The sequence below is a fragment of the Raphanus sativus genome, chromosome 7 (genome assembly GCF_000801105.2).
Source record: "Raphanus sativus cultivar WK10039 chromosome 7, ASM80110v3, whole genome shotgun sequence".
Lineage (NCBI taxonomy): Eukaryota > Viridiplantae > Streptophyta > Magnoliopsida > Brassicales > Brassicaceae > Raphanus > Raphanus sativus.
The window spans coordinates 22973741-23045829 of record NC_079517.1 but is presented as its reverse complement, the minus strand read 5'-3'; the positions used below and the strand labels follow the sequence as shown (position 1 = coordinate 23045829).

General features: G+C 38.4%; 3 protein-coding genes and 1 long non-coding RNA gene across 7 annotated transcripts; 3 read left to right on the top strand and 1 right to left on the bottom strand.

Annotated features, from left to right (window-relative positions):
- Positions 1-3577: 3577 nt before the first annotated feature.
- Positions 3578-5863, bottom strand: LOC108824964 (uncharacterized). Its single transcript, XM_018598321.1, has one exon. The coding sequence runs from the start codon at positions 5861-5863 to the stop codon at positions 3578-3580; it is 2286 nt and encodes a 761-aa protein (XP_018453823.1).
- Positions 5864-27894: 22031 nt separating this feature from the next.
- Positions 27895-29037, top strand: LOC130498101 (uncharacterized). Its single transcript, XM_056991458.1, has one exon. It carries the CDS (start codon positions 27895-27897, stop codon positions 29035-29037), a length of 1143 nt encoding a protein of 380 aa, XP_056847438.1.
- A 16733-nt stretch (positions 29038-45770) lies between these two features.
- LOC108825743 (uncharacterized) lies at positions 45771-47500 on the top strand. 4 transcript variants are annotated; one of them, XR_001945285.2, is made up of 4 exons: positions 45771-45824; positions 46061-46763; positions 46946-47062; positions 47131-47500. It is a non-coding gene; the product is annotated as an uncharacterized LOC108825743 (long non-coding RNA). The 4 variants fall into 4 exon arrangements; XR_001945286.2 differs by having other exon boundaries at positions 45777-46322; positions 46408-46763; XR_001945284.2 differs by having other exon boundaries at positions 45777-46322; positions 46403-46763.
- A 10533-nt stretch (positions 47501-58033) lies between these two features.
- Positions 58034-59853, top strand: LOC130498100 (protein PELPK1-like). The gene is made up of 2 exons (XM_056991457.1): positions 58034-58596; positions 59688-59853. The coding sequence occupies exons 1-2, from the start codon at positions 58034-58036 to the stop codon at positions 59851-59853; spliced, it is 729 nt and encodes a 242-aa protein (XP_056847437.1).
- Positions 59854-72089: the final 12236 nt, after the last annotated feature.

Sequence of the window (72089 nt, the reverse complement as noted above, 5' to 3'; positions counted from 1 at the left end):
TATATTCTCTTATCTGATCATGTAATAACCTGAGGATTCATGGCCGAGGGAAGCTAAGATTTTTCTCAGATCCAAATCAGAAGACCAAAAAGAAATAAAAACAGAGGAAAGATGGACTTACGGAGTGGGGAAGATGGGGGAGACGTATACTCCGACGATCGGAGGACCACAGAATCCACCGCCACCATCACTTGACCTGTTGCACGGGATCAAAAGAATTTATACAATGAATTTCATATACTGATTTTACAGAACCCATACCTGCAACTTATTAAGCTCTTACCTTATCAATTGTAACAAAATAAGATAGGGAGAAGGGGAAGGGAAGTTTACGTGGCTGTACTAAGCATCTGAGAGACTCAGAATAATCTTTATCCAGTTTCTGCAGCTCACATGTTTAGTACCAACCAGCTCCAACGAAAGCAATAACTAATATGTTCAGAAGCCTGTCTGATTGCAGCTGCATAGACCCTTTTTGTATTGTTTTCTTTTCTATGTTATATGTTGTACTGTCTGTGTCTTCTTGATTCTGTCCAACTGAAGTATATCTTTGTTTTCTTTCTGTTTCCTGTTGAACATAATAAAGCAACCACATCTTCTTTACATGTTGAAAGCATTACAGACTCCTTGAGGCTTGAGCATTCCTATGTTTGTATATCTTTATAGGCCTACTTCCTTACTAATTCACCAAAGACGAGAGTTCTCATGGATACCATATCACTTGGCTCTGCCTTCCTCTTTCTTTTCTATCTTCGGTAAGATACTCCTGAGAAGATGTGTGATTTTTCTTTCCATCTATATATCTTTCTTTTCATATATATATCTATATATATATTTGTCTTCTATCCTCTATCCCAGCCACTTACACGCATGTAGGTCTCATATATTTATATACACATAATTACTCATGTATCTCTCTGTTAGTTTTAGTTTCACAGTTTACTTTAGGTTATTAGGATGAATGTGATCAGAAAAATTGTATTCACGTTTTTATTTTTTCTTTTTTCTAATTTGCAGGTTCAAATAAAAATTTTAGCACTGACAAAGAAAAAAAATCAAGCTCGGTATTGCATCCTGCAAGCGTGGTACTGATTATGGGTTAAACTTATAAGTATTGGCGATAGAAGAAGCAGAAATAAGAGCAGGTCCAGTTTCTAAAGCTATTCAAAGATGGCGACGAAATTGAGGACGAACTTGGCCTAAAGATACCCTATGAAGCCAAAGGTCGCTATGCCATAGACGTTGAGTTACTGTAACTCAAGTCACCTCTTATGTACATACACAGTTCCTTGATCTCGCAAACATTTTGTTTTGGTCTGAAAATGTAATTCACAAAGTAGCGCAGTAACATTTTGTTTTCCTTGATAGAGAAAAGGTAATTCACAGAGTTCAACACAAAGATACAAACATCTGCTTCATCCGAAGACAAGTCAATACCGTTTTCTGTTTTGTCCCAAGTGTTTGACAACTAAAGAAGCTAATACAATAGTGTACGCTTTATTCTTACTAGAGTCTATGAATGGGAAGGGAACTGTTATAAATTTCTTGCGAACCAAATTTATGAAAGATAACAGTCTGAAAATGTCTGAAGCCAAATAAAGCAACTCAAGAAATGAACAACGGTTAAGCCCGGTGTCATCATCGATGGGACTACTGTCTTCAACATCAAGTCCGGAAGAACTTTCTTCACATCTCACAATGGACCTCAAAGAGTTCTAGCCTAGCCAGTACCATCTCTTTTGGGGCTGCCTCTATATCACATCTGTCTTGCTTTTCCTATTTTGGGCTTCCCTCTATGACTTTAATTTAGACTCAGGCTTTTGGTCTTTGCCTCTGAAAGACACGTTCCTCCAGACTTCCCTCTCTTCTTACTGGCGTGTGAGCAGCAGATAATTGCATTAGTAAATAAGAAAAGACCTATATGTAGAAAAGACCTTATGTAGAAAAAGTATTGTAATTTGTAAACATCACAAACATCCCAGAACTCCAAATTTACCAAACCTGTAGTTACGACCTCGACTACGGCTTCGTCTTCTTCTACGGGGAGGGAAGTGAGATGTAAGTGGTGACTTGGAGCGCCTTTCACCATGCCTAGAATTTAGGCCCTAGATTATTACAAACCAAAGGGGTATCAGAAGAAGCTCAAGTAAAATGTTAAAAAATAAGTATGTAAAATAAAGTAACTGGCCTTCTTTCGAGTTGGAATGTTTTTGCAATTTCTCTCAAAGTGTACTTTTCCACCATGGCGATAACATTTTTTGTTACGCGGTATCTCGAGCACTATGACATGAACCGTGCCTAAAGTGTATTTAGAAAGGCATTTGTCTCATTCCCCTAATCAAATATAAATTTATCTAGGACTCCAAAATATTAAATAACTCGTAGTTGCCCAAGAAAAAAAAGAAATTGAAGGTTATCGTGGAGATATCTTGCATATGTTTTTTTCACTGCCAATAATAAGAAAACGTTAATCAATGAAAAACAATAAATATATTAAAAAATAAGATATCATTTCCGTTTACATCACAGTTTACAGGGAAATGAATTATGACTAAACTTGATTGGCCATAGAAGATAGTGTTATTTTAGTTAGTTAGAGCTATTAGTTTATGCTAATTAAAATATTTTCATCTTTGATATATTAAAAATATTGGTTAATAGAAAACTTATTTATAGTAAAAAAAATGATAAACCATTCTCTGGAGAGAAAATGTGAAAGTTCTTGTGGCCACGCGTTGTGAAAATATAGTGTGGTGCAGATTTGAATTTGGTTCTCTTGGGGGTTCACGAAACGCCTTGGCCATCCGACCACAGACGCGTGGTTAACTTATTTATAGTACTTTTAACTTTTATTATGTATTATGTTCTTTGAGATTATTTACAAAGTGAATTTTTTTTTAAATATAATATTTTAGTGAATTTTCCTTTTCAGGAAATCAATTATATATATTCGCGTTTTATTTTTTAAAAGCATTTGGTTTTTTAATATATATTATTTGAAAACCAATTTAACAGAAAATAATTTAAAACGCCTGAGCTGCCTCTTGATAAGAAAAAACGCCTGAGCTGTCTCTTGTGTCCACTCGAACTTGCCTTCCCTTATGCAACTCGTAATAGGAGCCATGATCGTACTGAAGTGATACACAAACCGTCGGTAGAAAGAAGCGAGGCCGTGAAAGCTTCTGACCTTGGAGACTGTCGTTGGTGTTGGCCAAGAACGAACTGCCTCGATTTTGGAGTTATCCACGGACAACCCTTGATCCGAAACAATGTACCCGAGAAACAAAACTTGTGAGACCGCAAACTCACATTTGTGTTGTGCTGCAAAGAGTTTCTCGTTTCGTAAGACTTGAAGAACTTGTCGTAGGTGGTCTTCGTGTTCGGCAGGTGATGAACTAAAGATCAAGATGTCGTCGAAGTAAACGACAACAAATCGTCCCATAAATGGTCTTAATGCTTGATTCATAACTCTCATAAATGTACTTGGCGCATTAGACAAACCGAATGGCATCATGAGCCATTCAAACAGTCCTTCTCTCGTCTTGAAAGCCGTTTTCCACTCATCTCCCGGACGAATTCATATCTGATGGTAGCCACTTTTAAGATCAATCTTGGAGAATATTTTGGACGTACCAATTTGATCCAACAAGTCGTCTAAACGCGGGATTGGAAAGCGATAACAAATAGTTATCTTATTGATTGCCCGACTATCTACGCACATACGACATGTCCCATCTTTCTTAGGTATCAGAAGGGCTGGAACTGCACAAGCGCTAAGGCTCTCACGAATGTGACCTTTACGCAGGAGGTCCTCTACTTGGCGTCGCAGTTCTTCGTGTTCCGTTGGACTCATCCGATAGTGTGGTCTGTTAGGTAGCGTTGCGCCGGGAACCAAGTCAATCTGATGTTGTATTTCTCGTAATGGAGGGAGTTTTGTAGGCAACTCTGTAGGGAAAACATCATCAAATTCCTTAAGTAATGCGGCTAAGGAAGGGCTGAGTTGAGATGGTAGCGTTGGTGACGAGGAAGATGGAAGAAGAGCGAAAGCGCGTCCTTCCAGTCGGAGCTCGGAGAGAAAAGTTGAGTAAGAACACATGAGGTTATTGCTTTGGACGTCTGGTGCTGGAGATTTTGGAACAGTGATTTCTTTGGTTGGTAAGAGCAAAATTTTTTGTGTATTCCAGGTAAACTGGTATGTATTGTCTGCTCCATTATGTATGATTTTGCGGTCAAATTCCCATGGACGACCAAGTAATAAGTGACTGATATCCATAGGTGCAATATCACAGTAGATTTGATCTTGGTAATATTGACCAACGGAGAACGCGACCAGAGCTCGTTGCGTGATACGCACAGTAGCAGCGTTGTTGAGCCAATTTAGCGTGTATGGCGACGGATGTGTTTCTCGTATCAGGCCCAACTTAGTAACAGCATCATCGGAGATCACGTTCCTGCAACTTCCAGAATCAATCACAAAACTGCAGACGCGGTTCTTAATTGTGCAAGTAGACTTAAAAATATTCGTCCGCAGCCACTGTTCGTCGTTTCGTTGAAGAGTAAGACAAGAGCGCTGAAGAACAAGAAGATGCCCTGTATCGCCTGTAGTCTGGTGGACTGTGGTGTCATCGTCATCTTCTTCCTGAGAATCATAAACTTCCTGCTCAATAAGAGGCTCGTCTAAGACTAACCCTCGTCGTGTGGTGTGTGGGCAAGCTGTTTGGCGATGACCCGGTTCACCACAAGAGTAGCAACGCAAGGCGTTTGGACGTGTAGACCGTCGTAGTTGTTGTTCTTCTGGTGTTGGTGGTTTAGTAGAAGAGCTGCTTGTCTCGCCTGCATCTTTAGAGTTGTTAGACGGGGTGGTGTTTGCGGTGTGGTCAGACGTACGCGCACGTGATGGGGAAGGATTCCAGTTTGAAGATTTTGACTGCTGCTCGAACGAAGATGCACGACGATGTGCTTCTCCAATAGTAGAAGGATCAAATTGAGCCATAGATGTCTGTAGGTGAGGTAGTAAACCGCCAATGAAGCGAGAAACCAGCTGAATTTGGCTATCATTAATCTCATTGCGCGTTAAGAGCATAGCAAATTCTTCGGCATAATCGTCAACACTACGCGTTCCTTGGCGCAGATTCTGGAGCCGTGTATACATGGTCCGTTCGTAGTTATGAGGTAAGAATGTTTGGCGCAAGTGTTTTGTCAACTTTTCCCATGATTGGATTGGCTGTTTACCAGTACGAGAACGTGTGGTTTTAAGCTGTTTCCACCATGTTGCAGCATGTCCGCGAAAACGCATAACCACGAGCGAGAATCTTCTTGCGGGAGGCACTTGTTTAAATTCGAGAATCTCCTCTACCGAAATCAACCAGTCAATGAGATCATCTCCTTTAAGTCCTCCATGAAATTCGGGAATGTCAACCTTAAAACTGTTTTCCCAACGATTAGTAGTGTTATCTCGCTGCCGTAAATCTTCTCGATAAACTCGTCGATGATCCTCTTCTTCTTCTTCATATAAGTCGCGAGCTCGGGCAACACCAAGCTGGTGGTGATGGGGAAATCGTTGTTGGTCCTGTCGCAGAGGAGCCTGGATAGGTGGAAGTGGTTGTTGTTGTTGACGAAGTTGTTGTAGAGGATGATGTTGCACGGGTTGTGGAGCTGCACCGATTGGATGGGCCTGCAGGTCCAAGCGAGTAGTTAACATGGTCGTGAGGGCAGTAAGACTTGCCGTTACTTCAACCGTTGCTGTAGTTAACGTGTCGCCTTGTTGCTGAATGGAGGTTTGAGTTGCGGTTTGCATCTCGACGAGGAGGTTGCGTAATTCGTTCATGTCCATAGAAGTTTCTTCTGCCGTTTTCTTGGTCATGATAACGAGAGAAGATATCCAGAAACGTACTGAATCTGATACCAACTGATGGAGAGCGGAAGCTATATAACCTAAAGATCAAAGGTTTGATCTATAGATAGGTGACATGTTCTTGAAGTTTTAATTCAAAAACGGGATAAGGACGCGAATACTCTTCGCAGTGTTCGTGAGAACTCTTAGGGTCGCGAATACTCTTCGCAGTGCTTTGAGAAAACTCTTTAAAAATAAACTAGAAATCTTATTCAAATCAATCTATCTTACAAAAGCCATAGGAGAAGTCTTTATATAGAACTCTTAAACCGTCATAAAAATCCTTAACCTAATATAAAAGGCAAAACGTAAACTCTAAGTAAAAAAGAAATAATTAGAAAGGAAACTTGTCGTTTAAGTTATGTTGATGCTGCATCACTTGGTTTAGTATGAGCCATAACCAAACCAGCCATGAAATTCAAGTGAAAGTCAGCCAAAAAATAATTATTGTGTTTAAGACAATTTTAGTTTTAGTTACGTTTTTTTCTCATTTTCTACAATTTTATGACTTTTTGATTTCCTTCTTTAACTCTACTTAAACTCTTTGAGAACTCTCAGAAATTTATTCACCCTTTTTTTACAAAATTTCTCTCTAAAATCTGTGATTCCTTTGTTCATCTTTGAACACTGTTTACTAGAAGTTCATTTTCTGCAAGCAAAACTTGTCTTTAATCACAAACAAAGTTCATTCTCTTGATCTTAGACACATCTACACAAGTTGAATATCTGGAAAAGTTTTAATAGCTTTGTTTGGAGAAGTCGGTTTCCATATAATCCATGAATTTAATATGGCATTATTGGCAAAATAGTTGTGGTGTTTAGTGCAATTTACACTCTCTTCTTGGAAAATTACTGCTGGTAAATACTATAAACTTAGTTCGCCTTTTGATCAGTTTCTATTGATAGTCTTTCTTTTGTATAGCAAGAGTTGTTCAGCAACTGGTCAAAGTCTTAGTCCACATCTCGGTTCTGCAAAAATCTTCAGTCTTAGTCTTCCTTTTCTAGTTTCTAAGTTTCTTATTTTCAGCATAATCAACTTTATTTTATAGATATTGTAAACTATAGACCTAAGTCTCCTGAATAAAATCTTTCACCTTTTTATTAAAAACTTCTACAAATTGTGAATGATTTGTTCATTATGAACATCAACTGCTTATGAGTTAATTCTTTGCAAAGCACCTTTGCCTTTGATCATTATTTGTGAGAGCACCTCTCACTGGCGCATCTACACAAGTGTTGATCAGCCCATAGATCATCACTGAAGATCCATCACCATCTCAACTCAACTTCTATCCACTAAAACCATCCATCATCGATCAGATTGTGTTAGTACCCAATCTATTCAACAAAACTATCATGATTGTGTTAGTAACCATCAATCGACCCAAACCACTCTCATGATCATCAAAAGGAATTCAAACCAGTTAGGGTCTCCTTGAAAATGCTACAAACTGAAATAAGCCAAAGACGTACGAAGACCAATAATCTTACGGCACGGCAAGGTGACACCTTCGAACCAAACTCAAACCCATCAGAACTGTAATTAGCTTCACAATCACCACAGGGACAGAGACACGCCATGACAACGAAGCTAACCTCACCACAACTCTACCACACCCAAATGCTATTACCGTCGCAGAGAAGCTTCATCACTAACCACCACAGACAAAGCTTATTAACCTATAGTAGAACTAATACTAGTAAGGAGGGCTCATGGATGCCTTCTCCAAGCTCAGAGAAGACCACTGGCCGGAAAAGATCTTAGATCTAGAAGATGAGGCTGAGGCGATTGTTCGCATGAGAAAGAAAAACAGATGTAATCTAAAATGCTATAATATTTAAAGAAAAAATCAAGATAAAAATAATATTCACTGGATATTACTTTTACTTATTTGTTTTCATTTAGTTAGTTAACTCATGTTATTATTTTATAAGAAAATATTATTATTAATTTTTAAAATATGAACAAAATCTACTATGTGTATGAAACCTCTCCTTATATAAGTAAGAAATGTTTCTAGCGTTCTTAAGGCAGAGACATTTTTTTGGAAACAAAAAAAATCGAGTTTTCTGGTTAAAAGAAGGTGATAGAAACACAAAGGTTTTCCATGCACTGACGAAGCAAAGCAGAGCGAGGAATAAAATCACACAGCTTTTGGATGCAAATGAGAATACTGTGGAAGATGAGGAAGGACTGGTAGCCATTGCTACTTGTTATTTTAGGTAAATATTTGAGTCATCTAACCCAGAAGGCATATAAGATGCCCCTGAGTGAGATTTTCTATATGATTACTGAGACAATAAACAACGATCTTACAGGTCCAGTCACTGAATGGGAGGTAAAATTAGCACTCTTTACCATGCATCCAGAGAAGTCTCCAGGACTAGATGGGATGACAGATTTTTTATCAAAATTTTTGGGATATTGTAAAGGAAGATTAACTCAAATGGTTAATCAATTATTTTTTGACGTTTCTATGGCGACTGGATTGAATGATACAGATATTTGTCTTATTCCAAAGAGAACAAAGCCAAAAGAGATGTCTCAATTCTGGCCCATCAGCTTGCAATGTTAGTTACAAGATAATCTCTAAAGTTTTATGCGAGAGATTGAAGAAAGTTCCACCAGACAGAATTTCAGAAACTCAGTCTGTCGTTGTGGCTGGAAGACATATTTCAACAATATTATGATTGCCCAAAAAATGTTCCATGTGCTTAGAACTAAACCTAGCAGACTTAATAAAAGGATAGCAATTAAGATGGACATGAGTAAATCATATGACAGGATGGAGTGGTCGTTCATTGAAGCAGTTATGCGAAAGATGGGATTTTCAAAGATTTGGATTACCTAGATAATGCGGCGCATCACTTCGGTTAAATATACAAGGTGCTCATGAGTGGGCAACGAAATAGAAATAATTTTTTCAGAGAGAGGTCTACGACAAGGAGATCCTTTGGCTCCTTTCATCTTTATTTTATGCACATAAGTGCTCGTTAGCCTTCTTAATCATGCAGATAACCAATGGAAGAAACAGGGATGCATTTTACACGCACATGTCCCTCAGTATCCCACCTTCTCTTTGCTGCTGATAGTCTTCTCTTCTGTAAGGCGAAGCCCTGCCGTGAATGTGAAGAAGTGATGAAAGTAGTCAGAAAATACGGACAAGCATCAAACCAATGTATCAACTTTGTTAAATCCTCTTTACATCAGATTAAAGATACACTTGGAATCCAGGATGAAGGAGGAATGTAAACACATATCGGAATTCCAGAAGATATTGGCGGATCGAAATGCAAACTCTTTTCTTTTCTCAAATAAAAATTAATGCATATAGTGAAAGGATGGACATGTAGATGGCTTTCAAAAGGAGGAAATGAGTTTTTGATTAAATCCATCTTGCAATCTCTCCCGACATATGTTAGGTCCAGCTCTTGCTCCCATTGGAGATATGTGAAAAATTTGTAAGTGCCATTGTACAAATCTTGTGGAGTTCAAATCCCCCAAAGAGAGGAATTTCACTGGGCAAAATGGAAAAAATTCTTTTTACCAAGGGAAGAAGATGTGATCGGTTTCTGTATGATACATGAGTTCAATCTGGCTTTACTAGCAAAGCAATTACGATGGCTAGTTCAATACATTGATTCGTTAGCAGCTCGAGTTTTGAGGGGAAGATACTACAGAATGAGTTCGCCTTTGCGAAAAATCTCTATAAGGAGCCCATCCTATGTGTAGACTAGCATTTTGGTGGCACGAAAGCTATTGATACTAGGAATCAGGCAGAAGATTCATTCTAGATATGATTTCAAGGTGTGGGAGGATCTGTGGATCCCCATTACACCAGCTAGTCGGCTCACACATCAGCACCAGCTTTACACCCAAACATGAGACTCAAAGACCTTATTGATCAAGAATCAAAGGAATGGAATGTTCGGCTATTGGAAAATTATGTTTCCCCTGAAAATATACCTTTTATAAAAAGTTTGGCCATAAGCTCAAGTTATCGTCATAACACATTCTGTTGGAACTACACTAAGAATGGCCAGTACACGGTTAAATATGCATATTGGGTAGCTCTAAACCTATTGAGGACGGAGGAAGAGAAGGAGATACTGGAGCCCAGTATAACTAAGCTTCAAGAATTTGCTTGGATGATAAGAGCGACTCAGAAGATATGTCATCTTATATGGCAATTGATTACATGTCATGAGTAGTAACGAAGATTCTGAGTTGGCAAAATATGAGATGTCATAACTATTGTCCACGATGTGGAGAACCTAAGGAGTCCGGTACTTATGCCCTCTTCGAATGCCCCCTAGCTTTACAAGCTTGGTCGCTCTCGGCGACACCAACAAGTTCAGATCTCTTTCTAGTACTGAGTATGTATTATAGAGGAAGAACAACATTGTCGAACCAGAACTTAAATAGGGACCCTTATCCCTGATTAGTCTAGTATATTTGGAAAGCCCTGAATGACAAGCTCTTTAGGGGATAGATAGAGATCCATTGGAACTTGTACGTTATGCAGAAAGTGAATGTTAGGTCTGGTTCAATGCAAAAGAGAAGGTCCCACCTAGTCTACAAAATCATAGTAATGAGGAATCCCAAGTCTGAAGTTTGGGTAATATATGCATGATTGATGGGTCATGGATATCTACAGCTCAGTTAAGCGGATGTGGATGGGTTTGTATGGACAGCTTTTGAAAAGTTCAACTAATAGGGACATGTAATTATCAACAACGAGAGTTTGCCTTGTATTCAGAAGTGGAGGCACTAAGATGGGCGATGGAGAGTACGCTTCAACATTCTACATGTCAAAACTTTGGAATAGACTGTAAGGATTTAATTGACATGATTAAGGAGCTTCATGCTTGGCCAAACCTTACAACATAATTGGAGATGATAGAGACTCTGCAGATATACTTTCCAGATTTCAAGATTGTTCATATTTCACGAGTGCAAAATCAGATTTCAGATTCTCTAGTAACGACTGCGAGGTCTTTCAATAGAAGTGTTTGTTTTGTTGGATTTTCTATTTTGTTCTAATTATCTAGACTATTTCAAGTTTGAATAATAGAGTAGTCGTTCTTTGTCAAAAAATATATATATAGAAAAGCCTTTTTTAGTCTTTTTCTTGTGTATATGTTCTATAATTTTTAGATCACTTGTGAATGATTCACTTTATTTTATAACTAGGTGATAATCCTAATCCGTGCCTTGCACGGGATGAATATTCCATTGAATTTATTGTTTTTTAAGGATATGCAATATCTTTGTAATCAGGATGTACTATTGCGTTTTAGTAATTTACAGAACCATATACAATAACAATTCAATTCTTTTTGAAAATGTTGTATGAAAGTTTAATGGAACTGAAAGCATAACAAAATAACTAGACCTGTGCAACCGTACGGATATTTATTTTTCCTTTAGTTTTTTTTTTATATTATGTGAAATTTATTGATCAAAAGCAAAGAAATGGCCTTTACAAGAAATTAGAGAGCCTAAAAAAGTTTACAAGGATGCAATTTTTTTTGTATACTCCGAAGTGTTATGCTGAGACCTCAAACCAAAGCTGCATCAAACCTGCATACTTATGGTTGTCCCTGTAATGATGGGAAGATATTCTCTTTCGCATTGTCTTGTCTATGATGGGACAAACTTGCTCCACCGTACGTAACCCTGCCTGATGCCTCCTCTCGTTTCTTTCCCTCCAAACATAGTATATGGATGTCTGGAAAGCCATTTTCAGAAGAATCTTATCTAGCATCTGCAAGTTATTAGTGGTCATGTACTGCAGAGTAGTTGTCCAATCCGGGTATGTTCTGTTCCTGCTTAATTTATATATTACATAAATGATTTTTTATGTGACTTTTAATTTTAGTGATAACTAATAAATAATAAAATATAACTATATATCTTTAAAAGAATATTTTCAGGGTTTTTTGCAAAATTGATTCACAACTCAAAGTCAAACACAAAACTAACCTCTCTTTTTTTTGAATTTTTTTTGCCCTATCCACCCCACAAGTTCAGATTATTCACGAAAATGCTATCACTTTTTTTTAAATAGCATTTTTACTCTCTCAACCTCACCATCTTCAAATATTTACAAGATTGTCATTGCCTTTAATACACCAACCACCATGAACAATCAATTTGAAGCAATTTAATGCACCTAAAATCAATTTACACTTCTTCTTTCTCAATTCTTATGAATTAAGAACAACATCTCTTTCAATTTCTCTCTATATTCATTCAAAAAACCCAAGATTTTGATTCTAATTTTTTATGGTTCAAAGAGCAATCGAAGCTTCCGATTCTTGGTGGATCACTTTTGTTTGAGATTCTGAATGTTTGGAGAAGACATATGTGTGCTAAACAAGTTATCTCACTCGTTAAAACTATGAAATCGAGATTTTTTCCAGATATGTTCGTCCAGACGACTTACAGGTAAGTCGTCTGGCTGTAGACGACTTAACTGGAAGTCGTATAGTCAATGCATAGCTTATTTTTGCAATTGACTTTGAAATCTATTTTTTGAGACGACTGAAATATAAGTCGTCCGCTTTTGTTTAGTTACAAAAAAATCTCTAAAGAACCTAGACGACTGAAATATAAGTCGTCATAGGTTAATTTTGCATTTGACTGGATTTTGTTGGAATTTTGACTTTCCAGGACGACTTATTTTTCAGTCGTCTGGTGAAAATTTAAATTATCAATATTTTATTAAAACCCAACGACTTACATGTAAGTCGTTGTAGGTTAGTTTTGCAATTGAAAAATAAAATTTCAAAATTTATTTTTCAATTGCAAAACTAACCTATGACGACTTAATTTTAAGTCGTCGCATTTTAATAAAATATTGATATTTCAATATTTCTCCAGACGACTGAATTGTAAGTCGTCCAGGAAAGTCAAACTTCTGAAATAATCCAGTCAAATGCAAAACTAACCTATGACGACTTATTTTTCAGTCGTTTAGGTTTGTTAGAGATTTTTTTTAACCAAACAAAAGTAGACGACTTATATTTCAGTCATCTCATAAAACACATTTGAAAGTCAATTGCAAAAAGAACCTCTGCGTTGACCAGACGACTTATGTTTTAGTCGTCTGGATTACTTAGTTTGTAGTCGTCTGCTTCAATACTTAATAAATTTTCATTTTCTCTCATACTAAAAATATTTTTTAAAATTTTCTTGTTAATTCATGTTAAGTAACTTCAATAATATTAAGTTTTGTGGTTTAATATCTTATGGGTTAGTTTTTGAATTTGTGTAATGTTCGATCTTCTGTGAATTTACTAAGTTTTCTTTGTTTTTTAAGAGTGTTAAATAACTTCAGGATATGTAAATCTCATATTTTCAAAATATTTTTTCTCCCTTAGTTTTACTACATTTGACTAAGTTTTTCAACACAAACTTGTAAAACATGTAATATGCTTTGATACCAATGATGATTTGTTGGAAAAAGGGTTAAAATACTTCTTAAAATGTTGTATCAATACGAGGCTACCAACATTCTTGTTTATTAAGATGAGTAGAAGGCCATTGGAGTTTATTATTGCATATGGGAGATCCAAAGATGAGAAAAGACTATTGAAGTCTATTATTTCATTGATTTGTAAATGTGTAAACACATTGTTAGCACATATATTACATCTTGGGAAAGAATATTACTGATTTTACCAAAAATTCATAACTAAATGAGTACACATGCAACTCACAAAATAGAACACAAACAAAACTATAATAGATCATTCCTCTACAAAGACAAGCTTGGACTCCGCTTGATATGAAAGAAGACAGCGTCAGAAAACTTCCAGGAAGTCCAAACAACTTCCAGACGACTAACAGGTAAGTCGTCCCAGAGTCTTCCAGATCTGAAAAACCTGCATATCAAAAATCATTCAAATGGCTTAAGAACACAGAAAATGAGTGGAATATTAGATACATATACTTTTATAGAACACACAACGTACATATTCAAATGGAAGATGAGAACCATCTGATTAAAAATCTGCAAATAATAGATTAGTAAGAAAAACATGAGACAAAACTGTAAAACTCATATAAAGTTTGGTGGAAGATTAGATGAATTTACCTTTATAAAACATACAAAAATACATATCTAAAATTAATAGATCTACCTTTAAATGAGTGGAAGATGAGAACCATATGATGAAAAACATGCAAAACAAGATAAATTAGTGGGAAAGACATGAGACAAAAACAATAAATTGATATAAAGTCTGGTGTTTATAAGTTCAAAGACATTATAGAGAGGTTGAAGAGTTCTAGAAAAATTAACATTACATATTTGTTGTAGGCATTTGGGAGGAGGAGAGAGAAAGTGTAAATTTTTCTTTATATAGGAAGACAAAAAATCCAATTAGGTTAAATATTTTCGATTCAGACGACTGAAATATATTTCATGCAGAAGACTTTAATAATTTTAGCGGGAAACTAAAATATTTCTAGCTGGAAACTAAAATAGAAGACTTTCTAGACGACTGAAATATAAGTCGTCTGGATAAAATTATTCACCAGACGACTGAAATATAAGTCGTCCAAAACATAAGCATAATTAACCCCTAAACTTAATTATCAAATTAAACACTTCATAAAATCAAATTAAACTTGAAAAGTGTTTACTATACACAAAAATAAACACATATAGGTAAAATTTAATTTTTGAAAAAAAATATTTCAGCTTTTCAAAGTCTAACTCTAAGAATACATACAATACTACAACATATGTTTGTCAAACCATTAAACCAAAGAATATCATGATTCACTACTTCCACTCATCTATGTTGAAAACAAATCAATTTTATCATATCTTAATTTTTATCACTTAAAACTGTTTATAATTACATGATTTTAATTTTTCACCAATCAAAATATTTTTTACAAAATTTATAAATTATTTTAAGATAAACTTGTTCTAGACGACTTACAATTCAGTCGTCCAGACGAATTCCAACATCTCAGACGACTTACTGGGGCTATATTCGTAAAAATAACTTCTGTTTTTTTTTAGTTTGGTCACAAGGGACTAAGCATTAATTTCAAAAGGCTTTTAGGTTAGTTTTGCATTTGATTCAAGTTTGGGTATAGCTTTGAAGGTTAAAATCAAGTTTTAAGTTAGTTTTGGCAAATTCCCCTTCTAAATTTATTAAATGGATATCTAAATCAATTGACTTTGTCATGTTTATTAATTAGTTATTAATTAATTTGAAAATTAATTTAAATACGTATTATAGCTGTGTAATTTGATAAATATATAATAAATGGTAAAAGTTAGGATTATGTAGTTTTAAAGTGGCATTAAATTATAATTAAATAGTTGCTTTAGTTTAAAATTGATTTAGGAAACAATTTGATAAATTAGGAAAAGATAAAAAATCCATAAATATAACTTCATTATTTTTTTGGCATCGACTTTACAGACTCAAGAGAACTTTGTAAACCAAACGGGTAACTCCGCATCCATATGCACGACAAATATAACTTCATTTAATACAATAGAAAAGCATGAGAGTGTACATATAATGGAAAAGCAAAGAGTAATCTAATTTTGTATTTTCTTTTTAACAAATTATATATGAAAAGATGGGTTTATTTTGTATTATATCAGTGTGATTGATACTACTGAACTTAATGTAATAGATGTATATATTATTAGACGAAATGGACACGATTTACCAACAATAGAAAGTAGAAATTACCATAAAAGTCTTTTTGTGCAGGATGAACATTTTATATACACAATATTTTTACTACTATTTTTTGTTTAACGTTTTTTCATGAAACAAATTAATAAATATATATTGGATAACTGAAAATTGTTAAATGTTACATATATATTTTAATTGACACAAATACATATATTATAGAAATTACTTCCGTTTACTTACAATTATTTTGGTAAAGAAATTGAAATCATTATTTTTTCTATTTGGAATAATTAACGACATTACTCACATGTGAAACCCACAACAGTTCACGGATTCCAAAATAGTAGTGTTTTTTTTTTGTCAACTGAAATATTTTATATATCTAAACCAAAATTATTTAGTATAAAGCGGGAGAGAAGCAAAGAAGGGCAGCTTTTGCTAGTGAATCAGCTGCGACATTGTTCTCACACCCAACAAAAGAAATAAAACAGAAAAGAAACGAAGAGGATAGTAACTCGATATCCATGAGAACTCCGAAAAGCTCCACTGGATATGACTTCGAGTATGTAGCTCTGGCGAGTTCCCGTGAGTCGGTTCGGAACCAGACTTTGGTAAAAGATAGGCGCTTAGCTTCCAACATAGCTTCCCTCATAGCCAGCGCTTCCGCTATGAGGGGGGATGAGACATGAGCAATAACCCGGGATTCCTGTTTAATGGTGGTGGCTTGCAGGTCCGAGAAACACCAACCCAAGCCCACTTGACGAGTCACCGAAGACCAAGCCGCATCGGAATTGCAGAGGGTCACATCCGTTCTTGCTGGCGGGATCTCGAACTCTAATGGCGCCGTTCGCGGAAGTGCAATAGTCGGTAGCTATGCCTGTATCCATTCACGACCCGATGAACATGCTTTGGTGACCACGGTGAGCGCCGGAACTTGTCTGTTTTTGAAGACTAATAGGTTCCTAGCTGTCCAAATGCCCCACAGCAGCCAAGAGGTAAGGCATGTAGAGATGAGCTGGAAGGCCTCATGGAGTGTCTCTGTGTCTGAGAAGTCCGGATTGATGACAAAAGGGGCTCTTTCCCAAACCTGAATCGCAAAAGGACATAGAAAGAACAGATGCAGGACTGTTTCGTCCTCATTACAGTGGGGACAGAGTCCCGGTGTTGCGATTCCCCGACTGCGTAGGTTTGCACCGAGTGGGAGGGCTCCTCGACACATTCTCCACAGGAAGAGTTTCAGTTTCGGTGCTGTCAGTTCACGCCAAACAAACTTTTGCCAATCGAAGTTTGCTGCGGGTAGATGAAGCTGATCCTGGGTCCCATGTTCTTCTCGCAGTGCATAGTAACCCGATTTCACACTATAGATACCCGACTTCGTCTTCTGCCAACAGTAGGAGTCCTCCACCTGAAAAATGCTCGGTTTGATACTGTATATGGTCTCCGCTAGATCGGGGAGGACAGCTTCAACCATATGGCGATTCCAATCTCCCGTTCCCCGGAGTAGAAGGTCGGAAACATGAAGATCTCTGGTTGCCTCTGGTGGTGGACCGTAGACGATTATATGGGATGTTCTCGAGATCCAAGAATCATACCAGACCTTGGTGGTTTTCCCATCCCCGATTGCTTTGCCAAGCTGCAGTTTGAGGAGGTTAAGTCCCTCCACAACTCCTCGCCAGCCATGAGAGGCCGATGCAGGACACGAAGATGTGAGGAAGCTGGAGTTGTAGCAATATTTCCTTAGCAGGAGGCGAGCTAGAAGGCAATCCGGAGACGTCAGAATTTGCCAAGCATTCTTCGCTAACATTTTCGTGTTGAAGTCTTGTATCTCTCGGAAACCCAGGCCGCCATCACTCTTGCGTTGTGTGAGGGAGTCCCATGACACCCAACATAGCTTACGTACTGAGGGATCCGCATCCCACCAGAAGCGAGTGAGGACTTACTGGATCTGCTTACATAGTCTGATAGGAAGCGGGAAACATGACATAGTATACGTCGGAATAGCCGAGAGCACGGACTTCAGCATAGTAAGTTTCCCGGCTGGGGATAAGCGGCGTGTAGAACATGAGGCGGCGCGTAGTTTGATCCTGTCCACTATAGAAGAGAAGAGATCCCGTTTCCTTCGTGTGAAGAGCTCGGGAAGACCAAGGTACTTACCGACACCTCCCTCTTTTTCAATGCCAAGGATAGATTTGACCCGTGTTCGGGTCTCCTGTGGCGTCCTAGAAGAGAAGGAGATGGACGACTTAGTAGCATTGATCATCTGCCCCGAAGCTTCCTCATAGTCCCTCAATATCAGTGCTAGAGTCTCACAGCTCTCTGCATTGGCTTTTGTAAAGAACATCGTATCATCGGCAAAAAGCAAATGATTGATACGTGGGCAGTGGTGTCCGATCTTTACTCCGGTGAGCTCACCGCTTTGTTGTCCCGCTCTGCATAAACCCGAAAGGACTTCTCCACAAATGATGAAGATATACGGAGAGAGGGGATCTCCTTGCCGGATGCCTCTTTGCGGTATAACTGCGCCGTGGGTCGAGTCGTTGACCAGAAATGTGTAGGACACGGTCTCGATATATTGCATGACCAGATTAATCCAATCGCTAGCAAAGCCCAATTTTTCAAACACCAATCTGATGAAACTCCACTCCAGCCTATCATAGGCCTTGCTCATGTCGGTTTTAACCGCTAAGTAGCAATGCTTTTTCGCTTCCGATCCGTTGAGGTAGTGGAGAATCTCGTGTGTGATGAGAACATTATCTGCAATTGCTCGTCCCGGTAAGAAAGCTGACTGGTTCTCGGAGATGATTGTCCCAAGCACTGGTCGTAGGCGAAGTGAAAGGATCTTCGAGATTATCTTATAATACACGTTGCACAGTGCAATGGGCCGAAAATTCGAAACCCTTAAGGCGTCACTACTCTTTGGTATGAGGCGGACCTGTGTCATGTTGATGGAGGTCGGCATGACTCCTGTCGAGAAGAAAGCGCATACTTCCGAGACTATAGCTGAACCAATGCTCGTCCAGTTGGCCTGGAAGTAAGATGCGGAGAAGCCATCCGGCCCCGGCGCCTTGTCGGGATGGATTCCAAAATAGTAGTGTGTGATCTCTTTCTATAACTGGGTTCAGCTTTTTTTTTTAAAGTTATTACTAATAAAATATCCCACGAATTTTTTGGTGCGGCAAGGTACATGTCCCCAAAGTCGTGGAGGTTGATAAATAATGCTAACAAAAACATTGCAAGTGGTGACAAAATAAATAAGAGACCAATGATCGGTTCTTTAGAGTTTGTAAAACACTATTATCCAATAATTAGTTAATTATTCGCGCATAGACATGCACAGAGGCGGATCTAGAACTGAATTTAGTTGGGGGCACAGAAATTTTTTTCACAGTATTTTTTTTACTAGGGCACTACATATATATTTTATTGCCTATGCCAAGTATGGCCGTTTATATTTTCGAGACTTGTCGTATGTCGCTTTGAATCCTTGCCGTTTTGCGGTTTTATTTAATGAACTTATGTTTTGTGTTTCAAGAACGTATGAGTACTTTTACTTAGTGTAGAGGGAAAAATATGAGTAGTCATCTCATATCTAACTCTGAATTGATCGTTATATTGGTTGTTCGTTTCAAACGAGTATTCGAATTTTTTTTTAATTTTACAGAATTTCGAGAATATTTAAATATAGACGGAGAGATATATTTTAGGATCTCATATCAGTTTGATATTATACCTTTAGATGTTTGAGATCAGTGTGCGGGGTTTATGGCAAGACCTAGGCTTACTACCGGATTTAGGGTTTGTCGTGACTATTCTGGCTAACGTTATCCATTGTGGTTTCGACCTGATTCTGTCTCAGTAATGAACTATGCGATAAGTTCTCGGCTTATATGACTTGCACCGATCGGGAACCGAGCATCTCTCTAAAGATAATTTTGAAGTCGTCTGAAAGTACTGACAAAAAATTTGGATTTCTTTTATAGCGCGCTATTATCCTTGTGATGGATGTATGAGGACAAATTCTATTAGAAGGTCTAATTTAATGTTCGTTTAGAAAACGACTGATGAATTCGTTGGGACCAATCAACAAATGTGTTTTAAGAGCAAGTGAATGCTTTTTCTAACTTGAGGTTTAAGAGTGGCGGACGGACTACTGTCTTAGTGTTTTGTTTGAGATTGAAAATTTATTTTTGAAGAATTTCCGCGATGTCTCGTGATATACCATGAAACTACCCATTATTAGTCCTGGTATAAAAGTGTTTTACGATATATTTATTATCTTTTGGAGTTTTTTTAGAGTATTTAAGGTTCATGTATGATTTAGAGTAAAATGGTGATTTTGGAGAATTTTGGAGATAAATATAGAAGAAACTCGTAGCTAACCGTCGAACCAGTCCAAGTGGTCGACCTTAAGAGTCAACTATCGATCAACGGACATCATCTGTTGTCGATCGACAGCAAAGCGCGCAAGGTCCGACTTGGTTCTCAGCCTACTTATTGCCCAAGTCTCCCACATTTACAAGAATATCCGAGACCGACTTTAACCTGATATTTAAGTTCTCTACCATTGTTCTAGGCAACACATGCTTTCATACTTTTTAAAAATTTTCACAGGAAACATTTCTAGGGTTTTTAGTAGTTTGGAGATCCAAGACTCCTTCAGATATTTAAGTGCTCTACCATTGTTCTAGGCAATTTATATTTGTGATCATGATGATTTACTGTGCTATGTCTGAGCAATTTACTTGTTATATTTAGGGTTTATTTAGGTTATAGATTGAGATGATTTTCTGGAAGATGCAAAGGGATATGTAAATTACCTTTGATCCTATTATTCTAATTCAGAAGGGAATGATCACACATTGTTGGAAGCGAGGGATATGTAAATTACATGCGACCTTATTATTCGCCTATATTTTGTCAAAAATGAGACACAATTACAAATTCAATAAGATGAACAAGATGACTACATTAGCATCATTGTTCACTTGCATTGAGAAAAGTATGATTCAGAGAAGAGAGGAAAAAGAGGAAAGAGTCAGAAAAGACTTCCTATTGGTCCATATACTTGGAGTTGATTCCATGTGTTCAGTGATTGATACTCCCAAGATGTAGCATACACATATATTTTTATGCAGAAATGAGGTCAGTAGAAGGGTACGTCAAGCACTATCAGTGGAGTTATGTGTGGTATGGTATGTTGACTAAGCTACTGTGTAGTACATTGAAACATTATAAGGTTTGTAATGATTCGTTTCCACCCATACATATTTTCAGAAGTAAGAGTAGTGATTTCAAAATTTTGTCGATCTCTGCTGTTTTTCAAACATTTTTTTTTGACTATGGTATCCGGATGTCCCAAGGGACTCCCGACTAGCACCTAAAGACCGTCCACAGGAAATCTGGGCGTTGCCCGCCAGGGAACCCTCCGAAGGTATCCAGGGGGGCTGGTGATCACTCCATGTTAATCCACCAGTGGCCGGGACTCGAACTCAGGTGGCAGAACTCACAACTGTGAGCCCTTTACCACCAAGCCACAAGGCCCGATTTTTTTTCAAACCTTTTCAGATGATTGTCCTATATTTTGCTTGAGGACAAGCAAAAGGATAAGGAGGGGTTATTGGCAAACGGATTCTCATCAACTTTGAAATTTTTGAGATTGCATTGTTATTATTGGTTTATTGATTTTAACAATCTTTGTCGCCATTTACAAAAAAAAAAATTTGTCAGCAGCAATTTACAAAAGTCATGATCAAATTTCGTAAGTCAATGTATATATATTTTTTCAATCCACATAAATTTTAAAATCCATCAACTTTTAAAATTTACAAACTCTACTTAAATTTATCTCTCAATAACCCCCCTAAGTCTCAGGGAGTTGATATGTCATGGATTTTACCTATTTTTACCCATGTTTTAGAGTCTTTTTGTATGCCTTTGGAGTCTTTTTAGAGTCTTTACAGGTTCATGTACCCACTGGACGAAATTGGAGTTTTTTGGATACTTTTGGAGATTGTAAGAAAGCCCTCTTGAAAACATGAAGGTGGAGTCGATTATAGAAGAAAACATCAATCGACGTATCACAATCAACGTCGATCGATCGAAGCTGAAGAAATCCGCGAGTTTAATGATGGTTTAAGGAAACTACGAGTTTTTCCCAGAAGTTCCAAGATTTGCATCATAAGTCCTTGGCCACCTGTTAGGCTATTTATTAGGGTTTTTTATTGTTTTTAGGTAGAATTTTTTTTACGCTTTGTGGAGAGAGAGGCACACTTGGATACCTAGAAGATAGAGAGAGAAATCCTAGGATTGGAGAGAGAGATATGAACATCATACCAGAGAAGATCTTGAACTCCCTTTATTTCTTACTCAACTTTGTTTACTTTTGATATTTATTGCAATATTATTCAGACCATCATAATGTTTCTTATGAATATGTTTAAGTAGTCTTATTGTTAGATTAGGGTTCTTCAAAGGTTGATTTATGTATTTCTAATATGAACTGGTTATTAGGGTTATTTAAATAGTTCTTCATCTAATTGTTCTTATTACTAAGTCTAGGCTTTATCACCCTTAACTTAGATCTTAGGATTAATTGGCGCAGGCAGAAGCCTGGTTTATTACCTGAAACCAAACTAGTATGATCTAATTAACTATATACCCACGAAAGTTGTCCTAGGAGATTAGAGAACACATCAAACCCATTCACTAAGGCTTGCTAGAATAAACATCGATCGACATACCAATAGATGTATTGATCGGCGTTTTGAAAGGTGTATCAATTGATTGCCATAAATAACCATCGATCGACACTTTCTCAAGATTAACAAACTAAAGTTGAAATCTTAGATCTAGACATTAGATAATCTAAATAGACGAAAGTTGATACATTATAACTTACTTTTGAGTTCGAGAACAATTTATATTCACAAATCCCTAATAATTCAATTAGTTCTGCATGCTTGTCACCTGAGAATAACCTGAGTCTAGCTATTTTCCCTAAATCATTTACAACTCAAATCATTTAACTGAACAACTACATTGTTCGCCCATCTTTCACTTTATTTACTATTTACATCATATATGTCTAGCTTTACCTCGAAACTACAAATCTATTGAATAATCCTAGAATCTATGTGGATTAGATCCCTAAGTACTACAACTGAACATCTTATTTGAGAGAGTAAATCACTATTTAGGATAATTTGAGTGATATTAAGCCACTCAAACATATTAAACATTTCCACCTTTTAAAACGGCAAAGCAAACAATAATATAGTTGATGTTTGCAGGGCCGGTCATAAGCATTTAGAGCCCCTGGGGAAAAACATTATATAGCCTTTTGGCTATTTTTTTAAGATTAGTTAAAAACTAAAATTTAATGTTATTATTTACTCTATTTTTTTTTGTATGAATATTTTCAAGATAAAATTAGTTTTTAAAATATGTGTAACTAAATTTATTTAAATATATTTATATTGACAAAAAGTTAAAATATGTTCATATCTACCCTTTTTGTTTATTAATTTTTTTTTTAAAAAAATAGGACCCCTGGCCCCCGGGGGGGGGGCACCCATGGATGCTTGATGGTGTACTCTGAATATTTTTATTTACTATTTAAATATATGTTTAGAGATTTACAGTATTATTAAGCAGAATGAAATTCTATTTCTTAACCTATGCGATTTGTCCTTCATAACCTCAACTAAGTCACAACTACTCATTCTTAATTTTCTCTTACCAAAAGTAATTGCCCTCATAACCAATAACCAGACCAAAAACAAAAATTAAAATATACAAAACATTTTATTCTCTTTCTTATCCACATTTTTGATTTTCGAAATCACTTCCCCTAATATATAATCCTAATCGTGATGATTTATTTTCTTTCTCTTGTTGAAGAACATGAAATAACTCCTAGATACGTAAACCTTTAATCTTCTTTCTCTTTCTCTTCTTTTTTTCATATGAACCTTATGCTCCATCAAACGAACACATATCCTCTTTCTCCATTGTCTCATTTTTTCTTCTTTCCCACAGATCCTCTTGCACCAGCACCTAATCGAAAAAAGTATAGAATTTTTCACTACCACCACCATAGCGAGTCAAGAACCGGTAGGACCATTACCATTGTCACCACTCTCAACTCATGGCCACTGTTGCCGCTCTCAGCTACTCCTCCTTTCTTCCTTTGCAGGATGACTCCTCTCATCGGAGATAAGATATCTTAGACTCTTCTTCTCCAATGGAGATTTTTTTTTTCATATTTGTACACATATCCCTGAACGCCTGATCTTTTCAATTTGTATCTCAAACTTTAAAATACTGCAGAAAATTCCTCTTGAATCAATCCATAACTTCCAATTTTGCATTCCAAACCTCCTTCGTTATTCCATAATGGTCACTCATCTTCTTATTTTTTTTTTCAATCCAGACACATATTTTATAATTTGTATGAGTTAACACCAAACTTTATATTATGCAATTTCTAATGACAGATTTTAAATTGCAATTCTTAATATTTGAATAACCAAAACAACATGTACAATGAACATAATCACACAATCAACTACTGCATGTTCTTCCAATTCATTATGAAATACATGCATCCTTAAACACAAATACACAGCAAAAAGCAAAATGTGTCCATCTCCACAAGTTTGTTAACATTGACACATATTACAATTCCTAATGTTTAAGTATCCAAAAAACATGTCCACATAAACCTATCCACACAATCTAGTACTACATGTTCTTTCAATTCATTACGCAACGCATGTATCCTTAAATACAAACACACAACTAAAATGAAAATGTGTCTATGTCAACAATTGTTTCGAAAAATTATTGTGCCATGTCCACACTTTTTAATATATATATATATGAAAATGGATGTTAAAAATAGAGAATTTTAAGTGAAAATGGGTATTTTATTCTCCAATTATTTGAAATAAGCACATTTAATACGCAAGTATTGGTTACGCAAAATTATTTACGTACTAATTTTTATTGCGAAAAATTGGACATGAAATAGTCAAACGTTAAAGTATAAACGGAAGACTAACGATTTCCGTCCAATTTTAAACGGTTGACTATTTCAGAACAAATTTTGCGCAGTCAACAATTAGTTTGAGAATCATTTTGCGCAAGTAATACTTGGATATTGAATATGCTTATTTCAAATATTTAGGGAATAAAAAATATATTTTATCTGGAGTTTCTAAATCAAAACATCAAACCATTTATAAAATTTGAGTTAAGAAAATTTATCAAATTGGATGAAATATTTTTATTTATTTATTTAGTAGTCAATTTCTCAATGTGTATAAACTTTTATCATGATTTATATGAGCTTTTATTACTATATTTTTTGTAAAAGATTATAGAAATTTTTTTACAACTTTTTATTATTGTTATTTTCTTAACTCAAAAAACTAAGATCAAAGCTCAAGTTTACAAAATGAAAAACAGAACTACCGGCCAAAGCTAACAACATAAAGCATCAAAGAAAACCTAGGCCTACATTAGCTCACCCTAAGGGAAGGGTCTAAGAGCTAATGATTGCAACCACAGTCTGGATGAGATCATGTAACTACGAGGTGTTGGGGTCGAAATCGGACAGGGCAAAGTTGGCTTCCAAAATTTCTGTTTAAAATTATTTACTTAAGAACTTTTTTACGGTTTTTCGGAAAGAAAAACCCTGTACGAAAAATTTACGGAAAAATCTTGTTTTAAGACAACGATTCTTTAAAACGAAGATTTCTTAATCAACGATTTAAGAAATCAACGATTTCTTAAAAAAACAACGATTTCTTAATCAACGACTTAAGAAATCAACGATTTCTTAATCAACGACTTGAGAAATCAACGATTTAAGAAAGTAACGATTTCTTAAAATCAAATGGAACTTTGTTATCAAAGGACCAAACCTCCGCAAACAAGCATCCTAAGAGAATCATAGCCTTGCGATAGGTTCAAACACTTGGATAACGGACCTCAGACCACGGCATAAACCCGATCGCGATGGCAATTGGGTTACGGACAAGAGCTCGGTCGCTATAGCGATCGAGCGTTCGTGCATCGATCATTCTCCGAAACGTCCGAAGTCTTCCGAAACGACGATACGACGTAAAACTATGCATTCTCGACTATCCGTATAGCCGTTCTCCGCAACTCACGACCTTCTGTTTCTTGATCTATTGATCAAATGGAATTGTCCGTTTGGTTTACGATAAAACCGCGGAAACTTAACCTTATCGGAAAAATCGTAAAAACGTCTCAAATAAAAAATACGGCCCAAAGGGGTCCTAAACTTGATTCGAGGCCCACTTACGATTTCTTAAAAACCCATAAACCTTATGACGGTTTATGCTTGGAGGATAAGCATCAGTTTCCGCGAAAAAAATGGAAACTTTCCGCAGATAATCATGAAGATCGGAAAAATGGAATATTCCCATTTTTTCGACTATGACGGCCTAAGGGAAAAAGGGGGAAACGTAAACCGACCTTGGAGGGAGTATATAAGGCGAGAGGCATAGAGGCATCACTTTTTCGAGAGCAACTTAGCACTTGGAGCATTTTAGGCAACTTTCCGTTTTTGTTTTCGAGCTGCGACTCAATTAGGTTTAGCCACCTTCGGGTATTAGAACTAGGGATCTCGCCGACAGCTCTTGTAGCCAAAGCACGTTACCTTGTTGTTGTTACGCTTATACGCAGATTCGGAATAAAACCCTCTTTTTACGATTTTTATTTTATTTGCTCGTTATTGTCGTGTTCTGATTGCTTGACGTGTGGTTTCGCAGAAATCAGGTACCTTCTGGGAAATTAGGGTTTTCTCTAGATTCCTTATCTATACGAAATATTGACAGTACGGATCAATCTTACTCACGACCAGCTCACGCTGAACCATACATGACTAACGATGATTCAGTGAACTTGCAAACTCCTCTAAAGGGAGCACCCAAGGACGCCTTGAACACTCCCGCAGCGGATGTTTCTGCGGCCGATGCACCTGCTAACGCCGCGTCGCTCGACGAGTTCAAAAAGCTGCTTTCCGCCTACGAAAAGAGGTCGGGAGAGCAGGATAAACTCGTGGGAACGCTGACCAAACAGGTTCAAACCTTAACGGCAAGGTCCCGCGCAGTTCTCCCTCGCGGAGCCACGAAACTCTGCGGAAGAAGGCTCGAGTTCGCAACCCCACACGATAGGCCTGGAACTTCGCAGGAACGTCCTTCCGGACAAAACCCTAGCGAAACATCCCCTGTCGCGAAAGACAACTCGGAAAAACTTCCGACGTCCGAAAAGGACACACAGGAGGATGAAGTCGAGCGTATCGACTTGGAGCCCAGCGATGACTCCGACGAAGACGCCGACGTCCATCCAAGAAGAACCCGCAGCCGTTCAGCTCGGGAAAGTTCTCCGTTCGACAAACCCATGACGGAAGAAGAGGAAAACCTCTATTGGGTCGAACAGGAGGAACATCCCGAAAGGCAGACCGAGATTACTCGCCGCGAACGCCGACAAGCTCGGAAAACCGCTGGAGAGGATCCCGATATACGCGATCTCCGCGATTACATCACCAAGACTGCCGCGGAAGTAAGGGCCGTGAAATCACAGATCCACCACGCCACGAGCGATGCCCCAGAAATCGACAGGCTGCTCGAGGTGGCTCGTAAAACGCCCTTCACCGCGCGAATCTCTGAGACTAAGGTGTCTAATCCGGGAAAGCTCAAGATACCGATGTATAACGGTACTACCGATCCAAAGGCGCATCTCCAGGTGTTCCATATCACTATGGGAAGAGCCAGGCTTAGAGAAAGCGAGAAAGACGCTGGTTACTGTCGCCTGTTCGTCGAAAATCTCGAAGGTGCGGCGCTCGAATGGTTCTCCCGGTTGAAGCAAAACTCCATCGGAAGCTTTCGCCAACTCGCATCAGAATTCCTCCTCAAGTACTCTATGTTCATCGATAGAGAAACTTCCGATGTCGATCTCTGGAGCTTAACCCAGGAAGAGGGCGAGATCCTCCGAGAGTTTATAAGCCGTTTCAAACTGATCATGGCGAAGGTCAGCGGAATCAGCGACAAAGTCGCCATCGATGCGCTTAGGAAGGCGCTCTGGTACAAGTCGAAGTTCAGAAAGTGGATAACGCTCGAAAAACCTCGGATTACATAATGATCGAAGAGGAGACGAAAGTCCTGTCGCAAAAACATAAGCCGACAAGGAACTCTTCGAAAGACGTAGATCCGAAATCAAAGAAGAAAACCTCTCGTAACGACAAGTACGTCCATCACGAGGGGGAAGAACTCCAAGGCGCGCACAACTACACGATGAATCCGGAGCAGGGCAGGACTTCGGGAAATACGTGGAACCGTAACCAGAGTTACGACAAAAACGTATACTGCGAGTTCAATCAGACCGAAGGTCACTCCACGGCTAACTGCAAAGTCGTAGGGGCAAGGCTGGCCGCGAAGCTGCTTGCTGGAGAACTTTCTGGAGTAACCAGCGTCAAGGATCTAATCCTCGAATCCGACCGTCCGCCAAAAAGCAACAAGAATCCTCCCGCGGAAACTTCGTCGCCGAGAAATCAGACGGGAGATAAGCGCGAGAGAAGACCGGACGATAGGGGAAACGATAACTCCCGAAGGAGGGTCAACATGATCATAGGAGGATCCCAATACTGCAAGGACTCGGTCTCGGCCATCAAGGCCTACCAACGGAAAGCCGAGTCGACTGCAAAGTATACTCCACGGTCGCCTCCTCGAGACGAACGGAACACCTCGATCACGTTCACTAAAGAAGAGGCCTGCGGAATCGATCAGCCTCACTGCGACCCCTTGGTCGTCGATCTCGTGATAAGAGATCTCGAAGTCGAAAAGATACTCATCGACACCGGAAATACGGTAAACTTAATCTTCCGCGATACCTTAAGAAGGATGGGCGTCGACTTCGGAGAAGTCACCCCGGTACCAAAACTGCTCACGGGTTTCTCCGGAAAAACGTCCATGACCCTGGGATCGATTCAGCTACCTGTCATAGCAAAAAACGTTACCAAGATAGTTGACTTCGCGGTGGTAGATAGCCCGGCTATTTACAAAGCGATCATGGGAACTCCATGGCTAAACGCCATGAAGGCCGTTCCCTCGACTTATCACTTGGGCGTCAAATTCCTAATCAGGACTGGAATCGCCAAAATCTGGGGTTGTCAAAAACAGTCGCGACTCTGTTTCCTAGCGGAGCATAAGTTGAGGCAGATCACGACGACCTCCACTGTTAAACGCAAGCGAACTCAGCCTTCCGCCGAGGATGCCCTGACAAAGGGCACAGAGACATCTCCCGCGGAAGCAGATACGGAGATCGGAACCATCCCCAACTCCGAAGACAACGTAACAACTCAGCGGGAAGAGGAAAATCCTGAGGTGAACGTCAACCCCGTAACTAAAGCGGTCGACGAAAAACCAACCGACGAGTAAACACACTCGCGGCATAAACAGAACTACGAGATGGCTTGATCCTCGAAAGAGGTACGTAGGCAGCCCGTCAAAATCCGGCGAGTTCAGCTATCCCCCTCGCCAAAAGGGGGGGGGGGAGAGGGTGCGTATACTCGTATACTCCCGCAAAAAAAAAAAACCGCATTTGTATTCGAAATTTTCGAAACTTTTTCAATAAAATTCACTTTCTCAATCTGACGATTCCTAACACATAAACACTCCGAAAAACGAATCCTCAAGAAAACGCGAGACGTCACAATTTTTACTGAAGATATTTAGTTCGTATCATCCGTCAAAATAGTCCATCAGCGACTTTAAACATTTTATCAAAATAGTCCGTCCGCGACTTTAAAAACAAAAACAAACCCGTCGATTGGCCCCGACGGGCAAATACAGAAACATTTCACTTAAACAAATTCGTAGTCAGATCTTTTCGCAAGATCCTCTTACATCCGACCAGGATACCATAGCGCGCTATACAAGAAAATCGAAATTTCGTCCAGCACTTCGCAAAGGAAGTAGCTCGATTCATACCTAGACAAATCATATAAGGCGATAACACTTCGCGGATTTTAAAACGGTACGAATCAGGTCAAAATCACAAACAGGCAAAACGAAAGCCGATCAGTCATCGCATAGCCTTGAAGCTGAGAGTAGACCTAGGTCTTGCCCTAAGCCCAATCTTGCTGGCACTTAACATCTCAAGGACATAGTATCAAATACGAGATCCCAAAATATGTCTCATATCGCTTATACCTAAAACACTCACTAAAAAGTAGCATACAGACCAAGCGACAAATTAAGAGTTAGAATACGAAATGACTACTCGCATTCTGCCCTCTACACTTGGCGAAAGTTTAAATCAGATCATAAAATGCAAATCACCGAAAATTTACTTCATATTTATATAAAAGCCGCACGAAGGCGGCAGGGATTCGAAGCCTTAAAAGGCCAGTCCCAAAATACATAGAATTACGCAACCTACTACGGTCGCGGCATAAACATATAAAATGGCCACACTTGGCCACGGAAATACAAAGATAAGGGAAGAACATTTTCCCGATAAATTCAGTAGAGGATAAAGTCGTCCGACGACGAAGTTCGGAACTTCGTCGGATAAGTTACCTCATCATCACCTCCCTCCGCTTCTGTCGCGACCTCCACCGTGTCAGGAGAAACTGGGATCGGCTCCCAGAGTCCCCAAATCCTTTCCTCGATAGGGGGAACAAGCGACTCAGCGTGAACATTGTCCTTCATGCCACCCTGCATAAGGCTCAACTCCTCTTTGTAAACATAATCCCTTTGCTGAGTCCTCGTCAGAGCTCCAACCGATCCGCGACACTCGCGAAAATCGCCCACCGCAGCATCGGCTGCCCGGAGATTGTAATACTCCTCCTGAAATCGCGTCGCCCAATTCTGCATCTCGGCGGCCATCTTCCGCTTGGCCTGCCTCCTCTCTCGGCGAATCGCTCTAGCATGGTCGGCCTCCGCCCTTAAATTCCGTTCTAAGGTCTCCTCCTGGAGTCGCGCCAAATCATTCGCATTCTTCTCCGCTTTGAAGCGCCAAATCCTCGATTCTCTCTGGCTATCCACCAACGCCGAGCCAAGATTGTTCATCGCCTGCAAAATTCGAGAAACAAAATTTTTATTTTTTCACGAAGATAAAAAAATCCGATCGAATAATAAGGAAAATACGAGAAGAAGAAAAGACTGACCCCGTTAACCTCGCGAGAAGTCTCAGCCAATACTTCAGGCCTCTCCGTTTCTTCCACAAAGGTATACGGATTAGGATGATCAGGAAGACCAGAAAAAAAGTCGTCAAAATTGGGCATTGGCGCATCACTCGAACCACTCCCATCGCCAAAGCCAAGAGACGGATCCCATCCCGGAAGTGGAAAATCATCGGCAGGAAAGTCATGATCCTCGACCTCAATGTCTTTATCTTTTCGCGGCACCTCAGGCGATCTCTCGACTGGAACACGCTCTGGGAGATGTTCGACAGGAGCAAAATCGATCTCACCTTCCGCCTCGAAGTCGGAGTGGACCATTCGGATCGCCTTCCGCACCCTCTGTCGGGTAAAACTGGTCCACCAATGATCACCGCTCCTAAGCGCGTCTCTCACCTCCATAATGTCCGTAGGCCAGGGATGGACCACGCTGATGTACGGAAGGGGATTTGGAACCGTCCGGAACATCGGAATAAACTCCTCCGCGACAGACGCAGCGTTAAGCCAGACGTAGAAGAAGAATTGTCTCCAATTGTTAAAATTGGAAACAGTTCTCCTTACTACAAGCATTATGGTACGAGGAGTCAATCGCCAGGAGGCGGACTCCTTGTTGTATTGCAGCCTCAGAAGTGCCTTAAAGTGGTCGGTAGTGAGGGATAGGCCGCGCTCGTAACTCAGAATCACGAGACCGATAAGGATCTCAAAACTCGTAGGGCACAGCTGGTTTAACGAAACCTGAAAACGGTCCAGTACGCGGACAATAATCTGAGGAATCGGAAACCAAATACGGCAACGCGTCAGAACGGCCTCGTAACACGTAAAGTAGCCTTCTGGAGGATGGTCGGCGCTTTCTCCGACCTTAAGAATCCAGAACTCAACCGCGTCCGGGACTCCGGCAAATTTCCGAAGCGTCTCGAGAAAAAGATCGGTGGTCTTACTCGGTAGGTGGGCTACCCCTCTCCGAGATCGGCATATCGGAAACTTTTCTTCTCCGGGACGTTTGATACGATCACTGCTTGCTTTCCAATACGCATCGCATTCCGCCGCATTCGGAGGAAATTCGAACTCGGCTTTCGGGACGAGGAGCTCTTCATACTGATTGCAATCAGGAGAAGAAGTCACGGGAGTCTTCTTCTTAGAAGACTTCTTTCCGCTTCTAAACAACTTTGACATTTTGGTGAAGGATTTTCTTTCTAAATTTTTCTTTTCTTGAGAGGATTCTTCAAAGAAAGTCTTATGAAAGATGGGTGAGTAAAAATGAAAGAGTTACCCACTCTTTTATAAGCTTCAGGATTTACTATTCAAGTTCGGACTTTTGGATACCAACTTGGCCTAAAAAATCGCCTAAACTCGCCAAACAATACGACAAAATCTCGTCAACCCACGATTCTACCGCACTGGGGGGCTAACTGTTGGGGTCGAAATCGGACAGGGCAAAGTTGGCATCCAAAATTTCCGTTTAAAATGATTTACTTAAGAACTTTTTTACGGTTTTTCGGAAAGGAAAAACCTGTACGAAAAATTTACGGAAAAATCTTGTTTTAAGACAACGATTCTTTAAAACGACGATTTCCTAATCAACGATTTAAGAAATCAACGATTTCTTAAAAAACAACGATTTCTTAATCAACGACTTAAGAAATCAACGATTTCTTAATCAACGACTTGAGAAATCAACGATTTAAGAAAGTAACGATTTCTTAAAATCAAACGGAACTTTGTTATCAAAGGACCAAACCTCCGCAAACAAGCATCCTAAGAGAATCGTAGCTTTGCGATAGGTTCAAACACTTGGATAACGGACCTCAGACCAAGGCATAAACCCGATCGCGATGTCAATCGGGTCACGGACAAGAGCTCGGTTGCAATAGCGAACGGATCACGACACCACGCTCGGTCCATATAGCGACCGAGCTACGATTACAGCTCGGTCGCTATAGCGACCGAGCTCTGAACATAGCTCGGTCGCTATAGCCACCGAGCCGCGAGCAAGGCTCGGTCGCTATAGCGACCGAGCTCCGAACAGAGCTTGGTCGCTATAGCAATTGAGCGTTCGTGCATCGATCATTCTCCGAAACGTCCAAAGTCATCCGAAACGACGATACGACGCAAAACTATGCATTCTCGACTATCCGTATAGCCGTTCTCTGCAACTCACAACTTTCCGTTTCTTGATCTCTCGATCAAATGGAATCGTCCGTTTGGTTTACGATAAAACCGCGGAAACTTAACCTTATTGGAAAAATCGTAAAAACGTCTCAAATCAAAAATACGGCCCAAAGGGGTCCTAAACTTGATTCGAGGCCCACTTACGATTTCTTATAAACCCATAAACCTTATGATGGTTTATGCTTGGAGGATAAGCATCAGTTTCCGCGAAAAAATGGAAACTTTCCGCAGATAATCATGAAGATCGGAAAAAATGGAATATTCCCATTTTTTCGACTATGACGGCTTAAAAGCAAAAGGGGGAAGCGTAAACCGACCTTAGAGGGAGTATATAAGGAGTTCAAGGCGAGAGGCATAGAGGCATCACTTTTTCGAGAGCAACTTAGCACTTAGAGCATTTTAGGCAACTTTCCGTTTTTGTTTTCGAGCTGCGACTCAATTAGGTTTAGCCACCTTCGGGTATTAGAACTAGGGATCTCGCCGACAGCTCTCGTAGCCGAAGCACGTTACCTTGTTTTTGTTACGCTTATACGCAGGTTCGGAATAAAACCCTTCTTGCTCTCTTTTTACGATTTTTATTTTATTTGCTCGTTATTGTCGTGTTCTGAACGCTTGACGTGTGGTTTCTCAGAAATCCAGGACCTTCTGGGAAATTAGGGTTTTCTCTAGTTTCCTTATCTATACGAAATATTGACGGTGCGAATTTCGGTTCCCACACGAGGGACCTCCCACTGCAAGGTAAGACTGGAACAGCCCATTTCGAAGAACACTCTTAACTATCTATCTTGCCACCTTATTTGGCCCACGTGATTCCGAATCAAATGTTACCACTTCAAATTCAAAAGAAACTGCAGCTATTTGCCGGAGTAGATAGCGGTATCGAGGCCAACATGAAGGGTTTTTGATTGCTTCCACTAACCTCTGAGATTCTGTACATATACTGAATTCTTCTAATCGCAGGTCTCTCAGACTATGAGATACCCGGAGAAAACAGTTCATATTCGCTGATAACTTATCTGGTGATGGAACAAAAGCATATCTTGCGTGCATACCAACAACTCCCATGTGATCCCTTGTGATCCATGGTCCTCCCGTAAGGTATATATTATTCCTCCAATTGCATAAAAATTGTACTTCACAAGGCCCGATAATGATGTGTCCACTTCTCTGACACTCCAAGATCATTAGACACCGGATTCAACTGATTTCCACTATATCTAACGCATGCCATAAGGTTGTTTCTTCTAGTGTTTTTTTAGACAACGATAGAGGAAGATTCTTGTACTTCCGCATAAAGTAAGCTATTTATGTTCTTCCAAATCGTCCATAGCATCCAGTGGAGCGCTCACGTTCGTGTCTGATCTATGGCTTCCTCCTTTATTAGTCGTAGGCATTCACTCAAAAGTTCTGGGAGTGTAACATTATGAATGGCCTGATCTGGTTCAAGATTAAAATCACTCCAAATTCCATGTGCCTTTGTGCAATGAAACAAGACATGCTCAATCTTCTCGATCCCTTAATTGCACAACTTACGCGTAAGCTCCACAGGCATGCCATAAGTCATAAGACGTTCTGCCACCGCCAGAGCTCCTGATGCTGCACGTCGCAAAAACGTAGAATCTTTGGGAGTGTAGGAATTCTCCAAATTTTTTTCTTTAGCTCAATCACATCCTGATCCTACACCACTCAGCTAGCTTCGCTAAGAACCAGGAGCTGCTTTTAACTGAGTAGTCTCTAGCCTTGTTGAAAACCCAAATTTCTCTATCTTCAACGTTACGAATAATGATCTACTTGATACATTGAACATCATTTGGTGAGAATAGTTCCTGGAGAGTATCGATTTTCCACTTCCCATCGTCCCCTATCAACTCAGAGACCCGCAAATTTACATCATATAAGAGTTGTCTGTTCAGATATCTGCGAGGAACATCATCTAGTATCCACTAGTCAGACCAGAAAAAGGTGTATTACCCATCGCCAATGGACTTAGTAAGTCCCTTCCTCAGTAATTCTGTTCCAAACAAGATACTACGCCAGGCGTAAGATGGTCTATAGCCCTTGCCACATTCTAAAAAACTCGACGAGGATTAGTATTAACACCCTTTGTATCACTACAAGAAATGTGGGTATTAATAGCGGCCGTTAAATGCTATGAGTTTGATATAATAAAGTTTTCCACAACGTTCCGACAGCGCCTCTTATCATAGGTCTGACACTTTTGATAGTGGATCTTTAGTTTGCTATAGTTAAATAAACAACGATAGCGATTTAGAAGGTCGTTTTGGGAACCTTCGAGATCGCTATCGTTGCTTATTTAACTATAGCATACTAAGTTTGTTTTGCGAAACTTCCAGATTGAAGCTCCAGCATATTTATTTATAGAGTTTTTACTTTAAATTGTTATGGATCTCAGCTTTAGAAAATCTATGTTGTGCATTAGCAATTTCTCTAATTGGTTTTCATCCTTGATAAATTCTTTTAACTATGAACTTTTAAAGATTGATTGATAATTTGATTTAGAAACTCAAAATAAGTATATAGTTTTTATTCTCCATAAGCACATTTAGTACCCAAGTATAACTTGTATAAAATTATTTCTTACTAATTGTTAGCTGCACATTAGTAAACTGTTAAAAATTGGACGAAAATCAGTGGTTTTCCGTTTATATATTAGCAGTTGATTATTTCATGTCAAATTATTTGTATTGAACAAATAGTTTGGGAATATCTTTATGAAACCAACACTTGGGTATTAAATATGTTGATTTGAAATAGTTGAGGAATAAAATACATATTTTCCCAAATTTTATATGCAATTTAGTGTACTAGTTATATTTATTTTATATATCTTAAATTTTTAGATAAAAGCAACTGAAGACATAGGCTTCTTCGAAGATTCATCGCCCCTATCATCACGTCGGCTGAGGTTTGGCAATACCATCCTTGACCTGTAAAAATATCATGTTCCTTCCATGCGCCATCAATATAACAGATTATGTTATGCCCCATTTATTGCTCAGATACTTCTGATTGTATATGTCCATAATTTTCTTTCACCGACAGTTGCGCCTCAGCCTAAAGTGTCCCTTTTACTTCGGCTATCCGTAAAATTTCTTGCAGATTCCGATTCTTGTTGATGCAGATTTTTTCATTTATATTATTCCAAATATACCTCATCTTTCAGAAGTCTCCAAAATAGATAATCCAAACTAGTAAAAAAGAGGAAGCCGGGAAAATGCACATGTTAGAAGGTATCCTGGACAAAAACCAAGTTTTTAATGCCGGTAGACACTCAAAAAGGACATGATTAGTAGTTTCCTCCTCTGCCCCACAAATACTTCACCGTAAATCACAGTCAATCCCACAAGATTTCAAATTCTTCGCCACTGGTAATGTACCCGATAATATTTGCCACACAAAGTGTTTAGATTTCGGGGAACATTTCAGTTTCCATGAGTGAGCCAACAAAGGTTTGATATTTGGTCCATAGCTTATCGGTGTCTGCCCTCTATCTAGATATGAGGACTCTGTCCTAAATCCTGACTTAACCGAGTATTTACCAAAATCGTTAAACATCCATCCATATGTATCTGGTCGTTGAGATCGACTAATCGCCAAACCTTTGACGATTTTTACATCGTCTGGATAGATGTATGCATTGAGCAGATCCACATTCCAAGAACAAGTAACCAGATAAATAAGATGCTTCACCATTAGAGAATGGTTTAAAAATTTATTTTGAATTTTTGGTATTGCTGACCTCGGACGAGGAGTAGAGATCCATGAGTCCTTCCATACATAAATTGACTTCCTATTCCTTTGATTATTCACTTTTAACTAGAGGTCTAGCCACAAGGGTTGAATAAAATAACCGAAAAATTCTAAATTTTATGATATACTCTATCCGTTTCAAAAAGATGTATATTCTAGAGAAAAAAATTATTTTTAAAAGATATATTATTCATATTTTCAATGTAATTTTTGTCAACTAATAATGAAAAATTGTGAAGTTCAAAAATATTATTTGCATTTTGCAAAATTTTATTGATTTAGAAATATAGAAAATATAAAATTATATAAAACTATGTATTTATTATTAAATATTAATGTATTTTTTTAAAAGTGTAAAAATCCTAAAATATATATTATTTTAAAACGGAAGGAGTATGATGTTTTGGGGGGGTTCCATAACTTCTCATAAATAAACTACATCTTAATTAATTTGACTAATAAAAAAGTTAACAAAAATTTTTATGTCTCTACTAACTAAACAGAATAAAACAAATATATTTCATTTTCTCATTTTGCAAGTTAGAGGATATTTCGGTCGAAAAGTCATTATGAGAATTGGAAATGTATGTCTCTTGCAATATTTGTCTTATAGTCAAAAAGACAGATATGTATCCTATAGTGTAACACATTCTTTGTAATCATGTGTTTTATAAGATTCTTCATCTAAATATAAAAGTTATAATAGTTTTCACAAAAAAGTTTTATTAATATTATATTGATCAGTTTTTTTTTTTGCTAAAAAGTTATATTTATCATTTATTAATATTAGATTTTAATTTTGTTTTTTTAAGCTGGTTTTACATTTCGTGATTAAGCAGATAAACATTTTTTTACATCAAATGACTATTATATTACTCAAATTTGAATTGGTCTAGGTAACTAGATAGGAATAGAACAACCAAAATAACAAAGAGATCTATGAAAAGTATGAGCAGTCATAGCTAACAAATCAGCTATCATATTTTATGCTGTGGGATATAGCAGATTTTGAAATCCATATAATTTTAATCTTTCTTAGTTTGTTAATAAGGGTATTATATATTTGGATTTGATATTTTCTTAACTATGACTTCTAAGAAACGGTCCAAGATGACAAACTGGATCTTTATACATATATAAAGTGTAGTTTCCAAGTCTTTGACGTGTGTTAAGTACATATTGACTTTTGTATCTTTAACAAGAAAATTCTATCTAGATTCAAAAAGTCCATCATGTGCAAATCCGTGTAAGAGTATTTTTCATTGGTAAGAGTTCTAAGAATATGTATAATTTAATTCGCGAAATTTTATGAAGATTATACCATTTAAAAATAATAAATAGTTTTTGAGTTTCTTAAAATCTTTTTGTTAATAACTAAATAAAAACAGTCCATTTTTATTATTTTATATAGAAAATTTTATTATAACTAGGTGGGGATCTGCGCACCTGCGCGGAATGAAAGTATATGTAAAAAACAGGGTGTCTAATCCAGATTTTAGTTCGGTTTTTATTTTTTTGGTATTTTGGTTTATAAAAACACATCATTTAGAAACCATATCTACTTTGATTTGGTTCGGTTTATATAATGTTGATTTTTGGTAGATTCAGTTTTATACCAAAACCATCATTATATTTATCTTTTATAATATTTTGTGAATTTAATTTATATGATTAGATTATGTTTAAATAAATTAAACAATATATTAAATAACTAAATATTGATGCACATATTTGTCAATAAAAAATAAAACTTATGTTTGTTAAATTTAATAAAAATTAAAAAAAATTAACTTAAAACAAAATGTTAAGTTACTAAAATCAATATCATAATTATGAAGTTCATATATTTTTTACAACAAAAGGCTAAACGAATTTAGGTAGATTCCTGATCCGAGAACCACCTCGGGGGAACTGAATCAACACAAACCATAATAGAATGCAGATTCCGAGCACCGCATGCCAGCTTATCAGCCATTATATTTTACTACCTTGGAATATGTTGAATAATAATTATAAAAATCATATCAATAAAATAAATTTATGTATATAATTATTAGTTATATTGTATAGTTTATGTATAATTATATTACTATATTTTAATTATTCGATTTTTTTATTTGATCGGTTTATATACGAAACCATAGTTTTTTAAAAATTTGTATATTCGGTATTACTAAATCCAAAGGGAAAATTGCTAAAACTAACCCAAATATTAATTACAACCCTAAAAGTAGACCCCATATTCAATCAATTGCAAACCCAACCTAAAAGGATGATAAAACTACTATTTAGTCCTTGTGACCAAACAAAAAATCATAAAATTATTTTACGTTTCTGTCCTTCGTAAGTCTACTTATAACAAAAATAGTCTACATATCCGTAGACGTCATACACAATCTACTTTGTTAACTTAATTTGTAGTCTAAATTGTAATCTGATCTGGTTAATTACTTTTAAAAATATATAAAATTATTTTTTGTGAAATTGTTAATTAATCATCAATATAAAGGTTAATATGAAGTTTAACACAAAACTTAGGTTCACCCCCTAGGGTGAACCTCTACATTCACCCACCAATAAGATTTAGTTATTTGAGATTTGATATCTCTTAAAAAAGGAAACTAAATAATAAGAATTTAATGAAATAAAATTATGTTTTTAGATAAATAAAAAATAGTAGCAATTATCAAAAAAAATGTTTATTTTAATATTGATAAATCCGTCGGCAGATACTAAACCCTAAACCCTAAATTCTAAATATTAAACCCTAAATCCTTGAAGAAAACCTGAACCCTCGGGTAAATCCTAAACCTTAAACTGTTAATCCTAAACCTTTAATTATAAACCATAATATTAAACCCTAAATTCTAAACACGAATCCCTAAACCCTAAACTCCTGGACAAATATTAAACCCTAAATACTTAATCCTAAACCATAAACCATTTTGGAATTTAGGATTTATGGTTTAGTATTAGGGGTCATGATTTAGGGTTTAGGGTTTAGGAGTTAGTTTATGATTTAGAGTTTGGTTTAATTTAAAGAGTTTAGGGTATAGGATTTGCCCAAGGTTTCAAGCTTTCCCCAATGGTTTAGGGTTTAGTATTTAGAATTTAGAGTTTAGTAATTGCTGACAGATTTATTAATATTAAAAAATTTTTTTTTTGATAATTACTACTATTTATTTTACAGACAAACGAACAGGTTCGACAATCAATATTCCTTATCTAAAAACATAATTTGATTTCACTAAATTCTTATTATTTAGTTTCCTTTTTCAAGAGATATCAAATCTCAAATAGCTAAATGTTATTGGTGGGTGAATGTAGATGTTCACCTTAGAGGGTGAACCTAAGTTTTGTTCTGAAGTTTATAGACTAAATTTGTATATAAGTGAACTATTAAAAGTAATAAATGTTGATTTGTTAATGATGTGAGACAATGTTTATTGTTAGTAACAAAAGATCATAACATGTTATATCTTTAAAGATTAAATCTTTAGAGTTAGATTTAAATTGACAATTTTTTGTTTTATTAATTTAAATTAGCATATTATTACTAAGTAGTTTATATTTTGTAAATTTGATATTTGATACATTAATTTCCTATCAAACTAACATTTAGGGTTTGAGTTTTGTGGTTTAGGGTTTTGTAGACTTACGATTCAGTTTACTTTAATGAGTGTACAAAAAAAATTTCTATAAATTGAGTTTATGAATTAAAAAAGTGAAATCACACATTATAACTATTACTAAATAAAGAAAAAAATTTAGTATTTCATATATAAATTACTAAAGAGAGATTTGCTAAACCAACAAAAATATTGATTTTAGCAAATATATATTAAAAACTAAAATAATAAAGATTTTTGATAAAAGATTTTTGATAAAAATCATATATAAAATTATTAAAAAGAGAAATAATAAATAAAAATATTATAGTAGACTTGAATACACGTATTTATTTTTTTCTAAATTAATATTGGGTTTAGTGGTTTATGGTTTCGTAAATTTACAATTCAGTCATAATTTATAAATATTAAAAATATAAAATTAGTTAGTAAATCATATCTTAACATTATTAAAACAATAAAACTTAAAAAAAGAAAAAATTGTAGACTTACAAAGAAGTCTACTCACGGATATAGCAATTTAACCTAACCGGATTTAACCAAACTAAATTTAACATAATCAAATTTAAACCAAAATTTTTAACCTAATTGACCAGCATATAAATACCGTTGTTATGCTTTTTGGGTTAAAAAAAACATAACCCAATGCCGTTTCTCTCTCTTGGCGATTTTTGGAGAAATTTTTGGCGAACGTTTCTGCCACTCCAGTGCGAATCAAACGCTCATGTACTCCTGCCCGAAAAAAAAGAGCTGAGATACTCCTGTCCGAAACTGCCCGGATTTAGAAATTCATTTATCTTTATTTTTACACGAAAATTTATAAAAAGACAACGAAACCAAGAGAAACTTCTATAATTACAACTCTACCTAGGACTATCCAAACCCGGGCCCAGAACCGACCCAAACAAATCGGATATCCACTTCCAGAAATTGAATTCCCTAATACGTTTCCCCTCTCTCCCCATATTGGTTGATTGAAAAGACATAAAGTTCACCGTCTCTCACTAAGTAGAATTTATTCGAGTTATCTGAAAACCCTACTCAATTCGAATCCTCAATCGACAATCAAAAACACAAATCATTATGAATCCAGACGTTACGAAGGCAAAAGAAGACGGCTCGAGTAGTGTAGTAGGAGATGAAGCAAACCCAAGGATTATCGAGAAACCTGTCGGCCCAGGAACCGACCAAAGTCCCAGAGATGCAAATGAAAGCGAAGACAATGCCAGTGGAAATGGAAAAGGGGAAGAGGAAGAATCAAGTAAGAAAAATGAAGGGGAGGAATCAAGAGAAGTAGACGAAGGAGAAAAAGAGAAGGAAGTCGGAGACGAAGGAGAAAAAGAGAAGGAAGCCGGGGACGAAGGAGATGAAGAGAAGGAAGTCGGAGACGAAGGAGAAAAAGAGAAGGAACCCGGAGACGAAATAGAGCCCCGAAGAAACGACGAAGAAGCTGATGAAAGGGAGATAATTCTATTTGGACGACATCATGAAACTGAGTCGCATGCAGATTCGGTAAGTATTGAAATTGAAAACTTTTACATAGATGATTTGAAAGATTAGATAAGTGTGGAAAACTAAGTGGAATTTAGAGTTAGTGATTGCTGAACTAAGTCGAAGTTTGTGAAACTATATGTTGATGGTTGTAAGATGTCGTACGTGATCCGGTTCTCACTTGAGTGCAGGTTGTAGATGACGAAGAAAAGGGCATGCTACCGAAACTACACTTTCCTTCAAGCCAATATCAAAAGTCTTTAAAGCTTTCAGGAAAATGTTACATTGACTCGGCGATAAGAACTATTCAAACGATCCTGAAAGCGAAGGAGGTGGAATGGTTCATAGAGCACCCACAATTCCAGCATTTCTTCCATATTAAAAACCGAAAGCAGAAGTGGATGGGAATGTGGGTTCTCGTTTTGCGATCAGCTTGTGTTGCGAAGAAGCATGAGTTATGGTTTGTCGTTAATGGCGTCGCAATCCGATATTCTCTTAGAGAATTAGGACTCATTTCTGGACTATACTGCCATGAGTATCCCCCCAACCATGAGAGGTTGGGTGGTACAACATTCATGAACAAGTATTTTGGAGGGAAAAGGGTAACATACGCTGACCTGGAGAAGCAGATGTTGGCGATGAAATCAAAGCCATCTGAGGATCGTAAGAAGATGGCCGTTCTGTTCTTCTTAGCCAGCATCCTTGTCGGAGGCCGAAAGAGTGGTGAGGGAGCATCACCTGTGGACAGTTTCTTCCTGAGTGTTGTTGATGACCTAGATGCGTGTGTAACGTTCCCTTGGGGGCGGTATGCATTCGAACATAACTTGAAGGATGTCTCTACCTTTTTGGAAAAATGCGACGGGCTTGCGCCGACGAGTTGGGTTTTTACAAGCTTTCATATCCCTCTGGAGGTATTCTCAAGCTCTCTTCAACATAGTTGTTTAATTGATGTTAATGTTTTTTTGTTGTGTGTTGGTAGTTGTTGGCCTTTGAGGCAATTCCAAGCTTGAGGAACCATTTCCGAGAAGATGTGAATGGTGCAAATAGTAGTTGCCCGCGGATGTGCAAGATGCAGTACAAACGGAAAAGTGGAACCAAGGAATTCAGTCTGAAAGCTGTGAACGATAAACTTGGTAATAATACAAAGGTAATTGATGTTTTATGTGGAGTCGAATTGAGGAGAAGGGACTTATGAGACTTATGAAAACTTGGTGAAACTAAGGTAATTAGTATTTTTGTGTTTTTACCACATGATATTGAGAGTATCTTGGTAGCAACAGCAGCTGAGGAGGAACTTCTGGAAACCATAGGAATGGACAAGGAGAGTTGTTGGGCCGATGACGCCGATGATGCAGCAGTTGATGGTTGGACGAAGATAATACGGAAAGGGAAGAAACAAGTTTTCTTTGAAGAACAGTTCCGCATGGATTTAGAGTCTCGCACAGGTCAGATTGAAGGTCCCACCAATCCTATCGGAGGACCATCGAATAATGCACAATCTGGTCAGGCTAATGCTGATTCGGTGGAGGTTAGTGGAGCTACTCCTGGAGCTGAGGCTTTAAAAGCTATGGAAGGTCGGCTTATGAATGCAGTCAGAGATGCACTTTGTTGTATCAATCCCTCCACTATCACTGCTGATGATTTGCATCTTTCTGAACTAGAAATTTTTGGCAGGTTTATAATATTTTCCAGTAGAACGATGAAAACATTGCCAAGTTTGATGCTTTTGTTCTGTTTCTAACGAAAAAGCTGTTTCTTTCTTTCATAGGATGGCTTATTTACCTAAAGTTATTTGTTTGTGTAGCTAATGAGGGCTCCTTGATGGTGTTATAGTTGGAAGCTCAGTTGATTATATGAGTTGCTTTGAAGATTGCAGGGCGCCTTCATGAAACTGGCAAGATTAAAATCAGTAATCTTATTAAGGCTTTGAAGCAATAGATTCAGTTTTCTGTTTATAAATAAACAATCGTCTTGAACTGTTTTTCCTGTGTTATATGAATTTGCAGCTCCGCCACTAAAGGGAACTGATACATCCACTCTTGCCTCAGGTACTTCCATAATAATCTCGATGTTAGTCTTATATGAACAAAGAGAACACTGCCTACTTTTACAGATAAGGCTGCTTCATACGGTTCCTTAGCTTTGACGTCTACATTTCAAATGCATTCACATTTGTGATTTGTGAACAAGTTCTTATGTGGTTCAATATGCAGACTGAACGAGGAGATTAAAGGCATTGTGAAATCTTGCTTCTCTGTTGTGTCCTTAATATGGTTCTTTGTGTGTCAACCATGCGGTTGAGTGTTATACACATGGAGAGAAATACATACCATTTTTAGCTCATCAGGGGAGATAACAATAGTGAGTCTCACAATAACATTTACCTTTGGAAGCCACTGATTTTATTTTGCTAGAGCTCTCAGAGATTAAACAATTGTCCAATATTTGTGTTGCCAGTGTTAACAATGGTGGCTTTCCTAAACCAATGTTTGTTTTATTCTCCTCAACTAAAAAAATGTGTTTCACGTAGCATTTAAAGCACTGAATTTCTCTCAGGATTATGGAGATGGGGAAGAAGCTTGCAGAGAGGATAAGAAGCAAAGGGCCTTACATTGTCATGAGTGTATGTGCGTTAAGCAAGAGACTGTGCGGACTGATTCCACAAGGAAAACCGTTCAACATCTTTCCTGCAGCTGCTTATCTGCATAACCTTTGCTTGTGTGGCAAGCCGTTACCACCTTGCAGGAAGACTATGAAGTGAATAGACACACATTTTGAAGTGGCCAGTCCAACGCTGACTTGATCTTAATCGCATTTCTTCAAAACATAGATGGTATCTTCTATTGGTCTTTTTTTACCACTTCCTATTCTATTGTTTTAATCTGTACTTCTACACCTCTGTGATTCTGTTATAATCTAAAATAAATTATTAATCACTTTGATTCAAACCATCAGAACATGTAAATAAGTAAAACCAAACAATAACTTCCAGTTCTACATGAGTCTCTTCCTCCTGTTCACCCCAGCAATCATCCACATCCTCTCCTCATACTCAACCTGAAAATATCACCATATATCTTAGGATTCGAGATGCAATTGTAACATTGAGAGAGAAAAAAAGAAAAGACAGAACCACTACTAACGAAAGACATACTACCTCTTCCTCATCAGATTCGCTGCTCTCAAGCGACATGTTATATCTTCTTCTCATAAGCACTATCCCAATAAAATTGCTTCTCCTAAAAAGGATCAAGGGGCAAAACAAGAGGAGAACACACAGTTAGCAGATAATCAAGAAACTCAGCGAATTAACAAAAGAACAGAGACAGAGCAAACTCACGTCCGCAGTGAAAGACTTCCACTTTTCACCACCCAGCTTTGGAACCTATACAAACATATAAAATAAGCATAGTTTTGTTGTAAAAAAACATATAAAACACTAGCCAAGTGAAGTAACAAGCTCGGTTATACAGTCTTACATCCTTAAGGTTAACATATGGATTCTCTTTTTGGTAAGTTTTGCGGAAATCACTCCTGCAAAAGTGAAAAGAAATATCATCATCATCATCATCATCCCTATCAGAGAAAAAATGAGAAGAAAAAAAAGTGGAAGATGAATATATTACATGAAAATATAAAACGCTGTAGGAGGCTTCTTCCCAACGGAATCCAAACAAGAAGAGGAGGAAGTCAAGATCACACATATATATATATATATATAATTTTTAATACATAAAATCAAAGAGAATAATGCTAATTAACGAGGGTCTTACTTCTTAGACTCAGTTTGCGTCTCAGCAACTTGATATCGTTAAAGCTTCATATTTTTTTTTTTTGTACTAACAGCTGTAAGACTTATTCTGGTTATTACTACTTTTAATAATTGGGTATAATATGCTTACGTGATATAGTTCAAATAAGACTATATATCTACTACTATAAAATAGGGATGTTTCTCTCCTGTTGACACATCAGATGCCAGGTCAGAAATTCATGCTCTGTGACGTTGACACGTGTCTCCCCTTACTAAAACTCATCACTTCATTTATTCTAAAATCGGATGGGCTTTTATCGTTAAATGCCTGCTACGTCTTTTTACGCACAAGTTTTCGTTCTGTTTGAATTCACTTACGTGGGCTTTTAATAATATTGGGCTTCCTATATTTATTTTGTTTCTTCACTGACGCTGGTCCAGAAGGAAAACAATATCTTTTTCAGGGTTTCTAGATTTCATCGTCCTTTTCCGATCTCTGACAACGGAGTTCCAAGATGGTGTGTGAGTGGAATCGAATCGTTATGAGGAATCAATGGTCGAGTTTCATTGGGATCGTTTCATAGTCGTATCGTCACGAAGAATCCGTGGTCGAGATTCATTGGTGTCGTTTCGTATAAAGTTCTTATGCTCAGAAACGTTACGAGATCCATTAAAGTCAGAATTAACAACCATATCTGAAGGCGGTGAATGATTACACATAAAAATGTCAGTTTTCTTCCGATAAACATCATCCTCAACTCATAACAACACCAGAAACTTATTTTCATAATCATGTCAAATTGAAGGCCAGATGACAGCATGTACTTTAACATCGCTGAGTTTTGGCCAAAATCAATAAAAGAAAGTTCCAGTAACCAGAGCTTTTGATTGCTCTGACTGTTTCGATGTGAATCTTGGGAAACTTACCTATTCAGAATCATAGGTTAGACCAAACTATTCCCCACTGTTTTTAAGGTTATAAAGAACACATACTCTTTCACTCATTTAAAGGTTTATACTCCAAACTTTTCTGCCATGCAAGTGGCACCACTGTTTGTGTGAGTGTTTTTGACAGCCAAGCTATGCAACTCCATGAGAAACTATTAGTCTTTGATGAGGATCGAAAGGTGATCGTTGCAAGGAGATTAAATCCAAAAATAGTGGGAGGTAGGTCTGGCGACTCCCTGTTGTATTATATTTCATTTCCAACTATTGACATGTGTTAAGAATTTTTTTCCTCTCAAAAAGGTCACTTCTTTCTCAATTCAACCTTAGTGTCCATTTTCTTTTTCCATAGTGAGTACACAAATAACATTTGAGGTGTTTGCTTTGCGTTATGTTTTTCTCAGTATCTAGAGGATTGAGATGGGTTGGCCTCTACTGCTGAAAAATATGGAGGGGTTAAGAAGATCAAACCCTGAACACTATCAGAGTTGAATGCTTATGAAATCACTTCACCACCACAGGTTAGCCTCCAACTTAAAACCTCCACCTTACTCTGCATCTGCCCTCTTACAAACCCAAACACTTGCAGGCTGCAGAGTTCCTATGCACTCGGAAAATTGACAGCATTGAAACAGCAAATGAGTGGTGCTACATCTCATATTCAGCGTGGTTTAACATGTTCACAGTGCACAGCCTGTTATGATGGAAACACTTAGGTGTTGCAAGGTAATCCAAGTTATACTATATTTTACACATGCTTGAAAACGTCTAGAAGGAAAACCAGATGCACCTAATACCTAACAAGAGGAAGAGGAATCATGTATACACTTTCCAGTAGTAATCAGTGAACAAATTACTTATGATCTTTTTGTAAGGTGCTCTCTGTTTCTTATTTTTCAAGTAATAAAGAAACTGTAATATTATGTTTTTAAAGTACTTATTGGTTTGGATTTACTACTTTTATAACTTTATATTATATTAATAGACTATAATAGATAATTAACTTCATAATAATACACTTTTACAAAATCCTGTTTAACATAGCTATTCAGTGAATCAGTGTTGCTCAATCAAAAAATATAGTACACGTTATACCTATTGAAAATAAAATATTATGAAAATAAAACAACAACAACATTTAATAAAAGAAGTTTATTAATAAAAAATTATGGCAAAATTTTGAGCAAATAATAAACTAATCTTATATATATAAAACCGATGTGCAAAAATTATATCCAAAAGGTATCAAATAAAAATAAAACAATGAATTCCACTTTGAAAACAATATTTGTTTAATAATCTTAATCAGTTTGGATGATATGGTTAATTTGATAAAATTAGTAATAAAATGTGTGTATTCTTAAACAATCAATTTCAATTGTTATGTTATTTAACTAACTTTAGAGAGAAATTTTAAATCAATTAATTTTCCACATTATCTAAATCATGAATAGGTTTAAAACGTATAAAAGAAAAGAAGAATACCAACAGATTAAAAAAATAATTCATGATTTATATATTGAATTTCAACTGTAATTACAAGTGATGTACTTACATTTTTAATAAAGGTGTAGCAAACATTAAAAATGTAAAATAATTACATCAAAGAAATTTGTTTTTTTTAAATAATTATCAGGTTTTTGATTTCTAATAAAACGCACAGAAATAAATATTACAGATTGACATTTGTTTATTTTAGAGTAATAATTTGAATATTCTTACACATGTATTAAAGCATAATATGTCTTTAGTTATTTTTCACTTACTTACCCGCCCGTAGTAAAAACCCAAATATGTTAAGAGATATGTTAAGTTATTCTAACTAAATAAATGTAGAACGTATTTTAAATATTTGTGTCAAGAATTCTGAAAAAATATAAACATAGTTCCACAACTGTGTAAAAATAAAATATATAGTTATATAATCGAATAAAAGACACACAATATAAAATAATGTAAGAGAGTGGATAAAACTAGATAACTTCAAATTAAACAAATAAATCAACAATTCTACACCATTAAAATAAAAACAGAATAAAATTTCAAATAAACAATCTTATTAATCGTAAGGAAAAGTTTAGTTAATTGTAATGATAATGATAACTGAATAAAGAATAAAAATCAATAAATATAATGATTCATATTAATATAGAACAAAACATGTTAAAATAAAAACAAATAATAAACTAAAAACAAAAATATTTATCATAATTATCTAAATTATTTTTAAATTATCATCCCGCCCGTTGGGCGGGCCGGCTCTAGTTCCAATATATAAAAGACTATGTTACTTCTTCAATAGTGTATATATGTTACTTTGTCTTATTTATTTTTCCTGCACCTAATTGTGGCTTTGAGAATTCATTTTCTACACCGAAGAAAAGAAGAAGCCAGTGACTGTTTTAACGCTTTGTTGTCTCCTAAGCTCTTAAGTGTTTATAAAACTGGTGTTTTGATGATTATGTACATCACATTGTTTTTGTGATTATCGCTCAGAACTATGTTCTTTCAAGCTCTTTTAGTAAAAGTTTTTGCATGCTTTTTAGTTGCAAAACCATTAGTTTCTGAGATGGCTACCATGATAAATGCATTAGTTACTATCAAATTATGCTGCAAAATGATTAGTTTCATAAGTTTCACCATCTACATTGATATTTATGTTGAAAAGGGAAGGATGCGAAGGGTGGTGAAAAGGATAAAGCACTGGAAGAAATGAACGGCAAGAGCTGTAGCATAAATATTGGACGTAAAGGGTGTTTTTTTTTTAATCTTGAGAGTGTTCTTTATGTACTGCTAAAATTTATTTCTTAATTTGCTTCACCAGTGCCAAAAATCACAAAACTATAATTTATCCTTTCTTCTTTCAGATTCTAATTTACACAGTTCTAACCTATTAAATCAAAAGTATTTATGTACATAAATTATATTAAAAATCAAAAGCAAAAAAATTAGTGTTAAAGCAGTATAACTAATTGTATTACTCTTTTATGATGCAATTAAATAAAATATAAAATACTCAGAAATTTACACAATATAACTATAAAATAGGAATACATATAAATTGAATAAATTGATATCTATTATCAATATACAAAAAGAAGTAAGAAGAAAATAAAATATTTATGGATTATAAAATGGCAAAATAAAGAGGAAATAAACACACAAAATTTATTACTTCGAACCAAGTTAGTCTGTTTATTCTGCTAATAAAATTCAAATATCTTTCAAATCACTCAAGAAATCACAATAATTCTATTAATAAAATTTACTTTACCTAAGATAAGTCACATTAATCCACTCAGAAACTAATAAAAACATATTATATAGAATACTAATTTCATATTCAAAAAGCAACTAATATGTACCTTTAAAAAATCAACCTATCTACATTTGTTTTACTGTTTTAGACATTTTCTGATTTATTAACTCTAAATTCATTATCTTTTTTAAAAATACACAAAAAATTATAAAATTCTAGAAGAACTATCTTTTGGTCTATTAATTGACCCAAAATAATATGTAAAAGCATTTTCCGCGCGTAGCGCGGACAGAGACTCTAGTCATATTTAAAATCGTAACTAACTAATACTATTCAACTTTTCTTAAAAAATTATTGAAAATAAATCTATAACTATGATATTCCGAAAGAAGATGATCTTATACTTGCTTGAAAATTTATGAATATATGATTGGGAATACTAATAAAAGCTTCATAATATTCAAATATTTATGTGAATCTTTTAAGGAATATTCACTTTAAAGGCACCACACTTGATTATGTATTTCTATTTATAATTTTATATATTTAATGTAAGAGTTTACTAATTAATATTATTTTAATATTTTTATATTATGTGTTAGTTATTTATAAAAAATTTATGGATTTATATTACTTATATTTATCATTGTATAAAATATAAATAATTTTGAAGTTCTGCTTTTGAAAAAAAACTTTGTAACTTTAAATTTAGAGTTTTGAAAATTTTAAAATAAAAATTCTTTCTGGAGATGCTCTTGAAAGAGTATTGTATAGCATGTTTCTAGACAATTCAATTTTTTTTTTTTGGGTTTCTGGTTAAAGATTTCCAATTAGAACCGGCTTACACAAAATTCTCGATCGGTTATTTGGTTTCATAATTTAATCTTGATAATCTGATTCATGTACTCTCACTTTCTTCTCGCTTATTTACGCATGTATTTACATGGTTCCCAGTTATTTTTGCTAATTATTATATTGGATCACAAAGAAAATTTGTATTAAACATATGATATATGAACCATGCTTGTCTAATTGCATTACATTCGTAGGTGTCTACCGTATGTCATACTGCTGAATTTTTTTTAAGCCAACAGCAGCCAATAAGATATGATTAATTTTGTTTGTCATCAAGAAATGATTAACTTTTTTTTTGACATCAAACGGCTGATCTATTATTCAAGTTTGAGGTAGTCTGGGAAATCAGACCGGAATACAACAACCAATGTAATACAATTTCCTATAGAAGGAACGTGCTATCTTAGCTAAAGAATCAGATGATAAATTTTCAGATCGAGGAATAAAAACAATTGAGAACTCAGGAAAATTGATCTTCATCTTCTACAACTCATCCAATTCAGTGAAAAAGTTGGGCCATGCTCATGGGTTTTAAATTATTGAGACTAGATCCTAGCAATCTGTACCAAAAGCCTGGCACGTGGATAGTTGAAGCATGCATTCCATTGCCCATAATAGGGCCTCAAGCTCCGAGTGAAGTGGTGAGATTATTCGTGGTTGATTCCTTGCTCTCAATAAATGTGTTGTTCCTCCTGCAGTGTTCCATGTCCATCCATAACCACTAAAGAGTGCGTCATGTGTCCATGAGCCATCTATCAAGCATCTCTCCGAATTTGATTGTTGTTCTGGTGGCCTCGTGGTCATTTGTTCTTCTTGTTTCTTATGCGCCTCAAACCATACATAACATTCTGATTCAGCATGTCTGACAGTCTCCACGGGTCTCTATCTAGTCCTCAGAATAGTTTATCATTCCTTGCTTTCCAAGTGTACCACATAATCTAAGGATATGGGTCTCTGTCCAGTTCAGGATCCTCTATATCATTTTTCCTCCAGAACAGATAATCTATGTTCATATATATAATGACTCGAGGTAGGGAACATCGAAGGTGGAGTTGGGGTAGCTGCATTTGCCCATGTCTGTAGAGCTGGGGGACACTCAAATAGTGCATCGTTTATCGTCTCATCTTCTACTCCACATCTAGGACAATGATTGTCACATCGCATATGACGATGTGTTAAATTACTTGTTACTGCCAGTTGTCCACATATCGCCTGCCAAACAAAATGTTTTAGCTTTGGTGGAGCCTTTATCTTCCAAGCAAATGCTTGTAGTTTTTCAATACTCGGTTCCCCTTGATCTTCCACTTTATTGAGAATGTTTGTTGCTACCCAATATCCTGATTTAACAGTATACATTCCATTCTTTGTGTAGCTTCAGCAATATTTGTCTCGTTGATAGCTTGGACTTATGGCCAAGGATTGGATTAGTGGGATATCATCATGGTGTACATAGTTCCGAAGCATTTCTAAATCCCATGTTTTTGGCTCTTCTGACATAAGATCTCGAGCTAACATCATTGGATGCATCACTGGGGCTACCGGTCTAGCTGGTTTTGATGGTATGGTCGGTATCCAAATGTCTTCCCAAATCCTGATCTCATTTCCTGAGTGTACCTTCTGTCTTATGCCTAATAACATTAGTGGTTTTGCTGCCATTATACTTGTCCAGCCATAAGAGGATTTGTCTACCGAAATTTGGCCGCAAGGGCATGCTACATCTGTAGTATTTCCCTATGAGGACTCTAGCTACTAGGAAATCTGGATTTTGTAGGAGGCGCCATAATTGTTTTTCCAGTAGCGCCAGGTTGAATTCATGAATCATCCTGAAGCCAATTCCTCCCTCTTCTCTTGGTTTGCAAACATTTTCCCATTTAACCCAATGTATTCCTCTTTTGGGGAGGTTTGAGCTCCACCATAACTGTGCAATGGCACTAGCTATGTTTTCACAAATCTCCAATGGTAGTAAGAATGTCGACATAACATAAGTAGGTAAGGCTAATAAGATAGACTTAATGAGCACTTCCTTTCCACCCTTTGTTAACCATCTTCCTGTCCATCCATTCACTTGGTGTTGTAATTTCTCCTTCAGGAAAGCAAATAATCTCCTTTTCGATCCACTAATGTCCACAGGAATACCAAGATATGTTCCCATTCCGCCTTCATTTGTAATTCCGGTTGTACTTTTAATGATCTCCTTCACCGTCGCAGGTATCTTTTTGCCAAAGAGCAAGGAAGATTTGTCAAAGTTGATATATTGTCCTGAAGCTTTCTCATATGTCTTAAGAACTTTCATGACTTCATCGCATTCACGGGGCTCCGCCTTACAGAAGAACATGCTATCATCAGCGAAGAGAAGGTGTGATACCGGGGGGCTAGCGCGCGAGGCACGCATCCCTGTTAGCTTACCTTGATTCTCTACATGATTAAGAAGGCTAACAAGCACTTCCGTGCATAAGATAAAGATGAAAGGAGACAAAGGATCTCCTTGACGTAAACCTCTGTGTGGGGTTATATTCCCTTGAGGTTGACCATTGAATAACACATGGTATTTCACCGATGTTACAAACCGCATAATCCATTCAATCCACAATTCCGAAAAGCCCATTTTTCGCAGGACTGCACTAATGAAGTCCCATTCTAGACGATCATATGCTTTGCTCATATCTGTCTTTATCGCCATTCTTCTATTTCTTCGTCCAGGATTTGTACGGAGAGAATGGAACATCTCCTGTGCTATTAGAACATTATCAGATATTTGTCTTCCAGCAACAAAGGCTGACTGGGTTTCTGATATTCGGTCCGGAAGTATTTTCTTTATCCTCTGACATAAGACTTTAGAGATAATCTTATAACTAACATTGCAAAAACAGATTGGCCTAAACTGAGACATCTCATTTGGCTTATCTTTCTTAGGGATAAGACAAATATTAGCATCGTTAAGGCTATGCGGCATCGTACCCTCAAAAAGGAATTCATTAACCAAACAAATTAAATCTTCTTTCACTGTATCCCAAAATTTCTGATAAAAGAGGGCTGTCATACCATCAGGTCCAGGGGCCTTTTCTGGATGCATCTCGAAGAGTGCCAATTTGACTTCCCATTCTGTGACGGGAGCTGTCAGATCCGTATTATTTTGATCAGAGATCTTCGTTGTGACATTGGCCAAGGCGTCATCAATGAGCTCTGGGTTGGAAGTTTCGAAAAGTTTCCTGAAATAATCAGTAGCGATGGCTACTAATTTGTCTTCATCTTCCACTAGATTCCCAGCAGAATCTAAGAGACCAGTAATTTTATTCCGCGCTCTTCTCTGTCTCACTATAGCATGGAAGAACATCGTGTTCAAATCTCCTTCTCTCAACCAGAATATCCTGCTCTTTTGCTTCCAGTATCTCTCCTCAGCTTTAAGAGCCTCAGTGAGTTCTTTAGGTGCTAATCCTATCTCTTATGTTGTAGTCTCATCATTAGAGTAAAGGTTGTCTATCTTTGCCTTGAGCTCCTCAATTTGTTTTGAGGCATTCAACTCTTTTTTCTCTTCTCCATTGTCCAAGTGCTTTTCTACAACTGGATATATGATCCATGATAGTTGCATTAGGTGGAAGGTCTGGAGAGTTCCATCCATCTGAGATTACTTGGTCTATCTCCTCGCTATCCATCCATCTTTTATCAAATTTGAAAGATTTCCTTTTCCTCATTTTCTTGGTGAGAATATCTGCTAGTACCGGACGATGATCCGACCCCCACATTCGGAGGTATTGTAATTTAGTATGTGAAAATTTTTCATGCCATTCCTCGTTCCCAAGTGCACGATCCAAACGACATCGTACATTCCCAGTGGTCCGTTTTCCAACCCATGATCACTGGTTTCCTGTGTATGGAATTTCTAGCATACCACAATCAGAGATCATTTGATTGAATGAAAGAAATGATGTATCAGATCTTTTTTCCCCCTTCTTTGTCATGGTGTCCTCGTATTTCATTAAAATTTCCAATCATGAACCAAGGTCCATCTCTAGTGGTGGCAAAACGCGTAAGGCGTTCCCAAACTTGATCTCTTTTATCTAACACATGATCCCCAAAAACGAATGTCATGTAGACATTTATTCCATTAATGACTGCTTTTACAACAATCATTCCATTATTCGAAAATCAAACAACAACTTGAAATTCATCCATAAAAAAACAAAGCTAAACCACCACGTTAGTCAAGAGGCTTAACGGTAAACAATTTATTAAAACCTAAGTCAGCCTGAATGTTTTGCAACAGCAGCTTCCTATTCTTCGTCTCAGAAAGGAACAAGATTCCTGGGCGATGCTTCTGACACATCTCCGTGAGGCGTCGAACTGTGAGGTCGTTCCCTATCCTTCGACAGTTCCAACTGAGTGTCTTCATTGATAAGGGAGGGGCGGATGTTTGGCATCCACCATACCACATTTCACATTTGTCTTCCTCCTCAGTGCTGCTTGTTGATGGCCCCTCAGACCTCGCGCTCCACTACCTTGCGGCTCACTTTGCTTATTGATTCTTGGTGATGCACGTCTTGTAGACTGGGTAGTTGAAAATAGGGATCTTGTGATACTTCTTGTCTTAGCCTGATCGTCCCCCTTATCCTTCTCCACTGACTTCTCTTTTGGTTCAATCATAAGGATTGAACCGCTTTGATTTAACGCTGGAGATGGTTGGTTCGATTCCTCTTCAAAGTCATGTTTTTCCATTCTGTTGAGTTCATCTCCTAACAGATCATCTTCCTCCATCGCCATTAATTCATTACCAACCGGTTCATCATGCATATCTGCATCAGCGTCTTCATGGTTATCATCTTGCAATGCATCAATCTTTAAGGCATCATAAGGAGGGATGAGCTCATCAACTCCCACCAGGTCTGCTTTTTGCACCAGCATCGGCGCTCTATACGTAACATTCGAGTCATCTCTTTCATTGTCTTGTTCATGAACCAGAGAACCCGACCTACTACCCTCTCCCTTTTCCCCAGCCTGGTTTGTAGTAACTGATTTGCCAGAAGAGATGAGCAAACTTTGCCTAGACTGATCACGAATTCTCAGAGGTTGTTCCTTCGCCCTCCATAACTCTCTGTTCATCTCCGTTTCACGCTTCTCCGTCTTACTATGTGAGTAAGGGTTAGGGGTCGGACCCTGACAGGAGTCGGACCTTGGAAGCCGGAAGCTGGGCAAATCTCCTCATGGATTATTTTTCCCCAACAGTTTGCCCCTTATTTCTGGCTTCATGTTTGAAGGCAGGAAATAACATGACTTTCTTCGTAGGACTTCATGAGTTGCACCATGGTACGAAGTTCCTTGATAAATTCAGGATACGATGTCGGCTCGTCTTTGGTCCAACACCGTCGCGTGGTTTGGAACAAGTAGTATATTTGTCGGTACACCCTATAGGCACAATGTCGTGGCTTGGACTGATGTAGGTGAAGACCGGGCGGGTCTGGTTGCTCTCTCGATTCTGATGGCCCACATATGGGAATCCTGGTCTTAGAGTAGGAGATAAATTTTCCTAGGACTTGAGATACACTGTCAAAGGCTCGTGGTGCCTTCTTTCATGATTAGGATGGCTCATCTGTAGGCGGATCCAATATCTTCGGACATCGAGGGAGTACCCGAGATGCTTGTGATGCCCCTGGGACTAAACTCGGCCTTGGTTCAGGTAAGACTTCAATTTGCGTTTCTCGCGGATTCTCTGGTTTCATCAATCGTGTGGAGCAAGGATGAGTCGGGATCCATGATTTCTGAGAAGGGAAGTCTTGGCAAGGATAGGAGAATGAAGAGGTTGAATATGACCCGGAGGCTAGCACTGAGGATCCTCGTTGTTGATTCTGTTGGCCTTGCTTTCTCCTTTTCGACCTTTTGAAAGCAACAGGTCTTCGTGCCGGTCCCCTTATTGCGTTCATCATACTTGATGCTCCTCGAAGTTTCGATGCTGTAGCTGTAGCTTCCTGCCTTGCCTTAGGATCTTACCTTGACCTCTGGCATGGGGACATTCAGCGATCTGTCTTGGTACTTGGAGATATCCTGTTCATCCCTCGTATCGGAGAAGATATCTTGGACATGTTGTTGGCGGCGAGCAGTAGTATCCATGTTGAACGAAGAAGGTGGAAACATTAGTTGAACTCTACCATTAATTTTTGGCTACTCTCAACTAGGTGACATTGCAACATGCCCCCGGAGGGAGGCCTTAATCAATGCGGGGATGACCTTGCGTCATGCTTTTCCTGGAACCTGGAGGATGCTGGGTGGTTGGATGAACTTCTCGTCCAGGGACCTGGTGGTTGGATGAACTTTTCGTCGAGGGACCCGAAGGCCAGATGGAATTTTTGTCCAGGGACCCGAAGGCCGAAGGGTGAATCCCTTCTTTAAACCGGGAGGGTTTAGTTTGATAACCTACATGTTATCTTAGGAACTTTGGGTCTTGTAACCCGGAGGTTCCTTAGGACCCGAAGATCTTATAAACTGGAGGCTCTTTAGGACCCGAAGGCCTTATCAACCGGAGGTTCTTTAGGACCCGAAGGCCTTATAACCCTTAGGTTGTTTAGGACCCGAAGGTCTTATAACCCTTAGGTTGTTCATCGACCCCCGAAGCTCTTTTTAGACCCGGAGGTTCTTGAACCATGGAACCCGAAGGTTCTTAGGTTCCTTGAACCCTGAGACCCCTTAGTAAACCCGAAGGTTTGTAATTTGATCCAGAGGTACTTGAACCCTGTAACTCGTAGGTTCTTAGGTTCCTTGAACCCTGAGGTCCCTTACCTAGGCCCGAAGGCCATTTATTAAACCTGAAGGTTTGCTCATTGAACCCTGAGGTCTTTGAGTGTTAGGGTTTAATCTCTGATTCCGGGGACTCTGATTAAACTAGGCTGATACCTCGAATCCGGAGGTTGATAACTTGGACCTGAAGGTCCCTGGTAAACCTGGAGGTTGGTAGTCAGACCTATGGGTCCTTGAACCCGGAGGTTCTTATTAGACCCGAAGGTCATTTAGACTCGAAAGTCCTTGATCAACCCTTAGGTGACTTTTTCAAATCCCAAGATTTCTTACAAGCCCGGAGGCTGTATTGAACCCGAAGGTTCTTTATAGGCCCTGAGGCCGTATCGAACCCGGAGGTTCTTTTTAGGCCTTGAGCCCGTATCAAACCCGGATGTTCTTTATAGGCCCTGCGGCCGTATCGAATCTGGAGGTTCTTTATAGGTCCTGAGGCCATATCGAACCCGGAGGTTCTTTATTGGCCCTGAGACCGTATCGAACCCGGAGGTTCTTTATAGGCCCTGAAGCCGTATCGAACCCGGAGGTTCTTTATAGGCCCTCAGACCGTATCAAACCCGGAGGTTCTTTATAGGCCCTGAGGCCGTATCGAACCTGGATGTTCTTTATAGGCCCAGAGGCCTTATTGAATCTGAAGATTCTAGATCTTGAGGTCGTATTGAACCCGAAGGTTCTAGACCCTGAGGCCTTATTGAATCCGAAGATTCTAGACTATGAGTTCGTATTGAACCTGGAGGTTCCAGACCCTGAGACCTTATTGAATCCGGAGATTCTAGACCCTGAGGTCGTATTGAACCCGGAGGTTCTAGACCCTGAGGCCTTATTGAATCCAAAGATTATAGACCCTGAGGTCGTATTGAACCCGGAGTTTCCAGACCCTGAGGCCTTATTGAATCCGGAGATTCTAGACCCTGAGGTCGTATTGAACCCGGAGGTTCTAGACCCTGAGGCCTTATTGAATCCGAAGATTGCAGACCCTGAGGTCGTATTGAACCCGGAGGTTCCAGACCCTGAGGCCTTATTGAATCCGAAGATTCTAGACCCTAAGGTCATATTGAACCCGGAGGTTCCAGACCCTGAGGCTTTATTGAATCCAGAGATTCTAGACCCGGATGTCGTATTGAATCCAGAGGTTTATGGGCTTGTATGCATTTTCGGGAGGTCTTTTGATCGTACTCTGCTGCCCGTAGGCGAGCACCTCTCGATCATGTTATTGAGAAACCGCACTCTGCCACCCGGAGGTATAGGCCACTCTCATGAATCTCAATGATGCACTCTACCTTTCTGCAGAAAAGGTCACTCTCAGACTTATTGTGGTCTGGCGTGGGCCTGCCCCGCAGAGCGACTTCACACCAGACACACTACTTTTTACGTCTGGATAAGTATTAAATTTTGGTGCTAACCGGTTTTTTCGCACATTTGCTCCCTGCATATCAGCCGTCAGCATCTGATTATAGTACTTTGCAGTACGTCATGCCCCCTGCGTGTATTCTAGCTCGTAGCGTCTTTAACGCGAGGTTTGGGTAGCACTAGTACGTGGTCCCCATGTAACTCTTGGCTATAGGCCTTTATGCAGGGCCCGTTGTGCAGACATTATAATAGGGTTGATCAGACCCATTCCATATATGTCGTACACCTATGTGAGTAGCCTCACTAGCATGGGGTTGGCTAAGATCTAAGGTCCCTTAGGGCCTGATCCAGCTAGTATGCCCCCTTTAAGTACTTAAATATATAATAATAGTAATAGTAATATAGAAAGCTTGATCCGGGGACCTTGCTTTTAGAATTGATAGAATTTGAGGTGCAAAGCGTTCCAGCAATTGGGTTGGACCTTGCCGTTGCTGTCTTGCAACTTATAAGCTCCTGCCCCTTGCATCGCAATTACCTTATAAGGGCCCTCCCATCCGGGGGCGAGTTATCCGGCTGACTTGTCCCTTGTGTGGTCGCAAACTCGCCTTAAGACCCAGTCTCCTTTCTGGAAGGTTCTGGATCTGACCTTTTTTGTTGTACACCCAATATAGGGTTCGCCAGGATCGGAGCTCCCTTGGGGCCTGATCTAGCTAGTATGCCCCTATATTTGTTTTCATGGATGTTCCACTTCTAAGCAACTGCATAGATTCGCTCCCTGTACAAACTCTGAGTTTGGATACAGTACTTTGCGATTGTACTTATGCCTCCTGCATTATTGCAGGGACTGGCATATTTTGTACGAAGGTGTCCTGCATATTTTTCGGCACGTGGCCTTTATGCAGGATCCAGGACACGGGACGTGAGTTTTTTCAGTTCATGTTACCTGGTGTTAGGGATGGACGCTGGTCGGAGTCGGAGCCGGAGGTTCGGAGTCGGAGCCGGAGCCTTGGAGTTGGAGCCGGAACTTCTTCACGTGAGAATTTGAATACCGGGGTCCTGCTCGGATGAATCTGAAGACCTGGCTTTGCTTACTCCCAAGATATTGCCCCTTATCTTTCGATTTCATGGGTGAAGTCGGGAGATAAAGTGTTCTCCTTGGTCAGCCGGAGTCGCTCTATCTCATGGGCCTTGTCGTGAGCAGGACGCCCCTTCTCCAATGCCCCTTCTCAAGTGTTCTTCTTAGGCATGGGCCGTGTTTGAACGTGGGGGAAAGTCGTCTTTCCTGAAGTAGACCAGGGTCTATAGTAGGTATCCGTAGGTGCTGGACCTGTGTGGAGATGATATTGCAGGGTTCGGGACCTTGATCTTTTATATCGTTGGACGACTAGATTTGCTTTCAGGCCCCATGTAGATCTCTCTCAGTGAGGTAGGGTTTGATGGAGATGGACTTGCTGACGCTTCAGTGAGCGTTGACATTCATCTGCTGGAAGCAGGGTCCTTAGACATGTAGCAGGACCTTGGAGGAATGGAAATCTTATTCTCTCGTTTCTAGGGATGACGAGCTCGTTTCTTGGTGTAAGGCCTTGATGGAACGTGGTCTTCAAGTAGTATTGTTGTTCGGCTGGCGGGGATCAGTCGTATCTGTTGGAATCTGATGTAGGTGATCTACTGCCCCTTTCGGAAGCGGGAATTCTTGATACCAGTTTCGCATTACAGTGACAAGCATGATCTATCTTTTTAGCGCATGGCCCTGGTGGCATATAGCCACATGTTTGCGAGATCCGAATGACGTATGGCAAGGCCAAGCAGGGGAATTGTTGATTTACTTCAGTAAGTAAGTCCTTGCTTATGCCCCCAATGATTAGATACTGGTTGGAGGATGATCTCTTGAAGGCCTACATCCTTGGGAAGCAATATTCTCCATCTTATGTTTTCTTCTCTTTTTCTTAGTCTTTTGGGGATGTCCCCTGACCATAGGCAGGAGAAGTTCAGTGGGAGATGGTAGCCGACTAAAGACCATGGTTCTTCCCGTTCCTTTAACAAGACCTTTGTTGAGGATGGTTCTTCGCATGGATTAGCGTCTTTTACTATAGATAGGGACGTGGTTAGTCCATTCCTGCTGCTGACCTTCCCTACATATTGCTTTGCTCCTATTTATTGGATATCCTCCTTGTTGTGGGCAAGCCAACGAGATTCGTTGATGCATGTTGCCCCTTGGGTTAACGCTCAACTCATTTTCCCCTGCTTTCCTCGGGGTCGTGTCTTTCTTTAGAGGTTCAAGAAGACATATGGCCTTTGGAAATCTTGAGAGGCACGTGGCTTTAGCTTCCTTTAGGAGCATATCAGGGTACATCGCCGGGAAAAGCTGTAGTGAGGTAATCGGGGCTTGCTTTCTTGCGAAGTCATTAGATTTCCCCTCCTTGTGAGGTGAATAGCTGTAGACCCGGAACCTAGAATAGAACCTGATTCCAGAGCCCGAAAACTGGGATCCGGAACCTGGAAGTTCGGCTTTCTCTTCTGGTTGAGTAGTAGTGGGAAAGCGAGCTCTCTTGTTTCTCTCATTTGGTTCTGAATGAGTAGAGGATATGAAGGCCACCAAGGCTTGATGTAGAACTAGCAGTTTCTCTGGCTCCTTGGCGGCAGACAAAGCAGCGGTTTGCCCGGCGTCTGGTCAGGGTTCCTCATACTTTTGGTTGGTTCATAGCTTTTCCACAGGAACTCCATGGAATTCGCTGAGTATTCAAAAGGCGTTCTCTAGCTATTCTACCACCTAGATGCTAGAACCTAGAAGGAAAGGTGGTTCCATTGTTACCTCTTAATGGTCGCATGGTATGCATGCAGTATCCCTAGGAACTCTTTTTCTGGCTCCTCCGTTAGAAATTATTGAAGTCGTAAACCAGAAAGAGAGGTGTTGTCCCTTGCTTGAGAACCTTGCATCTCTCTTATGTAAGGCAGGGTTGTGAACCTGGACGCATTCCCCGGTGTCCAAGACTTGCTAGATTATTGCTAGTAGGACTCCCATCGATATTTGATGTTGGTGAGGACTGCTCCTAGTCGGGATCGTTGAATCCAAAGGACGCAGGGGCCTGATTTCCATTTAAGGCCCATAACTAGAAGGTATCAGAGACTATACGAATCTGATTCCTGGTTGGGACCTGGAACTAGCAGGTGCCAAGGGTTACAAGGGTCTGATTTGGGGTTAAGACATGGAACCCGCAGGGACCAAAGACTGTAGAAGCCGGATCTTTGATGCAGACCTGGAATCAGCAAGGACCAAAGACTGTAGATGTCGGATCTTTGGTTAGGACCTGGAACCAGCAAGGACCATAGACTGTAGAGGTCGGATCTTTGGTTAAGACCTGGAACCAGCAGGGCCCAAAGGCTGTAGAGGCCTGCTTCAAGGGTGGGACCTGGAACCGGAAGGAACCAGAGACTGTAGAGGTCTGATTTGTTGTTTAGGTCCGAGATCTGCAGGGAAAAGCAGGACCTCATAGGTAGTTCCTGCGTAGAACCTTCCTGCCGCTGTTAACATAGTGTTATCCCCTCTAGGAGAGGTGTTTCCAGCCATGTGGGCCACGGATATGATGAGAAGAGGTCGTTTCTTGCCCCCAGGTGGCTGGGATGGGGACCTTTTACAGAAATAAATGAAATATCCCTTTCGCCTATCACCATCGTCACGTAGTTTAGGACTGCCCCTCCTTCTAGCGCCAAACTGTTAGGGTATTTTATGGTACACGCGATTTGTGCTCAGCCTACGGAATGATAGGAGGAAAGAGATAAGTAGTCGTAGTGCTTTCTCCTGCTGCAGTGGTCGATGAACCAAGAGATCCTGCTTTTAGGATACTTCGATAAGGATATGGGCCAGTATATATCGTCAAGGCCTTCGTGCCCACAAGGGTATTGGTCGTTAGGCAAGGGCTGCCTATCTATGGTGAGGCCCGCAGGGTCCATAATGAAGGACGCAAGGTCTTCATGATGTATAGTCGATGGTTCCTGGTTCTGAAGGTTCCTTCCAGGTTCTAAGTCATGGAACCATGGAAGAAGTGGGGATTTATAGCGGCATCCTACAGTGGGGATTGCCTACATACCCCTCGGAAGGGGATCAAGCCAATTGTAGTTCATATATTGGAGGCACGTAGCCTGATGGAGGCACAAAGCCTTGTAGAGGCGCAGAGCCTGATGGAGGCACGTGGCCTTGTGGAGGCGCGGAGCCAGATGGAAGCACGTAGCCTGATAGGCACGTGGCCTTGTAGTTGATAGGAGTCATCTATTATAGAGGACGCATGGTCGGAATAGATGACGAGATCTGTGGGATGCTGCAGTGAGCATGGAGCTTCGATATGCTTCATGGAGCATGGAGTGTCCCTGCCGATGAGCTGGAGATTATAGCCTGAGCCAATATATGAAGTTATAGACGTGCTTCCATGAACAGGGACATCAACTTGTTGGTGATGATCGCGTGGATTTGTCCTCCATAGGCATGTCAGTGGAGATAGTCTTTTAGGTCAATTCATGCCTTGGTAGCCGTCGAATCGACTATGGGGTTTATATCTTCTGTAGATGGACGTCTGCCTCTACTGTGGACGTGGATCAATGAGTATAGAGCCTCATCTAGCTCATAGATATCGTCGGGATCAACCTATCATAGGCGAATCCAAGTGGAAGGTCTTCTAGGTGTGAAATATTGACTTGGCGGCTGTAGAACTTGTGATTTCTGTGGATGAACGTGTTGACCTCTCCTTTTAGGGTTTATTAACCCTTTATTTATAGCAGAAGTCGTGCCTCCTCTTTAGGATTTGGAAATATTCAATATATCCTTAGATAATAGAATATTTCCAATTTTATTAAAGGCGGCCAAATATCTTGGAATACTCCTCTTTCTTCTCTTGGATTTAAAGAGATTCGACCATATTATAATAAATATAGATGTTTACCTTTATCTTGAAGTTTTCCTTTTTTACTCAGAGGTGGGATTAATTATCTAGCCCGGAAACTTGAACCTGGGGCAAGGGTCGGACCCTGACAAGAGTCGGACCCTGGAAGCCGGAAGCTGGGGAAATCTCCTCATGGATTATTTTTCCCCAACAGTAAGAGGATTCTTCTCGAGTATCCTTCAGTCGTTCAGAGCCAGCCTGTCTTGGTTCTGCAACAGGCTGCTCTAAGTCTACAGGTTGCTTCTTCGGACAGTCTTGACTTTCATGTGACATAAGGCCACATGTTGTGCAGTGCTTAAACAACTTCTCATAGAAAAGCTTGATCTTTATGTCTTCTTTATTCCTTGTTTGTAGCGTTCGGTAGAACTTAGAGGCTTGGTGGAGTCCATTGGGACTTGGATTCTCCCATCGACAATATCTATCTTCTCAAGCTTTTCCAATCGATCTCCAATGGCTTCTAAATTTTGTTCCGTACATAGATGCAATGGGATTCCTTGAAGCTTGATCCCAAACGGAATTAGAGATGGGTAGTTCTCGTCGATCACTGGTTCCCATCTTACAAGCACAAACATACAATAATTGTAGTGGAACGGCCCTTGATTGAGGGCATACAGAAGATCTTCCTCGTTATCAAAGGTAAACAGAAACCTGCCGTTACCTAAGTCACAAGCAGAGATCTTTTCAGCCATTCCCCACCCTTCCGGCATCGCAACAATGAGTCCTTCAACGTTTTGCTTCTTCGGAAATAATATCTTGCCTATAAGAGACAGTTGATATTCCTTGATCAAGTTTTCATCTTCCTGATCCGGAAGCGGGATAGGCTCATCATCATCATCGTCATGAAGTGCAATGGTTTTGCCTTTGTTCGCCATATCGTACGAAGGTACAATATTCCACAAACGATAATGATTGATTTGTATGTGGAGAAACAGAGATCGGGGATGATGAACGGTACAGATCCAGTAACCTTCCGGGAGATCGGCGTTGTTATGGCTTGTGTGTTACGGAACAGAGACAAAACAGAGGCGGAACAGAAGCGTAGCGGAGGCGGCACAGAGAAGCGTAGTGGGCACTGCTAGATAACAAAGATCAATCTAGAGTGAGAGGCTAAACGATCATCAAAGGATGAATCACTTAGAGAGTATCCATGATCGCCGTCAGAGTCTCCCTCAGCTGCTTAAGTGAAGTTATCAGATGTGATACTTTCGCAAAATAAAAATAAAATATCAAAAAATGATTAATTATATGAATGATTTTTTTAGATTTTATATTTTAAGGGATATTTATATGATTTATCATTTAACTTGTGCCTCCTTTAGGAGTGTCTCTCTCTCTCTTCTGTTAGAGAGAGAAAATTTCTCTCAAGACCCTGTTATGAAATTCTAATCTTTTATAGGGTTTTGAGATACTCCGTTCATTTCGTTTTTGTTGTTTATAAACTTTCGATTGTTAGATCAAAATTTTGTTTCCGCTAGTCGGATCTGTATCTTCGCTTGGGCGATTTCCTCTTCGCAAGGCGACTTTTGAAGTGGTTCAATAATATCCAGTCACCCTTGATTTGTTGTTTGAGTAGCAACCTTTTGCTGTTTCTTCATTCAATCCCGGTGTTTAGTGTTCAGAAGCTTCTATCACTGATCAGCTGAACCTCTTTCTAGAGTATCAGTCTCTACCTACTTTTTTAACCATCAATTGTTGTAAAGGGTGGAGCTTCTCTGATGAATGGAGGTTGAGTTAGAAAGGTGTCTTAGATCCTTTGGAAACAGATTCAGCATAGTTGACGTGAATACGGTTCGACAAAGAGTCTATTTTCATATTGATCCACTCCTCCAGTGTTATCTACAGTGAATAGCAGCCTCTCCGATCTATTAATCAACGATTGCAGAGTGAAAGGTACTGAGTTCAAGGTCTTGGCATCTAGAAGGGTTGCAGTGGCTCAATCGGAAAAACTTCGCCTAAAGTTTCATCGTTAGATCGAGACGGTTGAAGCGGTGGAGTTTGCTTAGTGTTAATGCTTGTTCTGAGATTTTGACACGTTGCAGAAACCCTACACGCTTTATTATTATTGTTCTTATATTCTGTATTTTCGGATGGGTTTACAGCCGAACTTTGTAACTCATGCTTCAGCCCGTTGGACTTAAATGAAGTGAATTATGTTAACAAAAAAAAACTTGTGCCTCCTCCTTTATAAATTTCTTAGCGTGAAATTGTGTAGATAGTGACCGAATGTATATCTTAGAGAGTGGACTAAAATTGTATGGACAGTATAGAGAAATCTGTATTCATTTAACTAATATACATAATTGAACGCACGTTGGACGAAATATTTAATGAATGGCATGATCTTGTAATTTTTTTAGTAAACAAAAGTTTTTTTACATGTGTGCAGAGAAGGACTGTGGAACTACCATGTAACCATTGATATATCTCCTATATATTAAAAGAGAAACATTACAATATTTGAAGTAACCATGTGTCATTACCACAATGCTTCTTAGAATCTTTAGAGAAATAGGTTGGTTCATATGAATATATAATAAGCTTTTTATTAAACTAACAATAAATTAATTATTATTGGTTTTCATTATTTCCTTAAATAAAATTACGGAATTTCCTAATGTAGCTAAAGTATATATATGACAATTAAAGATTTTGAATAATAAAAATTTGATAAAATTAGAATAGAGTATCATTTATCATTTTAAAAAACTTATTAAAATAAATTAATAGTAAAAATTTAGATTTTTCCGTATGTGTTATATTTTGAATTTTTTAAAATGACTATAAATAACTAAAATTGTTAAAAATCTCACATTAAAAATTTTGTGACCATGGTTTAAAATTTTGTTACGACAAGATACAAATGAATAAAAATCATATAATTAGAGAGTATTATTTAATAAATATTAAGATCAACATATATGTATATATATATAATTAAGATATATACCATACAAATAAATAAAATTTAATTTCGAAGCTTTGAACAATCTTTTTTATTTAATTTTTGATCAAATATTGACAACTTAATATTAAATTATAAATTTTGCATAATTTAAAAACAAAATTACTAAATTTATTAAACATCTCACAATTAAAATTTTGTTATCAGTATTTTAAAATTTTTATTATAAAAAATATGAATAAAAACACTAGTTAATAGATATCAATATTTTGTTTTGTCATCAAATTAATAGTATCAATATTAAAAATATAAATATCATTTAAATTTAGTTATTTACCATATAAATAGAAATAATTTTTGTTTGGATTAATAATATTTGTTTAGGTGTTCGCACAAATTTAATTATATACATAATAGTTACAGAATTTTTAATTATTTAATATATATTTATTATTTTATAACATGTAAAATAACATATAATATGTAAAAAGTGATTTATATATAATTTTCATCCCACGCAAGGCGCGGATCTTAAATCTAGTAAATGTTATAACTTAAAAATTACTTCTCAAATAATATATAAGGGATGCCGATTATACAAACGCTCGAACACCTTTTTGACCTTTTAATATCAAAAAGATCATGTATGAAATTTGAAATTACAGTTGCTGTAGAAAAAGTGTATATATATATATATACACCTTTTTTTTTGTCAACTGGGTTTTCATTAAAAGCCCAAAAGGCTTTACAAATGTGAAGATTTAAAACAAGGCCCAAATACAACAGAGATTAAACATTAATATTAAAATTTTAAATCGGTAGAAATAAGGAAAACTTGTCACGCTTGATGGGTGTCTTTAGGACACGTAAAGACCACATGTCTTCTTCTCAATAAAGGCAATCACGGCCACCTCTTCGTCTCACCACCGCGCAATTTACCCTATCGCCACCGTGCCTGAACCATCTCCGCCGTAGAAAGATTCCTCGGGTTGACAGCTTCACAGCTTCTCCAAACCTAAGAATCGATGGAAACCTTGTCTCCAGCTCCATCACCTCCTTTCTCCATCTTCTTTCTAACCTTCTTTTGTGTTTTGAATCCTTCAACCACCGGGGATTATAAACCAGAGATATCTCGATTGATTAATAAGAAGTCTTTTGTCGGACCGCCGAAAGACGCCAACTCAGCTAAACCTCCATTAAATTAGCCGAACTCTATCTAACACCGCCTCCTCCTTTCTGCTAAGAAACTTTACTCAGAGCACATCGGCTTTCATGGGAGTAAAAGATTGATTCTTATTAGATTAGGAGTAAACGCATAATATCCTTGAATAGAGAAGTATCCAACACAAACAAAAGGGATCTGGAAATTTGAAACATAAGAGGAGGACGATCTAATGATCGGATAAAACTTATTATTCAATCCAATATCGAAGAGATAAGTATTGAATAGATCCAACAGTTTCGTCCTTAGATTGAAACACAACAAAATCCCCAAGGGAAACATAAAATCGCCATAGTGAAAAAAGATAAACTATTTAAAACCGAAGATTATATTACAGTAAAACAAAAAAAATCAATTCCTTCCCTCTAAAAGATCAGATCGGTGTGAGACAGGATGGAAAAGAATTGAGAGAAAATTATCTCTCTAAAGGTAGAGAGAACCCTAATTTTGTTATATATATACACCTTTATTTTCTACATTTATGAAGTTCAAAAGTTGGGAAAACAAAAGATAATTCATAGTCAATATTGCTTGCTAATCATTAATAACTATAGGCTATCGTGCAGCTAAAAACAAACCTCAGAGGAATTTCAGGAAATTGAATTTTCTTTGTTGATTTGACTCTTCTTTTTCTTGCAAGAATCATCGATAAATTCAGTAGTTGTTGCATAGAAAAGCTATATATCGTTTCAGTATTCCAATCTTTTGATACAGTATGAAATGAAATAAACTTACGTGGACTTCAACTAAAATAATACGGTGTGGCAATTAAGGATGGGTGTTGGACCTGATTTCGGTTAGTTTTCTTAATGGGCCGAGACTAAAAACATAGACTGCGAAGGGAGAAGTCCACAGCAAGTACGCGAGCTCGAGACGAAGTTTTCAAAGATCCGGAGATCGCGGAAGAGGTTGCGAAGATCGTGGAGCGAGACATTTATAAAAGAAGAAGAGAGATCAAGCATAAGTACACGTGAAAAACCCTAGATATAGCACATAATACACAATGACTTTGTTTTATACCGCTTTAGATCTGTTCTTTCATTGATTTCTGTTTTAGTTTCGGATCTCGTTTCACTCATTGTAACCGATTTTTTTACTCAATAAAATCCATTTTTTTCAACCGATTTCCGATTACATCATTGTATTCTAAGGATATTGTTGCGATATTGTTGCTCACATCCTTTTCATTACAGTTTACATCTCAAACACTATCAAATACTTAGTGTAGATTTTAGGATCTACATTATGGCGCCGACTGTGGGGAAGATAAACGAAAAACGTCCTTGCTAAGAATCCGATCTGGTATTTCTAAGCACGATTATGGATCCCAATCAATCCGGAAACTCTCAACAGAGAATGGCCGACGTCGATCCCACTGGAACCGAACAAAGAAACGATCCACCGATCTGATTTACAAACACCGGTGGAATCAATGACCCGATCCATATCCCGCAAGCTCCTCCTACTGGAACTTTAGTTCCCGATCGATCTGGATCCTGAGTCTGGAACCGCCCGGGGGATAGTGTCACACCCCCAATCCTGAGAAGGATTGCCCAAACGGACTATGGTTCGAGGAAACGAACCAGCCGATCCTTGTGATCAAAGGCAAGCATTCCATAGTCCAAATACAAAGGTTAAGTATGATAAGAATTAACAAAATAGGGGTGAGAAAGAAATAAACAGCTAAGACGAGCTAGACGATAGCTGGATGAAGTAAACGAGTAGCTCGACCAGCTCAGTAGAGTGTACTCCAACTCGATCAGTACTAAGTCAGCTCCACTAGCTGGACTACTAGCTCACTCAGCTGGGTCAGCTGGGATTCAGCTCATCTCAGCTAGACGGACTGTTCGGGTTTTGGGCCGATGGTCCAGGTCCAGGCTGGTCGGTCCGGCCACGTGGTCCATGAGTCTTTGGGATCTTGTGGGAAGGTATTGGGCTTAGTTATGAAGCCTGGGCCTGGACGTGCCTAGAGGTGTCTGGAACCTTCCATGGCCGAACAGGTTCGATCGGGACCGTTGATTGCAATCGATGGTCAAGATCTGTTCCGAAGGGCTGCGTGGAAGGAATGTGTCTCTTTGCACATGACTTCTGGTTGCCTATATATAGGGTGCACGACCAGAGATCATTTCATTCAGTTTTCTCTCTGTCTGATTCAGTCAGAGACAAAGGACACACGTCTTAAACACAGAGATCCCCCAAAGAAAAACGAGGATCCAAGCCATAAGGGCAAGATCTGCGATCAAAACCATAAGGGCTTGATCCGAGTCTGGTGCATATGGCTTGAACCATATGAGGCTGTGCCTTATAGAAGTCACTAAGGCCAATAGGAAGACCTATTCCTGATGGGAATTAGGCGCAATGGACCAAGGGTCCAAGGGCGGTTAGCCGGGAGACGAGCAGACCAATCAGCAAGGGCTATAGCGGCTGTAAGTGGTTCTATCTCTATATCTTTATATTTTTATGTCTATATGATGTATATACATATAGAGAACGTGGTAGTTATCCATGTTACCAAGTCATAGACCCTGGTGTCATGGTCGGTTACGTTGATCGCTAACCATAGCCGATATATTGGATCAAATGGGTACTAGTCGTCAAAGGTTGCGTGTTGCCAAGAGTCATGAGTTACCAAAGGTTGTGAGTTACCAAAGGATGCAAGTAACCAAAAGGTATGGGATACCAAGGGTTTCATGTAACAAAAGGTACGAGGACCAAAAGGTACCAATGACCAAAGAGTGCATCGTGATATAAAAGCGAATGTACTGTGATCCAAGATCTGCGATCATGTCGTGATCCAAGAGGTACGAACGTGTCGTGATCCAATAGGTACGAACGTGTCGAGATCCAAAAGGTATGAACGTATCATGATCCATGGGATGTGAACGGGTCGTGACCGAAAGGATACGAACGGGTCGGGACCAAAAGGGTACGAACGGAACGGGACCAAAAAGGGTACGCGTGATTCGATCGATATAAGGACACCATTAGCATTGTGTTGGGCATGGACTCACACGATGGCAATGGGTTGTCAGTTAGGTGAGGGTAAGGAAATAGCGAAGGCCTTAATGGCTAGTGCAATCCATACGTCATGATTGATGTTTGAACCATGATCCATGGTTAATGGATGGATGGTTCTAGCCGCAAGGGATAAGTAGAATATCTTACGATCAACCTTGGGTTGGTGGTGGGATAGGCGCCATATGCCTTATGTAGGGCGTGGACCCACATGATGGCAATGGAAGGCCGGTTATGTCAGTACATTCTAAGTAGACGATGGCTTATCATGACTAAGGGTCAGTACATGTTCCATGACGGTGGATCGATGGCCGAGTACTAGTATAGATTGACACATTGCTGGAGGATGAGTATTGATGTGATTATCCAAGATGTCAACCTCAGGGTTGAGAACTTTGAGATTGGCTAACAGTCATGACGAAGTGTATGGCCAGTATTATGTGTCGTTGACCATAAGTACTAAGCCTAAGTGTGACTGTTCAAGGAAGGCCGTGTAAGGATTGATCATGGTTGAGTATGGACGACCTGACCATAGATGATGGAATAAGGTGTCAGAACTAACCTGATTAATGAATACATCGGTTGGTATGAACACGTCATATCTTTGTCTGGGTTAAGTCCCAAGGCCAGTCAGGCCAGATGAAGACTCATCGAATCCAAAGTCATGTGAGGATGGTTGGTTGATTGACTTAGGATTATGATGGGCTTTGTTAGTCCAGAAGATGGACTTGGTACTATTGTCTATAAGGCAAGGGAGTGTGCATGAGATAAAAAGGGCCATATGCATATCTCTTATCCGTTCGAAGACTTCTCAAAGGTTACTTATGTCTGTGGGAATGGTTGGTTGAATGACTAAAGTACCTAGGGGAGCTGTTTTATGCAGGAATCAAGATATGGGCCTTAAGTAAGATCATTGAGTGATCGTGGTCCAGTAGACAATCAAGTGTAGTTCAAGTCAATGGTGGACTGATGAGCTAACCATCTCCCTGGATGTGGCAAAGGTATGATCTAGCTATGTTTTCATAGATCTAGATATAATGGTATTGGGGAATGGAACCTCAAAATCGTATGACTTGGTTTGGGTTTAGAATTGACCTTTAAGCTGATTGGTAGTTGAGTAAACTAACCAAGGCTAAGGTGATTCGACTAGACAAGTGTTAGATTAGTTTTAGACCAATGGTTAATTAAAGAATAATCCGCTGCGTATCTGTTGAAATGATCTAAGCAATGA

What these genes read in the sequence shown, in the direction of transcription:
- LOC130498100 (XM_056991457.1), top strand. Translation starts at nt 58,034, where the DNA reads ATGTTCTTTATAGGCCCAGAGGCCTTATTGAATCTGAAGATTCTAGAT. An exon ending in CTTGTATGCATTTTCGGGAG is followed by an intron (nt 58,597 to 59,687) that starts GTCTTTTGATCG and finishes GCCTTTATGCAG; the next exon opens with GATCCAGGACACGGGACGTG.
- LOC108824964 (XM_018598321.1), bottom strand. Translation starts at nt 5,863, where the DNA reads ATGACCAAGAAAACGGCAGAAGAAACTTCTATGGACATGAACGAATTA.
- LOC130498101 (XM_056991458.1), top strand. Translation starts at nt 27,895, where the DNA reads ATGAATCCGGAGCAGGGCAGGACTTCGGGAAATACGTGGAACCGTAAC.